Source organism: Talpa occidentalis, unplaced genomic scaffold (genome assembly GCF_014898055.3).
Source record: "Talpa occidentalis isolate TD23 unplaced genomic scaffold, MPIMG_talOcc4v2.1 talOcc4.16, whole genome shotgun sequence".
In the NCBI taxonomy this organism is placed as follows: Eukaryota; Metazoa; Chordata; class Mammalia; order Eulipotyphla; family Talpidae; genus Talpa; species Talpa occidentalis.
This window is the reverse complement of record NW_023601653.1, coordinates 78655899-78720791: the sequence shown is the minus strand read 5'-3', so window position 1 is coordinate 78720791 and position 64893 is coordinate 78655899. Positions and strand designations below refer to the sequence as shown.

General features: G+C 55.5%; 4 protein-coding genes across 4 annotated transcripts in view; all 4 read left to right on the top strand.

Annotated features, from left to right (window-relative positions):
• The first annotated feature begins 3760 nt into the window (after window positions 1-3760).
• KRT72 (keratin 72) lies at window positions 3761-12302 on the top strand. Its single transcript, XM_037514794.2, has 9 exons — window positions 3761-4219; window positions 4936-5150; window positions 6876-6936; window positions 7241-7336; window positions 8052-8216; window positions 8787-8912; window positions 10167-10387; window positions 10976-11010; window positions 11731-12302. The coding sequence occupies exons 1-9, from the start codon at window positions 3761-3763 to the stop codon at window positions 11919-11921; spliced, it is 1569 nt and encodes a 522-aa protein (XP_037370691.1). The 3' UTR covers window positions 11922-12302.
• Window positions 12303-20100: 7798 nt separating this feature from the next.
• Window positions 20101-26845, top strand: KRT74 (keratin 74). The gene is made up of 9 exons (XM_037514793.2): window positions 20101-20621; window positions 21145-21359; window positions 21744-21804; window positions 22272-22367; window positions 22813-22977; window positions 24140-24265; window positions 25607-25827; window positions 26177-26211; window positions 26661-26845. The coding sequence occupies exons 1-9, from the start codon at window positions 20151-20153 to the stop codon at window positions 26843-26845; spliced, it is 1575 nt and encodes a 524-aa protein (XP_037370690.1). The 5' UTR covers window positions 20101-20150.
• A 7640-nt stretch (window positions 26846-34485) lies between these two features.
• On the top strand, window positions 34486-42723 carry LOC119247961 (keratin, type II cytoskeletal 71). Its single transcript, XM_037514795.1, has 9 exons — window positions 34486-34982; window positions 37252-37466; window positions 38113-38173; window positions 38668-38763; window positions 39067-39231; window positions 39433-39558; window positions 40837-41057; window positions 41701-41735; window positions 42521-42723. Exons 1-9 carry the CDS (start codon window positions 34539-34541, stop codon window positions 42721-42723), a joined length of 1566 nt encoding a protein of 521 aa, XP_037370692.1. The 5' UTR covers window positions 34486-34538.
• Window positions 42724-60519: 17796 nt separating this feature from the next.
• KRT5 (keratin 5) overlaps window positions 60520-64893 on the top strand; it is a 5288-nt gene continuing 914 nt past the window's right edge. Inside the window, exons 1-7 of the mRNA XM_037515368.2 lie at window positions 60520-61100; window positions 61657-61871; window positions 62573-62633; window positions 62740-62835; window positions 63367-63531; window positions 63782-63907; window positions 64143-64363. Of these exons, the coding sequence (XP_037371265.1) occupies window positions 60546-61100; window positions 61657-61871; window positions 62573-62633; window positions 62740-62835; window positions 63367-63531; window positions 63782-63907; window positions 64143-64363 (1439 nt within the window). The 5' untranslated portion in view covers window positions 60520-60545. The remainder of the gene's footprint in view (window positions 61101-61656; window positions 61872-62572; window positions 62634-62739; window positions 62836-63366; window positions 63532-63781; window positions 63908-64142; window positions 64364-64893) is intronic.

Here is a 64893-nt window from a genome sequence, read left to right as displayed (position 1 = left end):
AGGCCTGCTCCACGAGCCCCAGTTTCCTCATTTGTTAAAGAGGTTAGTCATAAACCTCTTTTATGAGGTCAGATCCCTCATAAAGTAGTCATGAGAATTAGAGTTAGTGAAATAGTATGCAAGGATCATTGATTTCCATGCCTGCACATAGTACTCAGTAAACGGTTGCTGTTAAGCCAGTGTTACTATCACCACTCGTATTAACAGGATGGACTATTCTGCCAAGAAGCTCAGCTGGGAAGAAAAGCAGAGAAGACAGTCGGTGAACATGAACTGAGGATAAAGAGAATAGGCTATTAAGAGTATTCCTACCAAAACCTATGCTTGGATATAGATAATTAGCACTGGCTGCCTCCCTGGACCAACCCTGAGGTCACAGCGGCTCAGCCTAATACTACCGGGGTCCACTTCTCACTGTGTGAGGCACTCGAGGGCAGCTGTTCCACATGGCTCTCCCAGTGGGTGTCTCAGGGACCCAGGCTTTCCTGTCTTGCCGCCCTGCCACATGGGACACGAGGCCTCTAAGGTTACTGGATGGAGAAGGAGGGGGCACGTGGGCTGCTAACTGCCTCACCCTGCAAGTGGAACAGGTCAGCGCCACCCACACTGAGCTGGCCTGCATGGCCCCAAGCCCCACCTGATCTCCAAAGGGTGCTGGGAAAGCAGGGGCGTGAGCGAGGATCGGGCGAGCACTGGCCTTTCAGGCACAGCCCTTCTCGCAGGTACCCGACGGCACTGGCCGCTGGCCCCCCTTTTGCAGTGCTCTCTACTGTGTGAATCACCCCCCACGCAGGTTTGACAGTACAACCCGGGGGTAGTGCCCTAAGCTGGATCGGGCTAAATGGATAGTTGAGCGATGAGAGACCGATAAGCAGATACCATATGCGGTATGTTTAGGCCTCCTTCATGCTTTTACCAAGATATTGTAGGTCTGTTTGGATTCAGGAAATGTAAGTCTATCTGGTAGTGAAATGGAGAGAACTTGTTCAGTGTTCCTTAAATGTATTCGCAGAAACCCAGTTTCTTATCCATGTCTCACAGCCATATCTTAACATCTAGATACCTGAATATAAGTAAACAGGTACAGGTGTTTACTAAAGAGAGCGTTCTCTGGCCAAAAGAAAGTTTGGAAAGCACAGAGATTTTTGTTTTATTTTTTAAGAACAGTACTTTATTTCTGATCCAATCAGAACTAATCTTCCTCCTTTTTCTTCTCTGATTTCCAACACATCAGTTGTTTATAAAAGTATTACACGCTCATGGTAGAAATTCAGACATTAAAAAGTAAAAAATAAATACATGATCTCACTTCACAGTCAGCGTGTGTGGGAAACACTGAGTCCGGGTCGCCCTCGGGAGCTGCGGGGAGCACAGCGTGGAGCCTGTCTGCGAGCCTGAAGAGTCCCCGCTGACACTGTGGAAGCCACGCCACGCGCCTCCCCTGTGTGCTGCCTGCTCATCTCCCAAGAGCTGGGCTCCAGGCTAACAAGACGCATTTGATTGACGGCACATTTGCTCAACTCTGCCTGCAGTTGACCCATGCTTGGCGCGCCAGTCCCAGAGGCCGATACCTCTGGCCTAGTCCACCAAAGCAGGGGGTGCATTCACCTGGAACTAATGTCAGAAGGCTCAAGGGGACCCCGGAGCTGCCACAGAAGGCAGGAGCAGTGAGAACCCTCCTCCAGGTCTCAGGCAGCTTTGATCTGCCCACATGCCCACACATCTGATGTCTCTGGAACCCGGCTGTGTCACTGCGTCTCTTCTCTTCGTGGGCTGGGAGAGGGGTGCCCCTGGGGGGTGAGCAATTCCTGATTCATCCAGCCAATCAACCCTTATGGGAAGGTAAGGAAAGGTCATCTTACCTCTTCCCTAACCCTGGGCAGATGTGGCTCGGGCCCAGAGGACAGGTGTCTCAGCTTCTTAGAAAGTTTCCAGAAAAAAGGGAGAATCCAAAGACTTTGAAAGCCAAGCTTACGTCATTTTCTCCTGTGTCAACTTAAATATTTTTCTTTCTTTTTGATTCTCAATGGCCAGAATTAACAGACTCTTTCTTGTGCTAATGGGAGAAAAACTGGCTAAAATTATGGGGTAGGGAAAGAAATCTCATGAAATAATGGAAGTACAGGAGCTTCTTCAATGTTACCCCATTCACACCAACATTTCTCCCCTCTCCAGAAAGAGAGGATAGTAACCTCTTCTCCTAGGCAGCAAAAGAGCCCACCCTCTTCCCCACCGGGTCACCCCAGACTCCTCTATCTGTCCATCTGCGGCCGGCGCCATCTCTATTACTCACCAATGCCCCCACAGCCCTATTCCCTATGGGGTAAACAACTGGGCTGTCATTACGCCCTGTGATTGATTCAGTGGAGGCTGTGTTGGTCAATTACCCCCGGGTTCCATCTGGCCAGCCCAGGAGGCCCGGAGGGGAGTCCAGTCTCCAGGGTATAACTGAAGACACAGTGATAAGCACCAGTATGAATCACTTCCTGGTGCTAAAGCCTGGGCTGAGCAGCAGGGGAGCGGGGAAAGGCAGGGTCACCAGAGGGACCTGTCAATCTGATGCGGGAAAAGCAGCACATTCCCAGAACTCACTCAGGTATAAGGATGCTGGAATGGAGCCCCACCTGGGTGCCCAAAGAGCAGCACAGGGAGGGGCTCCTGCAAGGGAGGAAAAGAAGTGAAGGCAACTTAACCTGGAGAAAAGCAAATTGGATTAGATTGAAGAAAGATATTCCTGAATTTATATGGAATGAAGCTCTAGAAACTCATTTTAACAGCCAGTTGGAAGAATCTTCCTTGGCCCTTCTTGACCCCTCCTTGATGGTCCAGCCCATTAGGATCCAGAATCTGAGACATGAGGGCAGCAGATGTCCTGCTCAGAGTCCCCTAGTTTGGATACATGCCCCCTTTCTGCTATTCAAGGGAAACAGCCACCAAAAGGCCTTGAAAGACCTTGCTAAACCTCCTCGGCGCCGTCTTAGCTTTTCTTCTTCCTCCCTCCTTCCCAGCTAGCGTGTCCCCCACTCTTATTCCAGAAATGCTTTTTTGAGAAACCTTTTAGCTCTGACCCAGAACCACACCCCAGCGCTTGTGACCAGAGTTCTCCTGGCCTTGTGTGTCGCTGCCTCCCCCGGAGACTGAAGGTCCCTGCAGATGGAGCGTGGTCTCTACTCTTAGAGCTCCGGTACACGGGACAGACACGTCTTCACCCCGGAGCCCCAGGAAACAGCAGGGGGCCGGCAGGCTGAAGGTGATTCTCCGGGATATTCTTGACTGTGGGGTAGACCTGTAAGGGAGGAAAAGAATTGGGGACATCTGCTCCCTTGACCTCCCCTCCCCCTGTCCCCCCACTCTACCCCAGAGGCCAGACCCACTGGAAGCTTCCATTGGAATTCTTGGCAGTGGTAACCGTAGTAATTGGAGGGCAGTGAGTGGAGATAAGGAAGCCAAATTATTATAATGCTGGAGGTAAGCAAAGCAAATGCAGGGTTCTGGACCATTTTATAGGCAATTCATGGGGAGTTCAGGTGGAAGAGACAAAAATCTCAGAGAAGGCATGATAATTTCCTAAACAAAGGTCTCAAGAGGCCCCATGTGGCCTATGAGATGTTGCAGACCTACAAATTAGGCTGACTCCAGCCAGCCCAGCCCCGAGCCTCCTTATTTAAGGGGAGAGCCAGGAGGACAAATCCAGCCGCTCTGTGTGCCCCTCTCTTGCCTCCCTTTGCAGCCAGCAGCCCTGACCTCCGTCCTCGCAGCCATGAGCCGCCAGCTGCACCACTACTCGGGCGGGGAGCGCCTGGGCTTCAGCGGCTGCTCAGCCATCATCTCCAGCAGGGTCAGCGGCAGCTCGGCCTCCTTCAGAGCTGGCGTTAAGGGCACCGCGGCCTTCGGCAGCAGGAGTGTCTTCAGCCTGGGGGGCAGCCGGCGTCTGGCCCTGAGTGCAGGGGCCGGGCGGGGCGGCGCCTATGCCCTGGGCCACTGCGCGGGCACCGGCGGCCGCGTCGCGGGCTTTGTGGGCACCGTCTTCGGCAGCGCTGGGTTGGGGCCTGCGTGTCCATCCGTGTGTCCACCCGGAGGCATTCCTCAAGTCACGGTCAACAAGAGCCTCTTGGCCCCCCTCAACATGGAGCTGGACCCAGAGATCCAGAAGGTGCGCGCCCAGGAGCGGGAGCAGATCAAGGCTCTGAACAACAAGTTTGCCTCCTTCATCGACAAGGTGGGTCCTCAAGCGGCTGCCTGGCCCTGCTCGCGGGCCAGTGTTCACAGGGGTGCCTGCTGGGCCACTGACAGCTGGGTGGGAGCTTGGGCAGTTCCTCATCCTCTCCCAGCAACTCCCCTCCTCCAAAAAATATGTGGGACAGTGGCTCCCTCTGCCTCCCCCTTGTAATGAGGATGAATTTGGATGTTTATAAAACACTTAGTGGTGCTTAATCCCACCCCCCAATTTCTTTTAGACTGGATGGTATTTCTTGTTTTGGAGGCCCAGCTGGGGGTGCCCCCCAAACTGAATCCACTCTCTGATGTTCTTTTCTTTCTTTTAAAGATTTTTTCATTTATGCATATAAGAGCTAGGATACAGGCCAGAGATGCGGGGGGTGAGAGGATTCACCAGAGACAGAGTGGGGAGCAGAATAGGCAGACTAACTGAAATATACTGCTGAGAGGAGCAGGAGGTGAGTCAGGAGAGGCCTGCTGCACCATGTGGGTTGCTCCCTGGCCGGCCGGATCGAACCTGTGCTGCAGAGGCTGTGGATTGCTTCATAGTGCGGTGCTTAACCCCTTGCACCACCAGGGAGTCCCCCAAGTCTTGTTCTTTTCTGTCCCCCCATCCCCTCCAGGATGACCACTTCTGATTTCTCAGGCCCCTCCCCACTCTTGACAGACAACACAATATACAAGGGGTTCTGGGCTCTGACCACCTTTGGGTTCCAGGTGCGGTTCCTGGAGCAGCAGAACCAGGTGCTGGAGACCAAGTGGAACCTGCTGCAGCAGCTGGAACTGAGCAACTGCAGGAAGAACCTGGAGCCCATCTATGAGGGCTTCATCAGCAACCTGCGCAAGCGGCTGGAGGCGCTGTCCGGGGACAGGGTGAGGCTGGACTCGGAGCTGCGGAACATGCAGGACCTGGTGGAGGACTACAAGAAGAGGTGAGTGGAGGGCAGAGGACCCACCACCCGAGGGCCTTGACTTCAGATGAAATTTCCATGTGGAGCCAGCTTTTTTGCCTTCTTAGATCCTTTGCCAATGTCATGGCGACTTTCTTCCTCCTAGGACAGGGAGAGAAGGCCAGATGGGAAGAGGCTTAGGAAGAGAGGAGATCTACCCGTATTGTTGCTTCAAATTACCTAGGAAATGGTGTGCTCAGTTTTAGACTGGAAATAGGGGATCAAAAGGGTGTGTGTGTGTGTGTGTGTGTGTGTGTGAGTGAATTGTCTCAAAACCAGATGAACAACCCAGATGGCTTGGGAACTTCTCCTGAGTGAGGTTTTTCAAGGAAGTTTCCAGAACATGAGATATGCCACTAATTCCAGAACAAAGTTTAAAGCTATAATAAAAAGTTTTAAAAACTGTTACATGTTGAGGCATATCTGTGTTCTTGAATCCCAGGATTAGAGATTATTTGAGAATATACTTGAAAACAAACCCTCCAAGAAGAGCCAAGGAGGAGTGATACATCTAGGTGTAGTGGGAGCTGATATTTTGGAAGTTTACTGTCAGGTGCAGGATTTCCAGGGAGAGCTGCCTTCTGCCACAGTTCAAGGGGGTGGGGATGGCCAGGTAGAGTAGCTGAAATAAGGTATGTGAAGAGGCTAGCACAATGTTTAGCATGTTGTGAAGGGTAAAAGAAATATTAGCTGTACTTATTATTTTCAAAATGAAATTTCTCACCATCTTTCCCACCTATGGGTCTTTAGTCACTTATAAAAAATTTCTCTATGACATAAGAAATGCTGATCATAAGTTATCCTTGTGCTAGAATTTTCAGCACATTTACCTCCCTGTAAAACAATGAGATCCTGGGGGTAGGCAGTGTCAGCACCACTGTACACGCTGGCAGTGGTCTGTAAGTTTTTTCTCACAGATATTCTAAAAGAATATTAAAAAAATGCTATTTATAAAATGACATGACTTTTTAAATCATAGATTTAGGTAGTTGCAAAGGACATATTATGTAAATCGTCATTTGAAATGATCATGGCTACATGGTTTTGAGGTATCCAGTTGCACCGGGTGTCAAATGTATCAAATGGATTCCATCTAGATGCCTTAGCAGTTGAAGGGCCACCATGGCTTAAGAAGCTAATGAACTAGCTCTGCTTTAAAGATTATAAATTGATCTGAGGTCACTACCACAGGAGCTGCACCCGAGGAGGCTAATGTGCCTTGTGTCCCAGCAGAGACCCGGTGGCCAGACCACGGCCCTTCTGGGGAGGACATTTCATTGATAAATTCTAAGTAAAGAAAGTTTTTTTTTTCAATGTACATTTGCTTCTGCCATTTTAATGGCACTAGTTAATTTTCAGTTCTTATTTTTTTAGTGTTTTAGTGTTTGTCTTGGATATGTTAAAAACTGGTATATGTATAAAAAAATTAAAAATAAAAATCATCAACTTGACCACCATCCACGTGCATTGTGGGGCAGATACAGGTAGGCCGCACCGGAACCGAGGATTGGAAATTGGTTCCTTTCAACCTGTCCTTGTCACGTCCCCTTTAGGAAGGCTTGTGTGCCCCGGGGGTCATGGACCCTAGTTTGCAGACCACCACCCTGCAGCTCTTGGCACAGAGGTGGTCACCAACTGCTCAGTGAGCATTTGCAGAACTGAACTAGCCTGGTGACAAGGTTGTCTCCTTCCTCTTGCCCCCTGCAGGTACGAGGTGGAGATCAACAGGCGCACAGCTGCGGAGAACGAGTTTGTGGTGCTCAAGAAGGTGTGGGTTCAGGGCTGGAGCGGGCTGAGGGTTCCCTAGGGGTAGGGACCCTGTGGGCCATTCAGACCCTTGGGCAGGAGTGACTGAGATTCTGATTTCAGCTCCTGCCTCCAGGCCTTGCTTGGGGTGCATGCTGCTCCCAGAGTCTGCAGCAGCGGGTGTGGGGACTAGCACTGGTTGGTTTGCCCTCAGGGTTGTATCCTCCCTGTGAGGCCTGGGGAAGGGAGGGAAAGGGACCTGAGGTGCCTTGTGGCAGCCAGGAAGGGTACAAAGGGGGGACATTTGATCCCTCTGTGTGTCCCAGGACGTGGACGCTGCCTACATGAACAAGGTGGAGCTCCAGGTCAAGGTGGACTCTTTGACAGACCAGATCAAATTCTTCAAATGCCTCTACGAAGGGGTGAGGACCTTGAGCTCTTGCGTGTGGTCTGCTCCTCTTACGAGTAGCCTGAGCCCGCATGGTTCTGTGGGGCACGTGCTGGCAGGGAAGACTTCCCCTCAGTACCGCTGACATTTGCTGAGACCCTACAATGTGCTGAGCAATGAGGTAGGCTTTGAAGAGACCATGATGGAGAGTAAGTGATTGCTCCAGGAACTCACAGTCTGAAAGGGACACAGCATGTAGATGAGCTGTGGGGGGATGGAGGAGGAATGGCAGGCAAGGGACCTGGAGAAAGGTGAGGAACCTCTCTGTGGGTGCTGACCGGGCACGATGCTTCAGTAAGGAGGAGCAGAGCAAATAAAACTCAAAGGTCTGAGTTGCACTAAAGCATGAGTGGCCTGGTGAAGGGGAGGCTGTTGGTGACTCCTGAGGACTCTGAGGGCCACGGAAGGAGTCAAACTTGATTCTATGGTGAAGCTGGCCATTGCTGTGGAGAGTGGGGTGGAGTGGGGCAACCCCCAGTGCGTGATGGAGCAGGGGTCCACACCAAGCCCAAGGGCCCACCGTGATCATCTGACACCTGGCAGGCACCAGCACTGGCAGGTTCTGCTAAAGGCAGAGTTCAGAGGCAGAAGAAAGGCAGAAAGTGTATGCTGGGGGATGTGCCAGGGAGGCCCAAAAGAAGTACCTGCTCATAGACCCCTAACTAGCTCTACCCCCACATGTCCTCCAGGAGATTGCTCAGCTCCAGTCCCACATCAGCGACACGTCCGTCATCCTGTCCATGGACAACAACCGGGACCTGGACCTGGACGGCATCATCGACGAGGTCCGGGCCCAGTACGAGGACATCGCGCTGAAAAGCAAGGCCGAGGCCGAGGCGCTGTACCAGACCAAGGTGAACAGGGAGCCAGGCATGCGAGCGTGCGCTTATTGCTGTGCCCTGCACATGTGCGTGTGTGCATGTGTGTGTACCCGTGTGCATTTGGACTGCACAGAGACCGCCTTCATCTTGGAGAGGGCTTTGTGGAAACACCTCCCTGGGGTCCAGGGAGCTCAGACAGTGTAGGACGAGTCAAGTACACGTATGGGGCTTAACCCTTGCCCTGCCACAGGCCTGGCTGACCGCAGAGGCCACACGGTCACGTCCTTATAACGCCCTGACGCTGTCTCTGTGGGCATCCACGCCTCTCGGCTTTTCTTCTTGTTTCCAACTTTGTCAATGAGGACAAGGACATTCACTCTCCGCCACGGCTGAGGTCCTCGCTCTGGGGCAGAGGGAAAGGGTGGTCTTTCCCCTCCTCCCCCGTCCCTCGCCGCCCCCCCCACCCCTCCCTGTGCCTGCGCCTGCCCTGCTTGGCCGGTGAGAACCATGAGAACGGCGCATGGTCTCCCCCTGCCCCCCGTGCTGCGCGCCCTCCAGAGGTGAGTTCTCACCCGTCCTGTGCGCCTCCCACCCCCGCCTCAGATCCAGGAGCTGCAGCTCACCGCCGGCCGCCACGGGGATGACCTCAAGCTCACCAAGGCTGAGATCTCGGAGCTCAACCGGCTCATCCAGAGGATCCGCTCGGAGATCGGGAACGTGAAAAAGCAGGTGGGTTGGTGAGAGGAATCAGCTGCAGGTTTGCGGAGCACTAATCTGCATGAAACCAGACATGGAAAAGGGGTAAGCAGGCCCCCCCTTAGGGCAGTCTGGGCCTCCGTGCAAGGATGTGGACCTCGCCCCGGTGCAGCGCCGGTGTCAGCGCTCGAGGGGCCTGGGGCTGCTCGGGCTGAATGAGCACCCCCGGGAGGGTTTCTGCGGGAGCTGGGACTACCCCGGAGCTGGGGGCAGAAAGGAGGGAGAGGCGTCTGGTGAAGGAGCCAGCAGGGGCAGGGCCTCAGGTGGCATGTGTGAGAGAGAGGAGCCGCGTCCCCGGGTGGGTGCTGGTTGACGCCAGGGAGGGAGGGAGGCTTGTGAGCGGCCTTCAAAGCCAGGCAGTGGCGGTTCGATGCGGTAGATAAAGGGGAGCTCTTTGGAAGCTTCGCATGATGACCCGGTTGTGGAGGAGGCGGGCCCAGCAGTGGACTTGAGGAAGGAGTAGAGCTGGCCCAAGGCTCTGCTCTGTCTGCCCTGCCCTGTGGGGGTCCTGGAGGCCACTGTACTGAGCTCCCCCACCGTCGAGTGCATTATGGAGGCCACACTTGGGGTTTCCCAGCAGGCAAACCCAGGAGTTTCCCACAGTTTGTGGAGGCCGGCGCAGGGACTTAAGGGCCCAGCTTCCCGGCAAGTCAAGTCGCTCTGTCTGCGGCTCCCTCTGCTAGTCTCATGTTTGTTCCTACCAGCCAGAGGCTTGCACACTGCTGAGTCCTGCCAGTTGTGCAAAGTTCCTTTCAAGGCTGGCACCAGGTAGCGTGACTCTCCACACAGCTGGGGAGGCCAGACTCTCAGTGTGGCAGATTTACTGAGCACATGTCTTATTGATAGGAACTTGATTAGTCCTCAGTTTCTTGTCTATGACTTACAGAGCCACACAAAGCAACTTTTAGACTATGGTGCAAAATGAAAGCAGCTACCAGGGACTCTTTTCAGGGTTGGCATTAGGATCTTATAGCTGATGTTAGAGACCAGCAGGGAGAGACTATGGTGACATATCTAGGTAGCCCATCGGCTCTCTGCCTCCCTCCCTGGCTTCTCCCCCGAGGTAAGGAGGTGCCACCTTCACATGCTAAGGCGTGAGCTTGGTGGACTGTACACCGAGTCAAAAGTGGAGAAAGCAGGAGCACCTCGACGCACTTACTACGGGTCAGAACTGAGAGGAGGTTGTCTGGGCAGCCTGACTCAGGCCTGTACCCTCTCGCCCCTCAGTGCTCCAACCTGGAGACGGCCATCGCCGACGCCGAGCAGCGGGGGGACTGTGCCCTGAAGGACGCCCGGGCCAAGCTGGATGAGCTGGAGGCTGCCTTGCACCTGAGCAAGGAGGAGCTGGGCCGGATGCTGCGGGAGCACCAGGAGCTCATGAGCGTGAAGCTGGCCCTGGACATGGAGATCGCCACCTACCGCAAGCTGCTGGAGGGCGAGGAGTGCAGGTGCGGGGGGCAGTGCCTTGTCTGGAGCAGTCACCTCTCCATGCCAGAAAGAAGGCTGAAGACAGTGGCTTCTGCTTGGGTCAAGCTGAGATAAAGCCACAGAGAGGATGGGTTTGATATGATGCAGTAAGAAAGATGAAACTTTGACAGCACGAAGGACCAAGTTGTAAAAACAAGGAGGTGGTAGGAGAGGAAGTAGGAGCGTCTGCAATGGTTGAGAAATAGCATTCCTGGCCCTTGGCGATACATTCTTAAGGGGGGAGAGAGGGCAGATGACCTCCAGGGTCACCTAAGTTCAAGGCCCAGTGAGTTCAGGCCTCTTAATTGTCTAAGACCACTGGCATTACTAGAGGGACGGGGAGGCACAATGATCCCACATATCAGACAATCCCTGGTCCACCTGGCTGGAGAGCCGGCTCCTTGTACCAGGTTTTGCTTCTTATTCTCCCAAGTACAGGAAGACAGGGGCTTGGGGTGGAGTGGCAGGGGGCACGTTCTGAGAGGAGTGGCTAATTCCAGAGGTGACTCCCTGAATAAATGGGGTGATGCTTTGCTGGGGTTCAATCTGCTTTTCTTCTCCCTCTTCAGGATGTCCGGTGAATATCCAAATTCTGTCAGCATCTGTAAGTATCTGCAGGACCTGGTCTGCCCTTGGTCACTCACCAGACGTCTGAGTCCCTCTATTTCCATGACAGAGAAAAGGAATCAGGATCACAGCATAAGAGAGTGGCTTCGGGGGGTACTTAGGGACACAAAGGGAAGCTGGCTTCAGTAACCCAGGAGAAGCAATGGAGGGAAAAATAATGTCATGAAATATACAAGTACAAGATCAAATGATACCCAACATTATATAATCCAAAAGTCCATTGTAGGAATGATGCTTGTGGCTACCTTCTATTTCTGTCTAGGGCAACCCCAAATAGAGGCCCTTGATGTCACTAAGAGGGATGGAGGGATGCCTGAAGGCTGAAGGATGCAGAAATCAGAAATAAACTTCTCCAGACTGAAAGTCAGTGATGGCACAGGGAGGAGCTGTGTTAGGAGTGGCAGGGCTGCCACCAGCAGCGGCAGAAGGCCTCCCCTCCCACTGGGGAGCTTCACTGATGGAGCCCAGCAAAGCTTGAAGTCTGTACTGATAGGTTGACACAAATTAGTTAGGGAAAGGCCAGATATTTGGGGCCAGGCACATAAAAACGATTAGTGCAGTGAAGACCTCTTGGTAAACTAAAAATACCCACCGGAGAGACTCTGTCTCTCCCTGAAGCCACCACAGGGGCGAGAACTAGGAGAGGCTGGGATGCCCCAAGAGGCTGATGGGGCCCGGGTCTTCTCTCACCTTCCAGCTGTCATCAGCAACACCAGCGCCGGTCAGGGAGCCGCTGGCTTCAGCATGGGCTTTGGCGCCTCGAGCAGCTACAGCTACAAACCTGCAGTGGCAGAAGTCAAGACCAAGGGCAGCTGCGGCAGCGAGTTCAAGGACCCCCTCACCAAGACCTCGGGCAACAGCTGTGCGGCCAAAAAGGCCTCCAGATAACTCCCTGTGCTTGGCTCAGGGAGCAGAAACTGCGAACCTCCAGAACCTCCACCTCCTCCTCCTGCTGCGGGGTCTCCACCCCCAGGGTGCCTCCCAAGTCAGGAAGTGCCTCTTCCTTAACCTCCATCCAGCTCCCGTCCCCTCTCCCTGTTGTCCTCGGCCCACGATGCTCTGATGCGGAAGTGCAGTCACGGGCTGTCTTGGTGACCCCTGCTTGGCCCCTTTCCCGGGGTCACTGCCCCTGAACGCAGAGATGCCCGGGATGCTTCCCCGTGGGCAGGTGCAAGGCCCCATCCCATGCCTTTCTTGGACCTTCTTGCCCAAGGGGCCCTCTTTGTCCTTGATGGGGTGGTGTCCAGTTCTCTGCTCCCCCACAATAAACGATGATGCCATTCACTCCTCGCTGTCGAGTCTGTGCCCAGGACGCCGACAGCTGCCTGGCCCCATCCAGCTTCCCTTGGTCTAACTGGCTTGGTTCTGGGTCCCTGGCCCGACCTGGATCTTTGGCCTTTGGTTCTGGCCAGGTAGGCACTGAGGACAGCTGCTCCCAGGCAACAGCGAAGAGTCGTTCCTGGGAGCTCAGTGCTGGCTCTGGGCACCCCGCTCCACACACACAGCGCCCGCACTGAGCGCGCCCCACAGGCCCATTTTATAGACGAGCAGACAGAGTCCTGGGTGGCTGAGTGCTCTGCCCGCGTTCTCAGCCCCACGGCTACAGCCCCTATATTACAGCTGGTGTCTCCCCTCTTTTTATATATGAAAAGGGAGAATGGAAGTAATACAGTGCCTGGACTAACACTTTGCAGCCATCAGGTACCAGTCGTGAGTATTATAATTATTAATGCACACTCATGGGGCTTCTGTGTTTGCCAGTTGTGCACTGGCTCATTATCAGTTGATCCAAAGCAGAATTGTGCCCAGAGACCTGGCTGAGGTGGCTAAGTACGAGGGGGAGGGCTGGGCCTACCTCTGAAGCACATTCCCATCCAGGCAGCTGCTGCTAATTGGCAGGCAGCAGCACTAGCTCCCAGGTGCCTGTATTTTGTGCATGCACTGCCCTCTGCCCTCAAGCCCGGGTATTGCACCTTCCTTCCCTGTGACCCGGAGGAAGAAAGGCTCCTGACAAGGCAGAGGGTGTGGGCTGGTCTTGCAGAGGCTCAGTGCCCATTGCGGAGCTTCCAGCTGGAGCAGATGCTGTTTTGCTCCCTAGCATGTCCAGGCCAGCCTCGGCCTCCATGTTGCTCAGGCCCTGGTTCCTGTCTCTCTCCCTTCTCCCTCCTCTGTCAGGAGGTGAGGGGAGCTGGTGCTGCCATCGCCTGCACGGTCGCACCTTTAGTCAGAGAACTAAGGGTGTTCGGACAGCTCGTTCTCAGTGGGCACCTGAGAATCCTGGTGCCGATCCTGAGGTCCTGGGAGGGAGAGCGTCTACCGCTCCACAATGCCCTCCCTGGCCCCTCCTGCACTGTTTGCAATCCCTGCCCTGGCTATACTGCAGGGGAGTGGGGGAGAGGTGTGAGGCTCTGACTTCTCTCTCCCCTGGCCCCTACCATCTTTCTCTCTGTTAGCAGTAGATGATCCATAAATGGAGGCACTGGCAAGGCACAGCATGGGGAGGCAGAGGGAGGGAGGCAGGAAATTAGAGCGAAACATACAACCTGGAAGACTTCCTGGAGGAGGTGGAAGGGACAGGGATTATTGGAGACATGGAGTATCTTAAAGACTTTTCAGGTCACATTTGGCAGTTGCTCTGAGGTTTGAGTTGCCCTTGCCAGCTGTTCCAGATTTCTCTTCCAGGACCTCTACCACTTCTCCGCCCACAAGGTGACAGTTTCTTGTAGGCCATTTGCTCATAGTCCGGTCCCTCGACCCTCACACACACACTTGACACATAACCCCAGCACCGCTAGAGATGGTGAAGGTCTCCTGCCAATCACGTTCTGTTGCCCTGCCCCACCCATCCCCCACACATCCATGCCACACCCCCACAGAGATGTCAGTCCCAGAGGCTTATCACCTAAGTCCCTCCTTCTTGTTTCCAGCCCACCCATCTCCTGCTGGGCTCTCAGGAAGTCAGCTCCTTCCTGCTGGAACTCCAAATGCAGCACCAGATAAGGCTGCCCCCAGCAGTGCCCAAGCCTTCCGCGGTGGATCCAAGCCGGTCACTCTCGGCCCTCCCTGACTCTCAGCGCCCACGCTTTCTCCAGCTGCCCCCTCTTCCTTTACCCTTAACTGGGAGCCGGTGTGGCCCGGTTCCAGCTGCCCACGGCTCCCGCCCGCGGACACCTGTGGGCAGCACATTCTCCCCCATTCCCCGGGTCTGCAGCCTCGTTTCACAACCCGCCTCTGCGTGTCACACCTCGGTGCCCAGACCTGAAGTCCCATTTGCCTCAGGGGGACCCATGGCACTGGGGTGAGGGGAACTTGGTCTCCAGGCTTTCTTCTCTGCAAGGGAAGCTGGACAGACCTTTCAAAGGGAGCTGGCTGTGCGCTCAGTGCTGGGTGGCGGAGCACATGCGACCGGCCTCCAGTGTCAGGGCTGAGGGTCCCCCGAGCCCCAGCTGCCTGAGCCCCGAAGTCTGTGCGGGTTTCTCCTGGAAGGGTGGTGCTTAGGGGCCCTGTCCCCCCCTAACTCCCCACGTACAGCAATTAGGAGGCTGCCTGTAGCCAGCAGGTAACTCATCCCTTCCACCCGGGCTGGGCTGGATGGAAATGCCTTTCATGGAACGTGGAGGCTCACCTCAAGGCCTGGCTCAGCCTGGGCCCACCCTCCCCTCCGCTGCGCCTTTAGCCCCCCTAGGACCAGCCACACCTCCGCACCCACCCAGCCTTTTCTAGTTGTTTCTCTTTGAGCGCTTATTCCTCACATCTTCGGGATGTCCTTTTTTTACATTTTTTCCTCCCACCTCCTACCTCACCTGGGCTCGTCCAGGCCCCTTAGTGTTCTGCCCTTCCTGGGGCTTCCCCACCGCTCTGCCGCCCATGTAACTCCTTCCCCCGGGACCCTACAGGCTCAGTTACAATGTGGGCATGGACATGGGGATGCCACTGCCCCCAGAGCTGAGGCAGCGCCCCCTCTGCCCAGCACACCCTCCGGCTTCTCCCCCAGGAGGGCCTGGGGGTGGGGCCAGGCTTCTGCCTCCTGTGTGGACAGGGCTGCTCTCCTGAGAGATAGAGAGCAAGTCATTAGCGATGACTGGCCTAATTACAGCCCGCCAAGCAGCCCCGCGTGTTTGCTTTGGAAATGGGCAAAGGAAGAGGCGGATCCAGCACCCAGCTTCAGTCATGATCAAAAGATTAAGGCATTTCCCCCAGACTCTGCCGTCTTTCACAAAGGAAAAAAAAGAATCTGGTGATAAAGGGGGCTGGGGGAGCAGAGAACACCTGACAGGCTTCTAGAAGTGGCTGGGGCGGAGGGAGGGCTGTTGGTAAGGAGCCGGTAGAGCAGCATAGAATGGGGGGAGGGGGCGCTGCTGGTTTTATTGAAAGGAGCAAATGGAAGAAAACCGTCCTTCCCTTCCCCGAGCAAGACTGTGCTTGTCTCCACATACCTCTGCGCTGGGGCTGAGCGCAGCTCCCTGGGGTGGCTGGGTAGGTGGCGGGTGGGGTTGGAGCCTCCAGAGAGCTTTTCCTGTAAAAAAGGAGGAGGGAAAGAGAAATAGAGAATGTTTGATCCACACTAAAGGGCGAGGGGTCTGTTTAGTCGTAAAAGCTGTGGGAGGCAGAGGAGGAAGAGAGAGAGAGACAAGGACGGAGGAGCTGCTGAGACGCAGCCCTGGTGTGAAGGGAAACCAGAAGCCAGAGGGAAGGGGTCAGGGCCGAGTTCCGGTGGCCGGAGTCCCGGGGGCACCATGAGATGGGACCTGGGAAACCATCCTCTTCCCCCCCTGGCTCAGACACAAGAGACAGAGCTCAGCCAGCCTGGGGGGTCTAGGTGCAAACTGGGGGGACTCCAGGAGACTGATGCCCTCCCTGGGGGAGAGAGAGCATGCAGCCGGAGGCTCCCACTCGCCAGACTGGGGGAGCCTGCCCTTACAGTCAGCAAACCACCCAGGGCTGTCCAAGAGCTGGGTGGGTTATGCCAGCCTCGGGGCCCTGTGGGGCGGGGCAGGTGGGGACTGAGGTCTAGTTGTGCGCCCAGCTAGGGGCTGCCTCTGCCCAGAGGATGGGGCGCCTCTTCTCACTGGCATGGAGGCACCTCGCCAGCCCTTGGTGAAGCGGCTCTGAAGTTTCTCTCCTGGGGAGAGAGGCGCGTCATGCTCCCCCTAAGCCGGGCCGCAGCGGTGAGGAGGGAGAAACTGGTGTTGAGGAGAGGAGGTTGGGAGAGCCCTGCCTTCAAGTAGGGTGTTTGTGGAGAGACTCCAAGCTGTGTGGTAGCAAGTTCTAGAAAAACGGCAGTGACAGGGATCCAGCACCAGGCTTCGCTGAAAACCCTCTGCTGAGCTTTGATAACAGCGGCTCACCATCCCGAGCTAGGGCGAGCAATGGGGTTCTGAGCACGTTTTCTGCCTGCCTGGGGTTTCACTCAGCACAGAGCCTCGTAACAGAACAGGCATTCAACAAATGAGAGCAGAATTGAATGTAGACGGATGCATCTAGCTGCCTGTGTTCTCAATAATCTGGAGAAATCGTGTTTGCACTTGTGCTGGAAGTGGGGGGAGAGGAATAAGTGGAAATAAAGAGACACCCATGAATTTTTCCAGCAAAGGCTGACTCAGAGAAATTAATTTCAATGACCCTTACAAATGACTGGAGAATTTTATTTATTTATTTATTTTTTTTGCATGGAAGAACTAGGGTGTAGGCCAGAGGTGCTGGGTGTGAGAAAATCCACCAGAGACAGAGTGGGGAACAGAACAGGCAGATCCACTGAAATACACTGCTGAGGGGAGCAGCGGGCAAGACAGGGGAGGTCTGCTGCGCCATGTGGGTAGCTCCCTGGCTGGGGATCAAACTCAAGGCCGTAGTGGTGATAGCGCTGAGACTTAACCCCTAGGCCACCAGGTGGCCCATGACAGGAGAATTTAATTCTCTTACTCCTCAATGGAGGGTAATGTTAGGGCCATCAACTGTTCAGGTTTTCCAGAACCATCCAGGTTGTATCCCTGAAGGACCCATGTCTTAGAAAACCCCTTAGTCCTGGGCCAACCGGGACAGTTGGTTACTCACCAAAACAGACTGTTGCTTTCCCCAATCTCCTGTCCGGGGTGTTTTTTTTGTGTCTTCTTTGCCTTTTCCTTTCTTGCCAGCATATAACTTCCGGCTTCAAGCTCTCCACATCCCTCCCACCAAACCCCAAGCCCTGTCTAGAGCCCCAGACTGCAGCAGGCCCTGCCTACCTGTCGGGTCTGGTCTGTCTGCTGTTGGACTCGACACTGAGAATTTCATGTCAGGAAGGTGAAGGGTGTTGGGGGGGCGGGATGTGTGGAGAGGATGGGAGAAAGTGGATGGACTGCGTTGTTCGAGCTAACTTTGGGGAGGATGGAAAAACAGGCCTCTCTCAAACTGGTTCAGGCAGGCCAAGAGCATCCTGTTCCTGCAAATGAGCTCATTTTTGAATGGAAGTCAGAGAACCCAGTTTCTGGTCCTTTTCACGTGGTTTGTCCTAAGTCTTGTCTCCTCAAAGTTAGCTCAAGAATCTCTCAAGAGAGGGCAGGCCTCCCTAGTGGTGCAAGGGGTTAAACCTCAGCACTATAAAGCTATTGGCAGTCACTGCAGCACAAGTTTGATCTCTGTCCAGGGAGCAACGTACATGGCGCGGCAGACCTCTCCTGGCTCTCCCGCTGCTCCCCTCAGCAGTGTATTTCAGTAGATCCGCCTGTTCTGCTCCCCACTTTATCTCTGGGGAACACTCACACCCCTCTGCATCTCTGGCCTACACCCCAGCCCTTGTATGCATAAATAAATAAAATAAACCTTTTTTTAAAAAAGAATCTTTCATGTCTCTCTTTCCGTGTTAATGACTGTGATCAACAGAAAGTTTGCTCCTTTGTCCAGGAGTAATCAAAAGGCCAATGGGCAAGGAAAAATGGCCTTTAGTGTCCACTCCCCAACCCTCAAACCCAGCAGACATGAATTTGGTCGTGTCCAATTTGGATCACTCTGGCAGGTGCTGTGTGTTTCCCTGCAGCGTGGTGTGTGCTGCCGGTGGGATGCACCCCCACCCTCCTGGGATGTTCCCAGCCAAGATGGCAGGAGGTGACGATGCATGTGGGCTCAAATCCCTCAGTCCTCCTGGGGGGCTGGTCTCCCCCAAGTACTCCTCTTGTGACGCAGAGCCTGATCTTTAACACAAAGCACTGGTCCTGTGAAGTTTCTTCCCCTCAGGATCCTTGTATGATTCCACACTGTCTACAGTGAAGAGGGAAGTGTCTTAAACTGCCCCCACTATCTTTTCCCCATTAACCTCTGCTCCCCAAGTCACACCTTCCCCTGCAGTCTCCCTGGGCTACTCACTACCTCTGGATGCACCTCTCCAACCTGACTCAACTTCCAGCTCCAACCGCCACCCTGGAAGACCTAGTACATTCTATCATAATTTTTAAAAGAATCAGAAATTTGATAATAGCCTGTCTGAGTCACTCATTCAAGGACTTAATCCAATACAGACACATAGGGTCAAACCTACAACATGAACACAGCAACACAACGCTCATGGGCTTATATATTCTCTCCCCCAGCTTCTCAGTTTCTTGGAGGGGGAGGAGACTGTCTTGCATTCCTCTCAGGGTCTGGCGTAGAGCAGGACACACAACAGGTGCTCAATTTTATACTTAGTGACTGGAACAATTTTTTCAGGTGTTGGATACTTATTATTCTGTGAACTCAAAGACCGGGGTGTGGAGTGTGATGACTAATTAGAATGTAGTCAACACAGTGAAGACTGAAACTGTCAGAAGTCCTATTGTGTAGGGCCAAGATAACTCCCTGCAATTAAATTCTCTAGGAATCAGTTAGGAGGGACGCCCGTGTGTGGCCGAGACGGTGACACTGCTGTGGGGAAATCCTCCTCTGCCGCCTGTTCCTTCTGCTTGCAGTCACCATGGCCCTCCCCACCCTCATCAACACCTACTGACTCCTGATGACACAGGGCAGGCACGTGGAGGTGCTTGTTGGGTGTTTGTGGAGTGAATACAATGGCTGTGGGGCTCCAGTCCTGGTCCCAGCTCTCCTCAGCCCACCACTCTGAGTGTGGGTGGGCTTTGGTCTTCCACAACACGCTGGGCATCTAGAAACCTGCTTTTATTCCTCTATTTTATTCCAGTCTTGAAGCTCCAGACTTGTGCCTTTCCTGCTTTGTTTATACTCTTTTGTGGAGGTCCCTGTAAGTCCTGCTCCCCTCGAGGCTTGGGGCTCACACTCAGCCAGGCACTGGAGGCACAGACTTGGTTGGCTCAGAAGACTGGAATCCCAAGAACCATGTTTATTTCCCCCTTGGAATGCCTTGATGGAGGCCCAGCTACTAGGGATCCTAGAATAAATTAGGCCCCATGTGAGTCTTTTCCTTCCTGGTGCCCACCTACATGTCCTGTCTCACTGAAGCCCAGAGTGAGGTCTCTAGAAAGCAACCACCCAATGGAATCCCCAGTCCAGGGCAACCTCCCCATGTCCTTGTGTCATCAACTCATCTTCACAGCATAAGGGACTCAGAGCCCAGGCTGCCACGCCTGCCACGTGCACCAAAAAGTCTCTGCATCCTTGGCTCCAACTCTCAGCTCTATCCTGGTCTCCTCTTTTCTGATACAAGCCCCCCAAACCCTCAACCAGATACTATGGGGATATGTTGTTTGGGAAGGAAACCTGGGGTTTTCAGATGAGCCCTGTCAGAATGAAGCCAGGCATTATCCCTGCTCATTGCTGATAGATAAGCAAGGAGGAAGCAGCCTTGGAAAAACAGCAAAGAGATCTCTAAGGGGATAGCTCTCCAGGCCCCTAATTAGGAGCACTGATAAAGACCAGATTGGACCTCTCTAGTCTGCAAGGGCAGCAGATTCTGCTCACCATCAGAAGTGCTTAGTTGCTGCAAAGGGCTTGGAAATCTTTATTCTACAAATTGCCCATGGCCCCTGGCCCTTCAGCACTAGGAAGGGAGATAATGGAGAGACGCCCTTTTCCGGTGTCCGGGCTCGACAGGATAAAAGGAGACAGTGCTCTGGGCACCCCATCAGTGCTCTCTACCTGCTGGGGACTGCTTTTCTCTAGTCCTCTAACTCCATCCTCCATCTGCCCACCATGAGTCGGCAGCTGAACCTCAAGGCTGGTGGTGACAAGGGTGGCTTCAGTGGGCACTCGGCAGTGGTGCTCAGGAAGGCTGTGGGCAGCGCAGCCTCTCACCACGCAGCTGGCAAAGGAGCTGGTGCTGGTTTCGGCAGTCGGAGCCTCTACAGTTTTGGGGGGAATCGATGTGTTTCCTTCAATGTGGCTGGTGGCGGTGGTCGCACCGGAGGTTATAGCTTTGCGCCTGGCTCCGGGTATGGCAGGGGGCGAGCCACTGGCTTTGCAGGCAGCATGTTTGGCAGCGTGGCCCTGGGGCCTGTGTGCCCATCCATGTGCCCACCTGGGGGCATCCACCAGGTCACCATCAACAAGAGCCTCCTGGCCCCCCTTAACGTGGAGCTGGACCCCGAGATCCAGAGAGTACGCGCCCAGGAGCGGGAGCAGATCAAGGCTCTGAACAACAAGTTCGCCTCCTTCATCGACAAGGTGGGTCTGCTAGGAGAAAGACAAGCCATTCCCTGCTGCCTAGGGTGGACAAGGCAGTGTGCGGGGGAAGGTTGCAGCTGGACCTCAGGAAGGGCTCTCTTGTCATGATGGGGAGGACAGACACGAAGGAGTAAATGCATGTGTTGCTTTCTTGGAGGATTTTACAGAGAGACATGTGAGATGGGGTAAAGGGTGCCCTACTTTGAGAGAGAAGTGATGAGTTACTGGGGGGCTGCTGGGTGGACCTCCAGCTCTCGGCCCTGCGGAGAAACAAGGGCTCATGGTGCAGAAGAAACTCTTGGCTGGGACATCAGGAAGAGCAACTGCTGGCTGCTGGGAATCACCTTCTTCAGTGAGTTGTCAGGGGCTGGTTCTGGCCAGAAGACTGTGGAAGGAGCACTTGCACGGGGTCCACGAGTGAAGAGTCAGGACTCGACTTTACATGGCTATAGAAAAGTCTGTCTAATGTGGGGAGTCGGTGGGGGGTGTGAACCTGACATGGCAGCATCCATTGTGGTTCCAGGTGCGGTTCCTGGAGCAGCAGAACCAGGTGCTGGAGACCAAGTGGGAGCTGCTGCAGCAGCTGGACCTGAGCAACTGCAGGAAGAACCTGGAGCCCATCCTCGAGGGCTTCATCAGCAACCTGCGCAAGCAGCTGGAGGCGCTGTCCGGGGACAAGGTGAGGCTGGACTCAGAGCTGCGGACCACGCGGGACGTGGTGGAGGACTACAAGAAGAGGTGAGCAGGCCCCACGGGGGTCATGGCTCGTGTTCCCAGGGCCTCCCGGGTGCACCCTATCTCTGTGCCACATTTTGGGAGAGGAGGGAGCAAGCACAAAGGCCAGGGGCTCACACCTATGGCATTGATGAAGAATCCCTGCTTGGTTGATAGGAAGGAGCCTCCATGTTCATGGATCCCCTGGCCAGATCAGTGGCCCACATGGAGCCTCTACTAGGCCCCTGGATATGTTTCTAGAAATGGGATGCATGGACCCAAGGACATGCTACGCGCACCCCAGCTATTGCAGCACTCTCCTGGGACTTGGCCAGCTGGGGAGAAGGGGGGCTACTTGGCTGTGGCAGGGGGGTGGAGGCCACCATTGTCTTCTCTCCTCGCCTACAGGTATGAGGTGGAGATCAATCGGCGCACGGCTGCTGAGAATGACTTTGTGGTGCTCAAGAAGGTGAGAGAGAGAAACCGATGGGCTCTGGTCTCTCATGCACCCTCATTCGAAGCTGTTCTGCTCAAGACTTCCACCCAGGCCCCGGGGAGGGCTTGTGCTGCAGAGGGGATGGAGTCAGTCCCGGCCCCCGGCGGGGAGAGGCTGGACACCTGGCCAGGAAATGGATGGAGATGCGAGGAGAAAATTCTGATCTGGAATTGGGAGGCTCTGGTCCCTCTGGGCTTCTTGTGTGATGTGAGGAAGCCCCTCTGGGCCTCGCCCTCTCTGGGTGTACCAGGAAAGCTGGCCCCAGCCCCTTCCCAAAGGCTCGGCGAGTGTGGGAGAGAATCAGTGTGGAGTGATGGCACGAATCAGTGTGCGTCCCTCTGTGAAAAAGCAGGTAGTCTCTTGGGGGCAGGGGCAGGGCATCTGGTGGGTGAGGCTGTTTGGTGGACAGGGTGAGGACAGCTCTGGATGTCTCTCTGCAGGATGCAGACGCAGCCTATGCGGTCCAGGCGGAGCTCCAGGCCAAAGTGGACTCTCTAGACAAAGACGTCAAGTTCCTCAAGTGTTTGTATGACGCGGTGAGAACTCTCCTCCCCTCCCTGCCCACCGCTTCCAACTGGGGCTTCTCCTGGCTCTTCCTGGGAGATGCCAAGAGGAGGGATTTGGGACAGATTGAAGGGTGTTTTGGAACACGCAAAACTGCGCTGGGAGACTACAGAAGTGAGGACCCCGGTCCCTGGAGGCCACACACACAGGAGACAACCCCACCTGGGTCGTGCAGGCAGGAAAAGGGCCCCGTAAGCTCCTACTTTGCAGATCCCCATTCTGTGGATTGTGGGAGCAGCCTCTCCCTTGAGCCTGGCTGCCCCCCTGCAGGGCACATCCTGGTAGGGGAACCTTCCACCTCCGCTCCCACAGACGCCTGTTCCCCCCACATGGGCCTGTTTTCCAGGGGCCACAGGCCCAGAAGACCCAAGGGCAGAGAGGAAAGGTGGGGACTCTGACTCTCACCTTCCAATGCAGGAGTTGGCCCAGATCCAGAACCACGCTGCCGAGACTTCTGTCATCCTGTCCATGGACAACAACCGTGAGCTGAACCTGGACAGCATCATCGACGAGGTCCGCGCCCACTATGAGGAGATTGCCCTGCGGAGCAAGGCCGAGGCCGAGGCCTTGTACCAGACCAAGGTGAGCCCCTCCTCCCTGCCCGCCTCCCCTGGGGAGGGACACCTTGCCACACAGGTGAGAGAAACCTTTGTAGCTGTGCTGAATGAAGGAAGGGCTGTAGCCAACACTCTAAAGACACCTACCTGAGTGGACACCTGCCAGAGCCTGTTATCAAAGATTAATCCAAACACTGATGTGGACAGGAGAGACCCCACAGAGGGACAGGCACCCTTGATGAAGGAAAGAAAGGAGCCGTTCCTGCTTTAAAGCCTTTCTATGTTCAGGAACTGGGGTACCCGAGCATGGGGCAGAAAGAGAAAAAAGTATGGAGCAGAGTAGCGACAGGCGACCTGGGGTGGGCAGGGAGTGAAGAAGAAGAAGCCCTGAGCGCTCTTCAGGCTGATGTGGGAGGACTTCCAAGAGGGAGAGGTGGGATGCTAGGAGTCTCAGGGAAGAGCAGTTACGCTTGGTAGCGAAACCCTTCGGGGCTGTCACTGAGGAAACCCCTCACCTGGCCACTCCCCAAGGCTGTCGCACTTTCCTGCACCGGCACCAGCAGGGAGCCGGGGTTCCTTGTTCCTGGCCATGGCCCTGTCAGCCCCGATTTCTGAAGGACTGGGCAAGCGGGGAGGGGAGGATTTGAGCTGCAATCCTGAGTCAACAGTTCCACCATGTCAAGGGTACACTTGGCCTTCGGCGTCCTGGCTGAAGAAGACGCCCTGTAGGAAGAAAGGCTGTGGGAGAAGGTGATTATGTGGGAACTGGACTCGACCTGTCCCGTCACTGCTGAGTCCTGGTGCCCGGAGCAGAACCGCCCTTGAGAGATGCCTCTTAGAGGTGCCAAGTGAGCACAGAGGCTCAGAGGTTAAATGAGCACAGAGGCTAGTTCAGGGGGATGAAGCTTTCCTTTATCCAGCCCAGAAGGGCTGTGCTCAGGGCAATGAGAAGAGAGAGGGCCAGCCCATGGGGCCTACCGAGGGAAGCGGTGGTCGGGGGGTCAGAACTGCCACCAAGCAGCTGACAACGCCCCGGGCCAGCCCACCACCTCCTGCAAGGCGTCCTCTGGGCTCGCTCCCCACCTCACTCCTGGTCAAAGTGTTGCTGGGGACCCTCCCTTCCTCGGATGGGGGGGTGGAGGACACGGTTCTGCCTCATCGCCATCTTCCTGTCTCCGGGAAACCAGATCCAGGAGCTGCAGCTGGCGGCCAGCCAGCACGGCGACGACCTCAAACACACCAAGAACGAGATGTCAGAGCTGAACCGCCTCATCCAGAGGATCCGGTGTGAGATTGCCAACGTGAAGAAGCAGGTGGGCAGCCATCTCGTGCACAGCTCTGAAGCCCTGCTTCATCTTCCGTGACGGAGAAACAGGGACCCACCTTTGAGTAACAGAGCCTGGGCTGGGGTGCCCTCGGCCACCTCAGTCCCTTCGGCCGGGGCTGCCTCAGGGCTGCTGTGGCCCGAGCTGGCACCGGCTCAAAGCCGGGCAGCGCTGGCGCCTGTTGCGCGTGGTCCACGGCCTGGGTAAGGAGGCGGCTGGAGTTAAGCTCGATTTACAGAGGCAGGATTAGAACTCATTTTTCCTCTTTCCTTTTGCCTTTTTCTCAGACTTTTTCTGTACGCAACACAGCTGCCCAGGCCCCTTCAGGTGCGCCCCTCTGCTGCAGCGCCGCTCCTCCTCCACAGGACGTACAGCACGCGGGTGTGGGGTCCCTCTGTGGCCAAGTTCGGTTCCTGCCCCCAGGGTGGGGCAGAGTCTGTGTGACGGAGTGAGGATGGTAGCAGGTGAAGCCCTCCCGGGTTCCCTGCCCATCTCCGTTCCCGGGGTGTCCTGTCTGACCTGAGACCAGAAAACTCTAAACACCATGTCAGTGGGGAGATGCTGTTAAGGGGGTAGGGAATCTGTCCTGGGTTCACGCCAAAGAATCATGTCAACTCTGCGGGTGTTAGAATTGCCAAACTGAGATTGGAGCTCCTCTCCTCCTGCACCCCCACGACCGTCCATGCCCGGCAATGTGAAACAAAGGGAACAGCCCCCCACTCCCTGTAGGACTGACTCAGACTCTGTGGAGACCCTTCCTCCCCCATCAGCGCTTGGCATCACAGAGCTGCTGGATGTCAGAGTCCGGGTTCTGAGGTTGTGGGTTCTGGCTCTTACCCACTTCCTCTCAGGGAAGGCTCCTTACTCATTCAGACACAGGAACATTTTCCTCCCTTCCCAGTGGAATGCTGGAATACTCCAGAAACCTCATGGTCGTGCTAACGGGTAGAAAGGGTCCCTGTGGGGAGATGCCTGCAGGCAGGAACTGACCGCAATGCCCCCTGGCTGCTGTCTGACCTGGCAGCATCCTGAACTGTGTGACCCCCTGGGCCTCACACCCTTTGAACCTAGAGCCACTGGCACCTCCCCCCAGCACAAGACAACTTTGCAAACCCTGAATTTCCTTCCCTGAAATGCAACTGCTTGGCGACCTTTCACAACGCCCTTTAATCCCTCCACACCAGGAAGAGAGGAGACCGAGATTCTGGAACTGGCTCTGCAGTTCGCTGTCTCCCTGGGGTGCTCTGCAAAGCGAGAGGGTCGTGCTACTTAGCCCTTAGATCCAAAAGATCTTCCATGTTCTATGATCTCCTTGTTCTTACCTTTCAGTGCTCCAACTTGGAGACGGCCATCGCCGACGCCGAGCAGCGGGGGGACAGCGCCCTGAAGGATGCCCGGGCCAAGCTGGACGAGCTGGAGGGCGCCCAGCATCTGGCCAAGGAGGAGCTGGGCCGGATGCTGCGGGACTACCAGGAGCTCATGAGCCTGAAGCTGGCCCTGGACGTGGAGATCGCCACCTACCGCAAGCTGCTGGAGGGCGAGGAGTGCAGGTGTGTGGGTGCAGGGGCTGCGTGGTGCCTACGGAGGGTGGTGGGTGGCCCCTGCCAGGCTGGGGCTGCTGGGGAGGTGGAGTTGAGCGGCAGCCGCACTGGTGGCCAGTGGGCTCAGCGGCAGCTTCCAGTACCGGGTCAGGCGTGAGCAGCAAGGGCAGGTGGGGGTGCCGTCCAGAGGTGGGCCAGGCTGACTGTGCCGCACACTCTCTGCACAGCTGCAGTTGATCACTGAGTGTGTCCGCTTGTTTCCTCCTCTAAAATGGGGCTTGTGATCTCCATCCCATGGGTTGTTGAGGGACCGGGTAGAATCCAGACCCTCCCCTGAGGCTTCTCTAACCTCTTACAGGATGTCTGGTGAGAATCCATCCTCCGTGAGCATCTGTGAGTATCTCCGAGAGATGGGCTGAGTTGGGGAGTCTGACCAGACAGGGCAGCCGGGGACCCCAGGATGGGGGGGTGGTTCTCTGCGTTCCTCCACTCCTCCCACCTGGGAGTTTCTGTGACTGTCTTGCGAAGTTTCTGTGGCTTCCAAGGAAACCGAGTCCTCTTTTGTCCCATGGAAACAGTGACTGAGCCGCCCTTCCTTTCTGTCCCCCTGTGGCACTGTCACCCAGAGCAAGGGTGGAGAAGATGGACTTGGGGGGGCCTAGAGTCACGGCAGGGAGGGGCCGGCTCATCTGGTGTGGTCCTTGACTTGCACGAAGCTCAGCGCCTCAGAGGGTCCCGGATGCTCACCTTGGTGGTGTTTGGCTGCTGAGGGTGGCCGTGGGCCGCGGGCCGGGCTCCCTGGCTGACCCCATGCCCCTTCCCGCTCTCGCCCGCCTCCGCAGCCATCATCAGCAGCAGCAGCGGGAGCAGCTACAGCCACCGCCCTGGCCTTACAGCCGGCGCCGATCTCGGGGCCAGTGGCTCCAGCACCGGCCGAGGTGGGCAGACCAAGACCAGAGGGACTCGAGCAGGGGACCTCAAGGACTCCCAGGACAAGGGTGCCCCGGTCCGGAAAGCCATCCGATAAGCCCACTTGCCTCTGTTCCCCGGGCGAGGAGATGCCCTGGTCCATGCCCGCCCGCAGCGCCCGCCCCCCCTCCGCAGCCCCCAGCCTAGGACTGTCTGCGCACCCTGGCTTACCCCGCTGCCAAGCTCCGACTGGTGCTGCCACCACCACCCTTTTCCACAGGCCCCGTGTGCACGTGGTGCCTTCTTATTTTCCCTTCTGCCCTCAGCTGGCAGGAGGCTTGGGGTGACAAGCTGTCATTCCCTTCTTGGCTCTGGAAAGCTATGATCACCCTTAGGGAGCGACGAGGAGGGAGGGGCGGGAGGGGGAATAGTTTTGTCCTGCACTTCAGCCTCGTCAGCAGTTTTCTTTGGCTGGGGACAGGGTGTGGGGCTCCTTCCTCGCCAGCATCTAGGGGTGAGTGTGGGGATGTGCAGCAAGGAGAAAAGAAGCCAGACAGTTTCCACCTGCCCCGTCAGAAGGATGTTAGCAGAACGATTGCATTATTTAGGAGAAAATGTGATTAAGCTCTCAGACCACCAGCTGTGCCCACGTTCACAAAGCCAAGAGGAGAACTGGAGATTTTCTGCCCACCCATGTCGTGATGCCCACTTTATTATCAGTCATAGCTTCGGCCATTTGTCAAGCACGTCCTACGTACAGCCGGCCTAAATGCATGGCCTTGAACGCTCACCCAGTCCTGCAAGGCAGATGCAAAACTGCCCTTGGAACCGATGAGAAACCCCAGCCTCTGAGAGGCGGCAGGCAGGTGCCCACCCACCACATGCCAGGTCAGGAACTGAGCCCAGACCTGGCTGGCTGCATGTTGTGGCCTCTTTAACAAAGGGAAGGTCAAATTCCCAGTTCTTTTGACAAGGGTAGCAGAATTACGTTGCATTTTTGGTCAAGAACTGTGGGCATGTGATTTGTCTCTGGTCCTCTTCCTGGATTGGGTCCTACAATAGCTTTCAATGCTCCTTCCCTGTTGCCATTAGTTGTGTCCAGTGAGCAACCTTGACCTGTCTCTGGTGGTAGGTACTGCCCAGCCCAGAAGTGGTGGCTATTGATGTAAATATTCTTAAGCATGGTGACACCTGATCCTTCCTTTGCTTGAGTTAAGGATGCTGAATTTCTGCTTTATCTTCAATAAACTGCCCTCCAGTCATGTCAGGGGTGTACTCCTGTCAGTGTGTCAGTCTCTCTAAACTGCTCACCCTCAGTGAAGATATGCCCCACCCTGCACATGTACACAAGCCCTCTGGGAGGCTGGACACAGACCAGAGCAGACTGCCTGCTTGGGTTAGTCTGGGAAGAGTTGGACATGCATGCAAACCCTGTACTCACACCAATCCGGGAAGGGCTGCCAGTGCAGCAATGATGAGAAGTGATGGGATGATCTCTCTGTGTGGATGATTCTATCACCTCCAGACTTGGGGGCCCCAAGGGCAAACACTGGCCTTATTCTTTGCTGGGCTTTGCAATTAGTAGACAATTAAGGGAGCTTCACCTAACAGAGATACTCAGAGGATGATGTTTCTAGGATCTTTATACCTGTGACAAAAAAATATGTTTAAAAGAGTTTTAGGGGGTAAAACCCATACATCTTTGGCCATTTTTACAAGGGTGCCAAGATCATTCTTGGAGGAGAGTACTGTCTCTTAAAAAATGGTACTGGGACAACTGGTATCCGCACGTGAAAGAATCAAGTTGAATCTCTGTTTCTCACCATGTACAACAATTAACTCCAAATGGACCCACAACCTAAATAGAAGAGCTAAAATCATAAAATTCTTAAAAGAAATATAGGTGTAAATCGTCATCACCTTAGATTTGGCAAAAAATTCTTAGATATGACACCAAAAACATAAGCAGCAAGAGAGTAAACAGATAAATTGTACATCAACAAAATAAGAAACTTCTGTACATTGAAGAACATTGTCAAGAAAGTGAAAAGACAACCTTTAGAATGGGAGAAAGTATTTGCAAATCACACATCTGATAAGGGTCTAGTAGCCAAAACATGTAAAGAGCTCTGACCAATCAACAACAAAAAGACAAACAGCTCAATTAAGAAATGAACAAAGGATTTTTTTTTAAAGATTTATTTATTTATACAAGAACTGGGGTACAGGCCAGATGTGTGGGAGGGTGAGAGGATTCACCAGAGACAGAGTAGGGAACAGAACAGGCAGACTGACTGAAGTACACTGCTGAGGGGAGCAGCGGGCAAAACAGGAGAGGTCTGCTGCACCATGTGGGTATCTTCCTAGCTGGCTTGGATTGAACCCGCACTGCAGAGGCTGCGGACAACTTCGTAGTTCTGCATTCAACCACCTGCACCACCAGGGAGGCCCCTAGAAATGAGCAAAGGATTTTAACGGACCCTTCTTCAAAAAAGATATACACAAATGGCTAACAAGCACATGTAAAGGTACTCAACCTGATTAGTCATCAGGGAAGTGTAAATCCACACCACAACGAAGTACAATTTCATACCTGCTAGGATGTAATAAAAAATAATGGAAAATCAAAAGTGTTGGCAACAATGTGGCAAAACTGGAACCTTTGTACGTTGCTGGTGGGAATGCACGATGGTTAAGCCACCATGGAGACATGCAATTTCTCATAGCTAAACACAGGCAATTGCTGGTGTGATCAAGCAATTCCATTCCTAGGCACATATACCCAAGAAAATAGAAAGCAGGTGCTTAAACAAATGTGGGCATAGGCATGTCATGGTAGCATCGCTCACAGCAGCCAAAGGTGGAAACCACCTGCTGTGGCCTGAGTGTTAGTGTTTCCCCAAATCCATATGTTGAAATCCTAAGCCTCAAAGATGATGGCCTTATGGAGTGGGGCCTTCGGAGGTCCTTAGGTTGTGAGGGTGGAGCACCAGGGATGGGATTAGTGTTCTGATAACAGAGACCTCGCCTTTTCTGCCGTGTGAGGACAGCATTAGAAGGTGCAGGCTCTGAACCAGGAGCAGGGCCCTCTCCAGACAGCAATCATGCAGGCGCCTTGAACTTGAACCCAAGGCTCCCAGCTGTGAGAAGTAAATTTCTGTGTATCTAAGCTACCAGTCTGTGGTATCGGTTCTAGTAACCCAAAGGGCCAAAGCACAGCCCAAATGTGCGTCAACAAATAAATGGATTACAAGAAACCCATTGTGTGGAATACTATTCAGTCATAAGGAAGGATGAAATTTTGTCATTTGTAGCAAAAGAGAAGGAACTCGAAGTGGTTATGTAAGTCGAAGTTAGTCAGAAAGGTAAAGACAAATATTGCATTTCACATACCTGCACGACAGAAGAAAACAAAGCAGGTGAGCTGACAAAATAAACACAAGTCGTGGACATTGACAGCTGAACTGAGGTTACCACAGGTGAAGTGGGGAGGAGGCGGAGAGCTGGCGAGAAAGGAATAAAGGGATGGGGGTGGAAATTTTTTATTCCTTCAAGAAATAAAATAAACATTTGAAGAAACGCTGTGGCATGTACTTTACAGTGGAATATGATTAGCCTGGCTATAGGGCTGCTATGAGAATGAAATGAGTTCATCCCTGGGACATGCTTTGGGCCGGGCCTCGCAAGGCTCACACCACATCCACATTCGCTATCATCATCATCATCATCATTATTGTTTACCAGGTGCCTCCTGTGCACCTCAGGAAGTAGGTGGAGCAGGTATCAGTATCCCCCTTTTAGGGAGGTGGCAACAGAGGCTTAGGAGTTGGGAGACCTGCCCAGGGTGACATACAGGACCTGGTCTGCATGTCCCAAGTCCACACACTTGGCCAGAGGCTCTGGACCGGGAGGAGGATGTGGCCAGCAGAGCTCGGTGTCGACGCACAAGGCCCAGAACTGGCCAGCAGAAAGCAAGAGGCGTGGAGCGTGGGGCTGCCCTGGGAGGCACTTCTCTGTCCCTTTAGGACGGGTGTGAGCCCTGTAGGACGGGTGTGAGCCGACTGCCTGGCAAGACAGCTCTCCCCGGCCTTTATACCTCAGCTTCTCTGGGGTGAGCTCACCTTTGGCCTTGTCAGCTGCAAACCTGCTGAGCAACCATTCCGCCCCCACATGAGCAGCTCTGACTGGGCAAAATCCCCAGGGGACTGCACTGCACCCCCAATGTTTGGGGTCGAGCAAAACTGAAATGCAGGAGGACATGGGGTACGAGAAGGGGGGCTTGTGGAGGGTTCACAGACAACGTGCTCATTGCCAGGGTCTGTCTGCTGAGGAGGGCTGGCAGCACTGAAGCTGAGGTCATCCAAATTGCCCAGCTCATTCTCTCTAATTTTGGAGACAATTACTTGTTCAAAGAACCATCTGCCCCTTTTTCAGGGCCTCCAGCTTCTCTACCCCCACTCCCCACCCACCCCTCCTACCCATACAGCAGCTGGATTCTGCTTCCTCAGACACATGTTGCTCAGGTTCCACCTGGCTCAACAGGCCTCATGGCCCTCTATTACTCACGTCATCACGTGTGCAGCTTGGGGTCTAGTGATGGGTCCTGCCTGGAGGCTCTGTTCCTCACAAATACCCTTTTTCCTGCTGTTTTCAACATTCCTCACCACCAGTCCACCTAAGCCTTCTTCCTTTGAAAGACTGGGGTCTGAACCCTTTCCTCTAGGCAGCCCTCATGGATTCAGTGTCCTCAGATCTTGTGTCTCCTTTGCACCTTCTCTTTTTCTATCAATTTCTAGCAATTGCCTTCTTGGATTATGCTATATCTTCTTGCCCTTCTGTCTAGGAGGCCACTTCTGGAGGTTTATCAGACTCTACAACACTGAGGGGGCAGCCATTGGGTCCAGACTGGGCACATGGATCACAACAAACGTGTCAAACTGATCATCTTCATTATAGATGAGAGACAAAAATACCGAGAAAGATACAAATTATATGGTCAACCAAATAAAACACTTTGGCTATAAAAATTAATTAAGTATTTTCTGAATGTCTAGGCAAGATGTTCCTGGTAACGTGGGGGTTTGATTCTCTGATCTGACTTGCTCCCATCATTTCACAGGTGAGAAAACTGCAGTCTGCTGGGCCAAGCAAGGCTCAGAATTCAATTCCCACCTAGAAAACTGGGCAATCCCCTGAAGGGTAGGAGGGGCAGATGGAGCTGGCACGGATAGAGCACATCCTGTCTCTGCCATCAGCCCAAGGCGCCTCCCAAAGCAGGTGGCTCTGTCTCTTCCTCTCCTAAGTCTCCCCAGATCTCAGCGAAGGCCTTTGTGACCTTGGTGAACTGTGTCCCTGTCCTGGATTTCTTCTGTCCCTCCTTTCTCCCTCCAGCAAAAAGCACAAGCACCCAAGGAACCCCCCTGGGCCCTCCCTTCCTGTGGGTGCCCAGCATTTTCCTTCCTCTCTTATCATCCTCATCAACAACATTGTCTCATTCCTAATGGCCAGTATTTCATTAACTAATTCACACTAAGGTGTTCATGGTTTGCTAATGGTTTGATGAGGCTCTTTTCCCAGGAGGAATTTGCATTTGGAGGGATCCAGAAACCGATTTCTTTGAGGGTAGGATATTTCGTATTGTCCTCCTTGGCACTTCGTGGTGCTCAATAGATATTTGATAAATGGATCAACACAGTAGACTCACTATTTGAAAAATGCTCCCTATTGAGTTTTGTTCTTGCCAAGCACTTATTCAGCACTTATCATTTCTGATGGAGAATTTTGCACTGTCAGAGATGGTCTGGGTGGAGAGATTCCTTGAACCTGATCCCCCTGGCCCTCGAGTAGCAGACGGCACAGTGAGGAAGAGGCCTCTCCCCAAGAGAGGAAGGAGGTGGAGGAGAAGAGACAGGGCAGGAGGGTTTCCAAATCCTACCTTACTCTCTTTTCTGGTATTAATAACATTTATTGACCATTGAATACCAGGCGCTTACTGAGCACTTGACGTGAATTAACAGATGTCACTGTCACAATCACCCCATGAGGAGTTTACTATCCCTTGATAGTTGGGGAAGCTGACGCCTGGTCGAGGTGGGCCCGGCCCAGATGCTCCCGGAAGAGGCACCATCCCTCGCTGGGCTGCTGCTCCTCCGTCCTCTCACCTCATCGCCTGGTAAGGGATGTCCAGAGGCTGGTCCTGGGCCCAGAGCTAAGAGTCCATGGGTGGCGCAGGACCAAGAGGGACACAGAACCCATGCCACAGGAACACGGAGTCAACACCGGGGCAGGGGCTAAACCCAGGGTTTTAAGTGGGATTTGGAAAGAGCAGAAGGATAGGGAGAGAAGGTGCTTTCGACTAGGAAGGAACAGGTTGGCAATACTTTGGAGGAATTTGAGAATGAGGCCTGAGGGTGAGATGTTGTTGGACCAGGTGGGGAATAGCTAGGAGGGACGTTGTGGGACACGGCAGGGGCACAGCGGCTGTGGGATGCTGAAGGCTGGGTAGGGAGCCTGTGTATCAGAGAAAATCACAGCCAGCAGGCCGCGGGGCAGAGGCAGCCACGGGCAGAACAGGGGCCCAACAGCGGCTGCTCACAGGCAAGGCCTGGGGCCTATTGCAGGAGCCAGAGACTCAGGATGAGGGGACTGCAGACAGGACTGGTGGGGGGGGGGGCGGCAGGGGTGGCAGGGCCACAGGAGTTTGGAGCAGGATGCTCGGTGCTTCTCCTGGGAGACCTGCCCTCAAGGGGCCGAGCTGCCAGCCTGCATTCCTGGCTGCTGTGGGTCTGGAGAGATGCGACAGGAATGAGCCTCACCTTGACAGCAGCTTCTTTATTTGAACTCTGAGCAGATGGTTCCTGTCCTCACGCTGCTCCTAGTCTTACTAGCAGATGCACACTGGAGGGAAGAGAGAAATGATGAAATAAACCACCAGGAGCCTCCTCGAGCCTCTGCCTGGGGAGCCTGCCATCTCCATGTCTCTTCCCAGCTGACTGCCTGAATTTCGCAGTTACCTACCTGCCCCAGTTTCCGCCTCCTTTTTCTTGTCATTCTGCCCAGTGCTTGAGGATGTCAGTTGCCCTGCGCACACCCCAGCCTGCCTCACTGTGGGAGTCTGGGCGAGGAGAAGCGTGTTGGTCCCTTTCCCTGGGAACTTACAAAAAACACACGGCTTCGTGTCCATGGTTGGCTCTGTCTGGGCTGTTCATGTCCACTGTGGGGAAGAGGGTGACCCCACCCGTAAGGCCCCAGCAGACAGAGCTGCTGTTCTCTCCGGGTCAGAAGAAGAGGCCATTGTGGGTGTGGTGAATACTTGAATGACAGACACAGCGATCATTGGAACCCCCAGATAACCTCCCCACTAGCTGTCCTGTCCAGCGAAGTCCATCCCCTACTGTCCCCTGTACCCCAAGAGGAAGCCCACAACCAGACAAGATTAATCAGGATGGGGTGGTGAAGTGCCCGGTGTTATCCCCCTGGAGCGCTGGGCCTGGGGCAAATTACCCTCTAACAGCGGGTTAATTAGATAAGACCCAAATTACATGAGCAAGGCTTGCCAGCCCAGCAATTTGAAGGTTTCATGTTGTTTCAGAGGTGGGGAGGGCTTGATCTCTAGCTCAGCACAGAGAAAATGACTTCTTGCTCCCAGGCAAGCCAAACCCACGAATTAAGCTCTTGACTGCCCATCCACGAGCCCCAGTGCCAAGCACATATAAGGAAGGGCACCTGCCAGTCCTCATTGCGACCTGAGCACCTGTGTGGGAACTGACCTCCGTCCCTTCTGCACCTTCTGCTTCATCTCCTCCAGCAACATGAGCCGCCAATTCACCTGCAAGTCGGGAGCTGCCACCAAGGGGGGCTTCAGTGGCTGCTCGGCCGTGCTCTCAGGGGGCAGCTCGTCCTCCTACCGGGCAGGAGGCAAAGGGCTCAGCGGGGGCTTTGGCAGCCGGAGCCTCTACAGCCTGGGGGGCATCCGGACCATCTCCCTCAACATGGCCGGTGGCAGCGGGAAGAGTGGTTTCGGGTTTGGCCGGGGCCGGGCCAGCGGCTTTGCGGGCAGCATGTTTGGCAGCGTGGCCCTGGGGCCCTCGTGTCCAACCGTGTGCCCTCCAGGGGGCATCCACCAAGTCACTGTCAACGAGAGCCTCCTGGCCCCCCTCAACGTGGAGCTGGACCCCGAGATCCAGAAGGTGCGCGCCCAGGAGCGGGAGCAGATCAAGGCTCTGAACAACAAGTTCGCCTCCTTCATCGACAAGGTGGGTCTGCTAGGGCCGGGGAAACTGTGAGTGCCCTTTGGAACGTGCGCTGCTGTTACAGCAGGAGGGGTTGGGTTAGACATGAGGGCGCACTGGCTATGGACAAGGCAGGTACTATCTACCATCAGGGCGATTTATCTAAGATTCCCTGTAGAGTGTTTCCCAAGAGAAGGTATAAGCTGCAACTGGCAGAGGTTTACCAGGGTTACCTGCAGGAGCCCCAAAGGGAAGAGCCTGCCTCTTACTTAAGGGACAGCTGGGTGTCATTGCTAAGCTCAAGACTGACACTGGCTTTGTATAGAAACAGTCAGTGAGAGGGACTCTGCCCTAGAGCAGAGGGAGAAGCTTGTCATCCACTCATCATATGACCAATGGAGCAGGTGTATCAGTGCGAGGTCTTTTAGGGGTGACTTGGCCACGGCAGTGGGTGATGGGGAGCCTCGTCTGGGTTCAGTTCCATTGGCCGAGGAGCTCTCCAGAGGCGGGGCAGCAAGATGGGGAGGAGATACTCACGGGGCACTGCTGGGGCCTGGCGCTGGCCCCTAGCCCCTTCACTTAGCAGTGTGTGCTGTGGAGAGTTGGTTATCCTCATGTCTGTGATGCAGGTAACGAGCTATCTCTTGGGGTCCTTGCCTGGTGCATGAAAGAAAATGCATGTGAGATCTTGGCATAACGCCTGCCACATACTAGGTACTCTCCAGATGGTGGTTCTTGCTGTTATCATTTTCATCTCTGGAAAGTGAGGGGCAGGGTACCGAGAGGGAGGAATCAAAGGCATGGAAGAGGCCTGGAGAGATCGTGCAGCTTAGATAGACGCTGACTTGACTTTCGGTAGATAAGAAATTGTTGTTCCCACTTGATGAGTCAGCAAGAGCAGGAGATAACCGCCATGCCAAGGTCATCAGGGGGAGGGAGGGGAACCTGGGCGCCGCCTCCTGCCCCAGACCCAATCCTGGGGACTAGAGGGCTGCGTTGGCTACATGACAACAGGCACCAAGGACAGGTCAACCCAGGACAAAGTCGGTGCCTGAGAGGGTCAGTGGCCACCAGAGCGCAGCTCCTCTGTACGTCAGGGTCTGCTCTGCTTGCCTCTGTGGCCTCTTCTCTGAGCCTTTCACATCTGGAAGATCGAAGTGTCCTGAGGGAGGGTTGGGGGAAGGGAGTAGACTGACCTTTGGCTGGGCTGGTCCAATCTCATTAAGGGGTAAAATCTGGAGGCCTGGAAAGAGAAATGAACGTGAAGGTGGTCACCTCTGTGAACAAAGACAGCTGCCTGGGTGGGGCGGAAGCAGGCTGAGGCATGCACGGGTCCCAGCTGATTTCGGTCTCTAGAGGAGGACAGTCCCGTAGCTCCAGGCATCCTAACAGAGGTCCAGATCCAGTGTCTGGTCCAGATGTGGGTTGCAGTATCCCAGGTATAGGTTTACCCTGTGCTTAATGCCCACCTGGTAGATAGACATGAAAAAGTCAGGATTGGTTAAATGAAACCAAATGCTGGGTGGGACCACTGGAGGCAAGCTGCTCGGTGGCTGCCCCGTCCCAGCATCCCAACAGTGTACCCAGACAGCTTTCTGCTTTCCTGTGTCTGACTTTAGAGGACACAACTTCATTTCAGTTATTTAGTAGCTCTGCTCAGATAAAGGGAAGCCACATTCTAAAATCTGTGCCTCCCCGAACCAAACCAGAGAGGTGTTTGCAGATCCACTCCCTCGGGTCAGTTTTCTGGCCAGGCAAGGTCCCCCTGGCACAAGAAGCTCCATCCACGTCTACACTTGCTCTGGGGAAGATGGTTCTGAGGCGCAGGATGAGGGGAGAAGGAACAGGTGGGGTGAGAGCCTGACGCAGGAATTCAGACCGGAAGTTCTTGGCCCACTGAGCCTGTAGAACTTGACATGCCACACAATGAAGACACCCTTCCTTCTTCAGAATGGCCAGCCTTTCCAGTGGGGTCCCAGCCTGACCCCGTCCTGGTGTTTTCAGGCTCGTCTGAGCTGTGCTGGTTTGGCCATGCTGGGCTCTGAGTAGCTGGATGCAGGGTGACGGGGAGTCATGTCTAGGTTCAGCTCTGGCTCCTCTTTTTTAAACTTTGGGAGGAGGTAAACATCTCTGTGCCTCACCTTCCTTCCCATCAATTGTAGTGAAGGATTTGTCCACCTTCTGCAACTCTTGTGAGGGCCAAAGGAGGAAATGCAGGTTGAAGACTCTGCACAGCGGCCACTGAGGGCCTGGTGTGACGTGCCGGGACACAACTAGTTCTGTTGGGTCTCAGGTGCGGTTCCTGGAGCAGCAGAACCAGGTGCTGGAGACCAAGTGGGAGCTGCTGCAGCAGCTGGACCTCAACAACTGCAAGAACAACCTGGAGCCCATCCTCGAGGGCTACATCAGCAACCTGCGCAAGCAGCTGGAGACGCTGTCCGGGGACAGGGTGAGGCTGGACTCGGAGCTGCGGAACACGCGGGACGTGGTGGAGGACTACAAGAAGAGGTGAGGGGTGGGGGGGTCCGGCTTGGACAACTGTCCTGTCCCTCTGAGCTCATCCTGGAGGAGAGCTTCTTACTTAAAGAATGGGAGGCGGTGGGCTGTGTCCTGCTCATACCAAGAAGAGTCTCACCCCAAACTCTCAAACTTGTTCCCCGTTCCTCCAGCCTCTGGCTGGGCACTTAGGACAAGTGTCCAGCTAGCTGGGCAGTGGCCAGCTAGCTCTCTCGTTCTCTCTGTCTCTGGGGTGAAGGAAACCTTGGGTAAACCACTCATGTGTCCCCAGAGCTTCTCTGTCTTCATTGGTTAAAAGGGGCTTAAATCCATTCACGTCCCAGCACTGTACTGGGAGTGAGGAAGCCCTTTTCATTCTAAAGTTTTATTCAAATTTTGAGGGAGGAGGTTGCTTCTTGCTTCCTTTGAGATTTCCCACGGGACATTCGCTCTACATGCGCCTTCTTCGTTTTTGAAGTCAGACCTTCAATGTTCTTCTCCAAACGTGTGTACCATTGTCCCTGCTCCGGGAAGCCTTCCTGGCCACGGGCCCAGGCCAGCCCCTCAGTGCCTGTGCCCTCTGACAGGCACAGGGTCTTCTGGGCAAACGGGGTTCTCGGGGAGATGTGTTTACTGACCAAGCCCGGTGTCCCCGCAGGTATGAAGAGGAAATCAACAAGCGGGCAGCTGCGGAGAACGACTTTGTGCTGCTTAAGAAGGTGAGGGGAGGCAGGCTCTGAGCCGGGGCTGGCCTGGGCCCAGAGGGGCTGGCCTGGCCAGCGTGCTCTGCTCTGAGGAAGTGACCCCTTTCAGAAATAGTGAGGGGAAGGCAGGGAAGCCACCCTGAGACACTGCGCAGGGAAGGAGCCACAAATTGGGCAGGTTTTGTTTTCAGGCCTTCTGGAGTGTTTGATGTGGATGAGGTTTGCTCATGGTGAGGACATACAGGGCTCTCCGCAGCTGTGGGGCCTGGCTCAGATGTCAGAAGGGTGGCTAGTGGTGGCCTGGCCGGTCCCCTTCCTGCCAGGGGCAAGTGTCCTGCTGAGGGAGTGAATTCTCAGGGTGGGCAGGACTAGGCTATTTGCTCCCTCACTTCCCATGAGCCTCCAAAGAGCATTGGGCAGCTTCCCTGTGCCAGGCACCCAGGCAGGGGTGGGTGTTGCCTGCTGTGCTGCAGCCGCAGTGACCAGGGTGTGGCTGGGGCATCTTTCAGGATGTGGATGCGGCTTACGTCAGTAAAGTGGAACTGCAGGCCAAGGTGGACTTCATGAACCAGGAGGTCAATTTCTTGAAGTGTCTCTACGAAGGAGTAAGTCTGCCTCCTACTCCCCACCTCAGAGGGCAGCTTGTGGGAAAGACTGTTCTGGGGGGGCTGTTAGCCACTCTCCTCCCACTTCAGCCCTGGGCTCCTCAATCTCCACCCTCTGGGTGGGAAGGAAATGAGCCTGCCCCATGGCAGCAGGGGCTTGTAGGGGTCCAGAGGGATCACGATTTGACCAGGGGCAACAGTCTTGCTTGGGGGCCTCTAAGTTGGCATCACTGGGATTTAGTCACCTTGCGGCCAGGAGTTGACAGCAGTCAAGTTCTGAGACTGTCCCCATGTGCCCTGCAGGAGATTGCTCAGATCCAGTCCCACATCAGTGACATGTCCGTCATCCTGTCCATGGACAACAACCGTGATCTGAACCTGGACAGCATCATCGACGAGGTCCGCAACCAGTACGAGGATATTGCCCTGAAGAGCAAGGCTGAGGCCGAGGCCCTCTACCAGACCAAGGTGAGCGGGGCTGGGGCTGGGCTGGGCTGGGGAAGGTGACCCCAGCATGTGAGAGGCTGGGCCTGGTTGTTCCCGGAACAGAGAGAATGTCCAGTTCACATGCCCTGCCCCCCATAACATGGCACCCCTGAGACGTCCTGCATGCCCAGGATACATACCGGTCCTTGTGCTCATCCTTGGCTCTGTGCTTTGGGGTCCCAGTTCCAAGAGCTGCAGCTGGCAGCCGGCCGGCATGGGGACGACCTCAAGAACACCAAGAATGAAATCTCCGAGCTCACCCGGCTCATCCAGAGGCTGCGCTCAGAGATTGAGAACGTGAAGAAGCAGGTGAGGGAACTGGCAGTCTGGGTCCTGGGCTGGGTGGCACCGGTGGAGGGGGGTGAGTTAGATGCCAGCCCCCTACGTCTCTGGCCACTTTCTGCTCATGGGTCATGAGGTGATAGCCTCACCCCAGGGGTCTCTGCTGAAATCCCCTGCCCCAGAAGCCTCTCTCACCCCCCAGGCTGGCCTAGGCCCACATCCTCCGTCCCCAGTCCCAATGAGTGTGCTCTCTTAGCACCTGGGCCTCTGTGGTCACACTTCTGTAACTGGCCAACACCTGCCTGCCCCTTCTTCTGCAGACTAGAAGGGCCAGGGAGCTGGCTGCTTTGTTCCCATTGCTCTCCTGGCATCCATAGTAGCAGCTCACTAGACACTTGTTGACGACAGGATGGAGGTGGAGTGGTCTCAAAGAGTGCCATGAAATTGCCGCCTGTGTTTATTCAGGCCTTACTCAGCACTCAGGAGCGTGGGCTCCAATCTCAGCTTCCATAGGCAGAAAGGCAAGATGCCCATAAATAATAAGCAGAGCAGCCATTCCTCTGATTTATCATGCCAGAGCCTCACAAAGACCTGTGAGGTGAGTGTCACCCAATGTTATGATGGGGAAACTGAGGCTAGGAGAGAGGTGCAGTGGGTGGCTCTGCTGCTCAGTGGCAGGGCCGTGATGCAAACCCAGGTCTCCTTATTCAGCGCTCTTCCCACTCTGCTACGGGCTTATACCTCCTAGCTCTGCGACACCGGGCAAGTTACCTGTCTTCACTGCCCAGGTGTTGGAAGGAGCAGGTGAGGTGAGGCAAAGAAGGGGCTTGTGAAGGGCTGAGTGTGGTGCCGGGCGTATGGCAGCACCTGTGAGCGGTTGGTCCCAGGGAAGCTCCTTCCCTACACCCGCAGCCCATGTGCCCAGGCAGCCACTGTCGCTGTCCAGGCAGCACCATATCCCAACGCTCTCTCCTGCCAGACTTTAAACATGCAGAGCAGAAGGCCCAGCTCCTGACTGTCGGCAGCGCAGCGAGGCTTTGCCCCGCGCTGCCGTGGTGCCAGGCGAGGTCATCGCAGGAGCGCAGCGCACACTGTTTTTCATAACCACCAGCATCTGGGCCCAAGGCAGTGGGTCAGAGCTCAGGGAGGACCTACGAGCACTAGGATGGATCCCAGCCTAGAAGAGGAGCAGGGGTGGCACAGGTGGAGCTGCTGCCTCTGCTCAGGCCGGGAAGAACCAGTGGGATTTGGATGTGGTGACTCCAGACCCCTCCCATTTTCCCAACTTCTCCAAATCCTCCTTAGGCCTCCAACCTGGAGACGGCCATCGCCGATGCCGAGCAGCGAGGGGACAGCGCCCTGAAGGATGCCCGGGCCAAGCTGGACGAACTGGAGGGTGCCCTGCACCAGAGCAAGGAGGAGCTGGCCCGGATGCTGCGGGAGCACCAGGAGCTCATGAGCCTGAAGCTGGCCCTGGACATGGAGATTGCCACCTACCGCAAGCTGCTGGAGGGCGAGGAGTGCAGGTGCGGGCGGCTCTGGCAGGAGGGCGCGAAGGGTTGGGGAAGGACCAACGGAGAAAGCTAAGACCTCCTAACCCAGAAAAGAGTTCTTGGGTAGGGAAGGGGTGGTCGGGAAGGAATAATAATAGTATTAATCCCACCCAGATGTCATTGCTTGCTTCGCACCAGGGCCTTGCTGTGTGGATTAGCTCACTTAATGCTCACAACTTGGGCCCAGATGCTGGGCCCTTTGTCCCCCAAGCCCCACCATTACTATGTTACGCCTTCTTGTCCATCTTCTTCACCCATCCTGGTGCAGTGCGGGCCTGTCGGAGGAGGCCCAGGGCAGCCACTCCAGTGCCCCCAGAGTTCTTGAGAGTCAGAAAGGCTCAGTGTCTAGGCCTGACCTGGGGAAGTGTCCTTGTCACCCCCACAACACCTCATGCCAACTGCTTTTCGACTTGAGTTGTTGCTTGGTTATCCCAAAGATTCAGGAGTGGCCTCCACAGCTTCTTAGACTCTGCTTGTGCCTATGAAGCCACAGGATTTCCAGAGGTGCCAGTTGGATTCAGAACCCCATGTCAGGCTGGTCAGGGCACCGTCATGGAAGTTAATAAACCATGGGTAGAGTGACGGCTCACTCTTATTTTATTTCTCTCCCTAACAGGATGTCAGGAGAATTTCCCTCCCCTGTCAGCATCTGTAAGTACTCATCTGCTTGCACCAAACATTGCAGGATTTTCCGACTGGAAACAGCCTTAGTCATCCCCAGTGTGTGTAGATGAGCATCTCAGACTCAGAGAGGAAAAAGCTCTGCCTGAGATCACACAGGCAGTCACGGGCAACCATCAGGCCTCCTGACGCCCGCCCAGGGCTGCCTCCTCCTTGTCTCTCGGCCTCCTCTTGCCTGGGGATGGCAGCAAGGAAGGCTGTCCCCGCAGGGCTGGGAAGCAGAGGATGTTGGGCAAGAAAGCGATCATGGTTGTGTGAGACCTGGGTAGCCAGCCTTGCGGGTGGTGCTGAGCCCAGGAATTAAGGTGCTGAGGTAAACTGTGAACGGGAACTTGGGAGGCCAAGCTCACAATGTGAACCGTTGGGCTTCTCAGCAGTACAGAGAGAGTTAAATCTGAGCTTCTGAAAGGTGCATCCATGGGTAGTTAACAGCAGGAGAGGTTGGAGTCTAAGAAGCTTAGCAAAAAAGAGGGACCTTAGTGGCCCCTGGGCCCCTGGCACAGCAGGACATCTGAGAGTTAAGAACCATCCAGATTGGTTAAAGCTGGATTAGGCAGGGTAAGGGCATGGGGAGCTCTTTCTAGGGTATTTTCCCTGGGGGTTGGGGTGGCTACAGCCAGAGACCCCATCTGACCCATTGTCCAAGAAAACCCTAGTCTGTCCTGAGGACGGGCAGCCTCCTCCGATCCCACTGCCGCTCTGCCTGGGGTGCTGACTCTCTCTTTCTCTCTCACCCCCCACCCCCAACCCTGCAGCCATCATCAGCAGCACCAGTGGCAACGGCTTCCGGCCCAGCTCCGTCAGCGGCGGCTACGTGGCCAACAGCACCAGCTGCATCTCTGGCGTGTGCAGCGTCCGCGGTGGGGAGGGCCGGAGCCGGGGCGGTGCCAGCGACTACAAGGATACCCTGGGGAAGGGCTCCAGTCTGAGCGCCCCCTCCAAGAAAGCCAGTCGGTAGAGAACACTGCTCCATGCCGTCCGCCACCCCCTGCTCCACATGTGCTCTCCCAGCCCAGTCAGCCGCTTCCCCGCCCCACCAGCCTGCTGTCAACCTCACCCCCACCCTGCTGGCCTTGGCTGCCCTCCTCCCTCAGCCCGTGCCTTCCTGAGCCTGGGCAGGTGTGGACAGCTGAGCTCGGTGAAGTTCCTTCCTGAACGTGCTGGTGCCCACCTCCTCGCTGAGCCCCCGGCTCAAGCCCTGGCAACCAGTCTTCAGTCCTCTGGCTCGGCTGCTGACTAATCTGCCTGGCCCGTGGATCTCAGATGAGGCTTCCTCCTCACACTGCGGGCTTTGACCCGGTTCCTGCCTGTGCTGGCTCTGGGTTCAAGGAAAGAAGAACTGAAGACCAAGCAGCCAAGAGCAGTCGGTCCCCACCCCACCCCGGCTCAGCCTCACGCCCATTCTGAGTGGAACCAAGCACAGCTCAGGGTCTGTCCGCCCCTCCCGCACGCAGCAGAGAGGAGGGGGCACCGTCTACCTCTCCTTTATTCCCAAAGACCTCCCCATGGCATCCTCAATAAACAGCACGATCTGATGGCGTGGTCTCGGAGTAGTCCAGGTGCGCGCGTGGGCCTCTGCTCCTGCTCCCACCAGCAGGCCCCGCGTGCTGCGCGCAGACACACACGGCACTCGCTGCGCTCCACCCGCACGGCCTGTGCTTCTGGGTGCTCTCGGGGTGCACATGCCAGGGGGGCGGGGCACCCGGGGGATGCAGGGAGACGGGGTGTGAAGCAGAGCTGGGAGAAAGTTGGGGAGAAGGCAGGTGAGGCAGGGAGGGTGTATGTGCCTGGTCTGTGTCCTGGATGGTCCTGGTCCTGACAGGAACCCTGGCTGCTTCCTGAGAACTGGCTTCTCCTGGCAGGAAGGCAGGGCTCTGCTGACAGGTATCCATGCAGGAAGTAGGGGGTAGCGAGAGCGTCGTGCCCGGCGCAGTCTGCAGGAATGGAGTCGGGAGAAGGAGAGGTTGAAACCCTAGCACCTGCAGCGAGGTTTTGGGGTAGGGGAGCGGAGGTGGCATCGAGGGGTTACCATTGACAGGGTGAGCTCTGACAGAGACACAGGGATGGACTAACGCCTCATAAAAAGAAAACACTCATAGAAAGCAAACTCGTGCTTAATAACCTAGACTTTTTATGCCACGGCCAATTGCTGAGACACGGCGTGGTGGTGGGGCCTGGGGCATGAGCAGAGGTGAAGGGCAGGAAAGGGATCTAGCCCCAGGGTGGGGGGCACTGTGATGGGCCCCGAGTCCTGCCTTCACCCCGGGCCCCTGTGCTGCTGTCTTCGCCCCACAGCTCAGTGATGCTCTGCAGACAGGATGCAGGAGAAAGAAAAAGCAAAATGATCACCCCTCAGTTACGCTCCTGGCACTCTGGAAGCTTCTGGCCCTATAGGCAGAAGGAGCCCCTTGGGAAAGGTGCAGGCAGAGGAAAAACTGGTGCAAACATGAGGTGCAAACATAGACGCTGAATCCAGACAGGAGCACAAGACTAACGGGCAGCCCCAGGGCCCAGGACACTTGACATGGGCTCCCGTAATGGAAAGGGCCCCCTGCTGCCCGTGCCTGGTCTCTCAGACCACAGAGAGGAACTGAAGCTCAGGAGGCCAGTCACCAGGTGTGATGGCGATGCTGGGCTCTCTTGGCTGGAGACAGAGACTGACCAGAGAGAGCACTAGGCCTGAAATGGGGCTGAGGGGTGAGGGCAGGGCCTCCCAGGGGTAGAGGCACTGGGCTTGGCCAAGGGTAAGGGAGGAGGGGAGAGAGGATTGGGCCAGGACATGTGCCTTTTCCTCAAACTCAGGGGTGAAAGACCTGGAGGCTTGCCCAGTGCCCCATGTTTCCGAGACCTTTTCTTAGCTCCCCTTTGGGGAGCTTAACTAGTACTTTCCAGCACCGTCCCCTGCGTGCTCTGTGCTGGCACGTCCCTCACAGGCTCTGACTCAAGCTGCCACTGTGCTTAGATGCTGGTCCTTGGGGCCCCTTGCTCAGGGGGCTGCAGCATGGCGGGGGATTCCCAGGGGCTGCTGTGTGGCTCAGGCTGGCCGTGGATGTGGAGGCTGTCACCCTTAGGACATCCAGGCATGGAGAGCAAAAGGGGCCTCCACAAGGCACCCAGGGAAGGCCATTGAGGGGCTGAGTCCTCCTGACCTTGACCACGGCTCAGCTGCTTGTCTCCACCTGTGAAACCTGATCCCCTGGCCCTTCCCACACTTCAGATCTGAGTAGCAGATGCGGGTCTAAGAGGAGGGAGTGGAAACAGGTTTTTGAGCACCTCCAGGGGCCAGAACCTCCTGGGCCGGGCATGTCACGGGCATCAGCTCTGATGCTCAGCCCTGGACCCACGAAGTCAGTACACAGAGCCAAGCTTCCATGGGTCTGTCTCCCTAAAGCCCACACTCTCCACACGGCCATCCTGCTGCTGGCGTGGGAACCTCGCTCCTGCCAGCCTGCTGCTGTGCGTTTCCACCACACCCTGATGCCCTGCAGGCTCGCTGCCCAGTCCCCGCAGGAGCGTCTGCCACGCTCCCTCCTCTGAAGCTTGGGCCTCAGGATCTCAGGCACTGGCCGGGCTCACCCCACCTGCAGGGTGCCTGGAACCCGTCTGTTCCCGCTGCAGGCCTCCTGCCGAGGCTCTGGCCTCTGGCCGCGCTGGCACCTGTCAACCTCAGAGCTCGAGCCCCCGAATGGTGTCCTAGAACAAGCTCCACTCTTGCTCCCTTGCGGCGCTGGGCTCCTGGGCAGAACTCCTGGGGCAGGAGCAGGCGGGCATGTGGAGGGAGGCTGCGAGGAGCTGGTGGTGGGCGGGACGGCAGGGCCAGTGTGGGCCTGGGCTGACGCAGACCAGGGTGGGAGTTTATCCTGGGAAACTGGGCTCTGGTGATGGAAGCATCTAAACAAACCCCAAGAATCTGGAGAAGCAGGACAGAGATGTGCCCAGCCACACAAGCAGCCTTTCTGCGCACTGTCCTCTCTTCAGACACTGGCAGGGTGGCCAGTCCAGGGAGCTGAAGGTGCCTCTCCCAGCAGACATGTCTCTTCTTTTCTTGAGCATCCTCTGAGGAGACGCCAGTGTCCTCCCATCTCGCAGCCTGTCCTGAGAGAAGTTGTGCCCCGTCGACTCCCCGTCACTCGCGCGTTACCTGCCAGCCTGTCCCTTTCCTGGTTTGCTCACCCTGGGCCTTCCCAGGGCGGGGAGCCTCAGGTCCTGGAAATCAACCCCAGGGCCCTGAGCCCCTGACATCCTCTCATCTGACTGTGGTCTTATCACAACTCCTGATTGAGGAGAAAAGAGATTTTTCAAGCCTGAGTTTCTCCTTTTCTTGGCCGTCGCTATCAGTGCCCATGTCAGTGGGCAGGAGAGACGCTGTCTCCCACCCAACCCCGGAGGGCAGGCCGCGGAGCATCGGCAGAAGCACAGGGACCACGGGGGTATTTCCCTTCACCAGAAACAGACCCCTTCATCCTCCACAAACTACCTCCCGGCACTTGGGCCTGATTTTTTTCTGGTTTGAATAGATCTGGTTTGGGTCGGCCTGGAATCCAGCCAAATCAGGAGAGTGGGGCCTCTGCGATTTCATGGAAAATCCTCAAAGCAAATCACAGGTGCCTGAGTCATGGATTTTTATTTATTTATTTATTTATTTATAAAAGATTTATTTATTTATTTATACAAGCACTGGGTACAGTCAGAAGCGCGGGAGGGTGAGAGAATTCACCAGAGCCAGAGCGGGGAGCAGAGCAGGCAGAAGGACCGAAGTACACTGCTGAGGGGAGCAGCGGGCGGCAGGAGAGGTCTGCGCGCCATGTGGGACCCTCCTCCGGTGGCCGGGGAGCAGCCGGGGATCGAACCAGCGCTGCAGAGGCTGCGGGCAGCTTCTCAACCCAGTGCTCAACCGCTGTGCCACTGGGGAGGCCCCTGAGTCATGGATTTTGACCTCCCAAGGGATAATGAACAAAAGTGGGTGGTGGGCAGATTCTTGTTTGATTTCCGCCCCCTCCAAACAGGCAAGTGGAGGTTCAGGGAGGGGGCCACGCAGGCTGAGGAAAGTTTGGGACAGAGAGTTGGGGGGGCACCGCACCCCCTGACCAGAGAGGCCGGTGCTCCCTCTGCACATCCTCGGCAGGCTGGTCAGCACAGGCCCGGGACACTCCCTGAACCCCCTTCTTCCACAGTGACAAAGGGCATCTCCCACCTAGGGGGAGGCGGTGGGCTCCGAGGTGTGGTGAGCTGCTCATGAAGCCCTGGGACTCCCGGCCAAAGGTGGAAACTGAGACCCCATGATCAGCTAGGATTTCAGATCAGACGTGAGGGCTGCCAGCCTTTTATTTTGCCCAAATGCGACATCAAATAAAGCAACAATTACCAACCCTGCCTATATAATTTCATAAAAGGGAAATTTAACAGAAGGAAGGACACTTTGCAGAAAAGGTTCATTCCTGTAGGTTAAATAACACTTAGTCACACACACACAAGCTACATTGCAAAACCTTTCTGCATTAGCTCCAGACGCGTGAAAACGCCTCAAGTGTGGGCCCTGTCTTAGCATCTATCGTGCGATGTCTCTGTATCTCAGGGTCTTCTCTAAACAGCAAGGATAAAGCCACTCTCTCCTCTACAAAGCCTTAGAAAATCATCAAAAGCAATAGGAAAGGGGATGCTGTTCAGTGCAGGGAGTGATGACATGGGGGTGATGCCTCGGGGCTGGGGGTGCTGGCCCCAGAACTACCTGCCAGGGTTGCCGCTTCCAGCAAGTTCCCCAGCCACGCTGCGAGTTTCTCCTACAAAGTGGGAAGAATAATAGGAACTACCTCCTTGCACTGCTGTGGCTGAGACGGGAGATGAGGGCCATGCTCGAGGCGATCACCACCACGGCTCTTAGCCGTTGCTCTTAGCAGGAACTGAAATGACCTAGGAAACCACAGGTCTAGGGGTCACTGGGGACTCTGATCGAGTTTCATTTCCTAGCCCAAGAGTGCTTGTCTCCTCCTTTCTTCACCTTATGGCCCAGACTGATGTATTTGAGCCCAAGTTTCTGAAACTTTGCCTCCTCCTCGAAACCAACCAAGACCTTCTTGTCTGCGCAACTTCCAGACCAGCAGGCCCGCCTCGGATGGAGGATCAGACCCCTCAGAGTCCAGGGCGGAATGTGGCAGCGGGGAGTGTGCCTAACTGGCACCCACCCCTTTCTCTTCCTTCTTGGGCACTGACCTGGCACCAGAATCTCATGCAACCCAGCCTGCGTGTCCAAGCTCCAAGTGCAGCTACGGCAGCCCAGAGCAGTGGCCGCCAGCCAAGCAGTGTGTCCCGGAGGAGGGACTGGGGAAGAGTTGTGCACGGCCCTGGGTGTGGGGTTGAGGCACAGGCAGGAGATTCTAGTTCTGAATGACCTAAGCTCGTCTAGCAGGGGAGCATGGCTCCAGGGGAGTTTGTCTCTGTGGGCCTGAAGACGCCATGCTCTCTGGGGAGAAGGCAGCTGGAGAGGGCCAGAGCAGAGCCCGCTAAAGTGGGGTCCAGGGCAGGCCCTACGTATTAAGGGTATTCCTGCACTCGGGACACTTTCTGGAGCAGAACTCAGCACCTTGGCTGCCCTCTGGGTGTCAGAGAATGGGGGAAGAAGACACAGGGGGTTGCTAAGCCGGTCCGGGAGGTGGGAGATAGAGAGATAGAGGGATAAACTTGGAGTAAGAATAATGATAACAGCTATTGTCTATTGAGAATTCCTGGGTGCCACCTCCTGGGTTAGCTTCTTTAAGGATATTCCCACAGCAAATCACCAAGAGCTCTATGAGCATCCCCATGGTGTGTAGATAAGGTCATGGAGGGCCTGTGAGACTGGAAAGTGCTTAGGGCCATAGTTGCCAGCCCCTCCGCTCCCCACCCGACTTGCAGGGTGTGCTGGAGGAAGCTGTTTCTCTGTCCCTTCGGACGACAATGGCTGGCTTGTCCTTAGGCGTCAGGTCTGCGACACTAGTTCTGGGAGGGCTTGAGTGTCCATGGCCAGGGTGTCCTCAGGAGGTGGTGAGCGTGGCCAGGGTTGTGAGCCCAGTGCCCCGAGGTGGGGCCAGCACCGTGAGGTGAGCGCTTTCCAGGAATCCGTTCTGGCCCTGCCTGAGGTCAGACTACCCGCCACAGGTGCAGTGGGGGGACGCCTCAGCCGCCCCAGCGCCCCCCACGCACCGGGACTGCACCTCCCGCAGCCTTGGTTGTTTTGACGGCCTGGTCAGAAGCTGCTGCTCGCTGCCTCGCCCTCCCACCTGCAAGGACTGTAATTTGGTTTCCGAAGTGCTCATTTGCGGTTTCCAGACACTCAATGGTATAATTACGGAAATGGACTCGCCACCTCCCTGCCTCTGGATCAGGTGTACCTGTTGGCTCACATCCGCAGCTGGACATGCTAGAGGGTGAAGCAGCCACTGCCCATCGTCCCTGCCTCTCCTAAGTCCTGCAGAGGGGTCCTCACTTGGTAGGAGTCGGGGCCTGAGGTCAGTGATGGGACTGGGGGCTGCAGAAGGGCTGCAGGGAGCCAGGTAGCAGAGGGGCGGTCTGTTCCAGCCCCGAGGGCCCTGGGCGGGGGAACCAGAGGCAGGGGCTCGCTGGGGAGGAGGTGGAAGAGAGAGGGGCAAGATGAAGGCAGCCCCCTCCTGAGACATGTGGAAGCTGTGCCCCTGGAGTACAGACAGCTTGTCCTGCCAAGATGCAGAATCATTTCAGGCTGTGTCACAACCTGTTTTATAGTCCTGGCCATTGTTCTGATGTGTATTAGAAAAGAGGTGATTTAGTAGTTGACAAAGTTACCTTGTCCTATAAACATCAAATGCAAGCCAATTAAAAAAAACAGTACTGAAAATAACAGTACAGATGGTGTGCAGATATGGTGGCATTTGAATGTCTGTCTTTGGGAAATATTTAAGGAGTTGTGAACATGTTAGAAAGGAGCAAGCCTTCTGGAGAGGCCAGAAATCCCAGCCCTGGTTGGGTTTGGCTGTGAGGACAGCAGGGTCAAGCAGGCAGTCCGACAGCTCAGGTCACACATTATCCCCCCTGGGAATCAGTGTCCTCTGAGTAAGAGGACGAGGGCAACTAAGAAATGTCCCAAATTGAGAAAAAATTGCCAAAGGGGAGAGGAATTGATGGGGTGCTGTGTAGCTCCACAGAGCAGAACCACCATGAGACTTCTGGTAGGGTGCCCTGGGGAGGGCGCCCTCTTGGTTCTCTCCTGAAAGCACTGTGTGCCCCTCAGGGAGGGAAGGTCCCGCCAAGAAACCACCTGTTCTCCGAGGCCGCTGAGAGGATCTATCACAAGCTCGTTGGCCATTCTTCTCGGGGGCCCGGGGGCCCGAGCAGGGACACTGAGCGGCGGCTGAAGGCCAATCCTGCCTACTGGGAGCAGGATGAGTGAGAACAAGGAGAGAAGTTCTGGAACCCGATGGAAGATGCTCCTTCCCTAGGCCCTCAGGAGATTTTTGAACGCAAACCCTGCCTCCGAGTTTTCGAATTCTCGTCTGTGGTAAACAGCCACAGCCTGGATCAGAACACAGAGCGTGGCCAACCTGCTGCCCAACCTGAGGCCCGGCTTGCCTCCTGGTACGAGACCAGGTAATTGATTTTGCTGGAGGCCTTTGGAAGCACCTGCCTCACTGACTCACCAGGTGGGGCTCAATTTGGTAACCTGAACCCGATGTTTGATGTTGGGGTGTTAGAGATCCATGCTGGGTTGGTTCCCCCTGGGAGCAGGCCTGGCTCTCACTGACTCTGCTCCGTCCTCTTCCTTCCGGAGCTGTCCGCGCCAGGGGGACTGTCCTGCCCCAGCCACACTCGTTTCCCTGGAGGGGCACGGAGGGGGCTCGGGCCGTGGGAACCTGCATGAAGGGGTGGGGTGAAGAAGAGAGCAGAATCCCTGGGCAGCCCCGAGCTGTTTTCAGGTGAAGAACTGTCTTTATCTTGTGCTCCCGGCTGAGGTCATTATGAGTTAAGCCTCTTAGGCATGTCCCGTTCTCCTCAGGGGAAGGACCTCTGACAAAATTCTAACACAAAGGGTGTTCTCTGTTCCCTGCCAGAAGCTTCCCTATTCCAAGAAGGTTATGGGGCTTTGGGAAAACAGGTGGAGCCCACGTTGTTTGGGCCAAGCCCTCCAGGGGCTGTCTGGGATAGGGAGGGGCTGGCTCCACTGGGAAACGTCTGTGTTTGTCCACCAGGCCATCACCATCCAGGAGACACCAATCGTGGCCCATGTGCCAGGGCAGAGACTTTCTTCACCGAGTGGCACAGACTCTTCCCTATGAAATACCACCTTGCCTTTCTCGGCCTTACCAGGGAGAAGACCTGAAGACAATGGGGAAAAGATCAGGCTGGACCAAGGCAGCATGGGTGAAGCAACCTGGCCAGGATGTGGCCACTGAGCTGCCGAGAGACGACCCCCCCAAAACAAAACAAAATGCACACACACATACACACTAAAACAAAGCTTGGAAAAATGGGGTGCTTTTCACCAAGCAGCATGGACCCCCCCCCCCACAACCACCACCCCGGGCAGGAGCAGGCATGGGCTGGGCGGCTCACCCATCCAATGCTAACCAAAGGACAGGCCCACTTTGGCCTGACTTCCACCCTCAGCCTGTGCTGGAGCCCCTGAGCCTGTCAGCAGGTGCCAGGCACTGCCAGCCTTGGAGCACGGATATGCAGAGGGGTGGGGAGGGAAAGGTCAGTACAGAGGAAGGGACTCAGGGACCCAAGGCACAATGACCTTGCCAATGACCCCAGAATCCCTCAGACCCAACAAGCGCCTAGCAGAGGGTCTGCAGTCAGCGCGACGAACTGTTCCCTATTGTTCCACTGACGTCATCTAAGAAGTGAAGTGGCGTGTAAATGAAGTAAAAGGTCATCCTCCGCAGCGGGCAGGCTTTGAGGGGAGCAGGATGCAGGAAGAGGGAGGAGCAGGCAGGGCCAGGGGTGGGGGAGGCAGGGAAGAGACCCTGAAGTTGGGAGAAGGTAACCTGGGGTGAGGATGCAGCGTGGATTCCTTCGGTCGAAGCACCATCCGGTGTGACTGCGTCCTGTTGCTGCTGTAGCCAATGACCAATGTCCCAGTTTTGGAGATCAGGGTCTGGGGTATCCCTGGGCTAAGATCAAGGTGGCACCAGGGCTGCGTTCCCGCTGGAGGCTCTAGGAGAGACTCTGTCTCCTTGCCTTCTCCAGCTTCCAGCGGATGCCCCGCTCTGGCTCACAGGCCCTCGCATCCTTTCCTCAAAGTTGGCATCAGCTCAGTTCTCCTCCCAGGGCTTTGCTCTGGCCCCTCCTTCTCTCTCCCTCCTCCACATCTAAGGCCCCAGCGTCCCACTCGACCCACCTAGAAACACGAGACAATTTTCCATTTAAGATCAGCCGATTCACAACCGCAAGCCCCTGCAGCCTGCCTTCCCCTTCGCCACGTAGCATAACCCAGTCACGGTCCTAGAGAGCAGGGCGTCGAGATTTTGGGGGCCGTTATTCTGCCTATGACGGATGGTGGGAGGCATGGAGGGGACGGGAAGGCCAGAGGAATGAGTAGGTGAGTGTTGAGCCAAGGAGGCCCATGCTGTGCTTGGGGGGCCAGGGGTGAGCTCCTCTCCCAGGGTTAGCATGAGATCATTTTCCAGACTCCCAACAATGGAGCCACGTTATGTCTGAGGTCTTGCAGACCACAACATGTTATTGTTCTCTGCTGAGGGCAGGGTGCCAGCCTATAGGAGGCCCGGATTGCTGCCAGATTGAGGGGGCCCAGCCCTCGGGGATGGCCAGGTCTGCTGGCAGCTGGAGACTGCGCAAGAGGCTGGGCAGGTCATGACTTTCTGGCTGTGGGACATTGGCAGCCGCTGAGTGTCTCCCTGTCCTGGATGATGAGGTTGCCCCTCCGGGGAGGCCTGGAGGGTGAGGAGGCTGATGGGTGAGACAAAACCCTGGGGCAGACTCAGGAACCAGTTGGGGCTCCTCAGTGCCTGGGGAGGGAAGCAGGGCACAGTGGTGGGGATTGGGGGGGGACCATGAATGGAGGGGCCAGAGGAATAAGTCCCTGGGGGGCTGGAATGGGGAGGATGTGAATGGAGCTCTTGTTCACTCCTCAGTGCACCCCACTGGGGCAGGCTGATGGGCATTGGAGAGCTCTCACAACTCCAAAGAGTTGGGGAGCTCCAACTTCAGGGGCTTTGGGGTATTGATGGCCCTGGTGGTGCCGCCATAATTTCTTCATGGGGAGGGCTGGGTTCTGCAGCTGGGATCCAGCTAGGGAGAGGCGATGAGGTGGCGGGCCTGTCTCAAAGCTGGCGTGCACTTTGTCACTTTGGAGTATGTTCATGTAAGGTGCGGTGTAGGGGTGGTGGATAGAAATAATGGGGTGCTGGGCCCCTCGCAGTCCCTTGGACACACCACTATGTGCTGGTTGGGAACAGAGGCTCTTGGAGCAGCCAGCTGTGAGATTTGACATTATTAGCTATGTGACCTTAGTTAAGACACATGTCTTTTCTGAGGTTCAGCAAACAGTGAAATAATAATGCTTTATCGACGATGAATATCTGCATATTAATCGTAGCACAGTGTCAGGCACACGGTAAGCCCTCCATAGTCATTCATTTCAAAGGAGGGTTGGAAGAAATCAGGCCTAATGTCACAGAAATAAATGGGGCTGCATACCCGAATGAAGTAAGGTGAATTTCTTTTCTGAGTGGGACAATCTCCTGCAAGGAGTTAGTCTAATCCCTCTGAAAACCAACCCAAAGGGTCCAAAATGCTAACTAGCACTCAGTCTGGGTCATTCCATTCCATCCCCTCCTGTTTGTGGCCTCTGTTCATCCAGAGCAAAGTTCTGTGGGGCCCTGTCTGGTATCTTGGCCATAGGGAGTTGTGGGGTTGGGAGAGATGAGAAACAGCAGGAGAAGCTGCAGGCTGAACCCAGGCACACACTGAGGTGCTGGGGAGGCAGCCGTCAGACTCTGCCCGCCATCTGGAGGACACTGCCCTGGAGGCATCTAAGATGTTGCCTGTGTCTTGCCAGTGACGGGGAGTGGGGTGTGTGGCAATAGGCGACGTTGTGTTCGGATAACCTGACCTCCTGGATTCCTGCCCAGCCTCAGCTCCCCCACCCTGGTTCTGGTAGTCAGTGGAGAAGGGTTCCCCCAGGATCCAGGGCGCCGTCCAGCTCTCAGGATTGCTGACAGAGGCTGGCACCTAAGGGCACCTAAGGCCCTCTGTGTGCACTGCCCTCATGGGCTGCCGGGCACCAGAGCTGCTGGGTGGCCCTCTTCCTGGCCATGTCAGAGTCAAGGGCCGCCAGTGGTGCCGACCGGGGCTTCTGAGACACGCTTGCCTGAGACTGTGGCCCAGGGTCCTGTCACTCACTCACCAAGCTGCTTAACCCCTATGGGCTCCATGTCCTCACCTGTAAATTAGGGATAAGAGTGGGCCCACCTCATGAGGGGGAGGCCCACGGGAGTTAACATGCACGACATGGTGCTGGCGCGCAGGCCACACCATGCTGCAGCTTCTCAAGTGTCCTATCCTGCCACAAAGCCCCTCTGGGCTCTGACCCACCCCGTCCTGAGCTGCTGGGGGCTCTTGGAACCTCCAGTTTCAGAGTCCTCATCAGACAGCTCTCACCCCTTGGAAGAGACTGCCTGACAGGCGCCTGAGGCTCTGCCTCGTGTTTTGTACTAGGGAGCCAAGGCGGAGAGAGTCAGAAAGCCAGAGTGGCACTCAGAGCAACTAGCCCTGGGGGCCCAGGGACTGGGTGATGGAACAGGAGCCCTTGGGAATCCGAGAAAATTGTTTTAGGGGATATGGATTTGACTAGAGGGGCAGCCCAGAGCGCAGCACATCACCCACAGTCACAGCTGCCCCTCGATGCACACAGACCTCCTCCCATACTGAGTAGCCCCACCTCTGGGGCAGGCTGATGGGCCTGCTGATGGGCCCAGTGGGTTCTCAGCCGGTGACCAGGATATGCAGCCGGCAGGCAGTCTCTGAGGGCCGCCAAAACGGGCTCTGGCTGAGGCCTGCTGAGGTGCAGGTTTGTGGTCGGCACGTGGGGCGGAGCCTGATCGAGTCCCAGTCCTGACCCTTTCTGCTGAGGGATTCAGGATCAGGTGTTCACCCCTCTGACTTCAGCCTCCTCCTCTCTGCATGGATCACTGCATGGATCACTTGGGCATGACTGGGAGGGGGTGGGGAGGAATCAAAGGTAGAGGATTCTTGTAGGAGAGTCTAGCCAAGACTTGCCTAGGATAGCGTGTGGGAATGAAGCTTTTCCCGAAACCAAGTCAGGCACAGCGCACTACCCCGGCCTTCACACAGCCACCCCGGCCCTGGGCCAGTGGTGTGCGTGCCGTCCCGGGCCTGCAGGAAGGGCGGGAGACCACCCGGCCTGTCCTACATCCTGCATCTCCTCCAGGGAAGGGACTCTGCTGACCTGTTTGCTGCTTTACCCCCATGGCAGTGGCCCAGGGCACCCCATAATTGAAGAAACGATTCAGAACTTGGTACAAGTTTTCCACACCGGTTCTTTCTGCAGTTGTTTTCGACACTGTGCCTCTTGGAAAAAAGCTAACCTGTGTTTAACTTGGGACATGAAGGTCACCGTGAGCACGTGTGCAGCTGGCCCGGAGGTGTCCTTTGCCTCCAGGACTGTCCAAAGTGCAAGTGAGTTCGTGAGGTCGTGATCCAGCCTCAATGCTGCCGTCCCCGTCTTGTCCCGCCCATCACATCATCCCTGCACTAACTCACCCCACACGCTGGGATGGGCTCCCAAGGCCGGACGGAAACAGGGTGCTGTCCCTGTGCCTGGCCCCATCTCCTTAGGTCGAGGACGTGGCCTGCCAAGTAGAAGCTCCAGGTGGGCAGCTCCCCCCCACCCCGCCTCCTTCACCTCTCCACCCTGAGTGCGGCTACTGTGGCAGGAGAAGAAGGAACAGGGTGAAACAGAATTTGGGGCAACTCAGGAAGCCCAAAGCTTCCTTGCATGCCCCGACCCCATAGGTGTCCCTGCCTCTCACTGTGAAGAAAACCCGCCGTCCCCACAGTGCCGGCACCTGTGGAACCCTCATGGAAGGAACAAAGCAAATGACAAGAAAATGGTAAAAGCAGCCTCTCTGGTGGCGCAAGGGGGTAAGCACAGCACTGCAGCCACTGTGGCACGAGTTTGATCCCCGGCCAGGGAGCTACCCACATGGCGCAGCAGAACTCTCCTGTCTCGCCCGCTGCTCCCCTCAGCAGTGTATTTCAGTCAGTCTGCCTGTTCTGTTCCCCACTCTGTCTCTGGTGGATCCTGTCACCGCCCCCCACATCTCTGCCTGTACCCCAATTATTTTATGCATAAATAAATAAATCCTCAAAAAAGAGAAAATGGTAAAAGCCCTTTTGAGCTTATTCTCCATTTTATATTTATAGACACAAAAATAACAGATCACTGCCTGGCACACGGTAACTCCTATATTGGTGTTAATTAAAAAAATAAAACCAGCCTCTATGAGAAAGCAGAACAGAGGTTTTTACAATATATCCTTTTATCTTCAGTTCCTCTGACTAACTGAAGTATTTGTTCGTTTCCAGACCATAATTCAATAACCCAAGGAAGACGTTCAAAGACTTTGGTATGCCATTGGCAAAACACCCTTCAAATGAAGGAAGAACATTCCCCAGACTTGTAGGGACCTGCTGGAGGGAGCTGAGGGCTCTGCTCTATGAGTCTCTCCCCTCAGTGCTGCCAATCTCCTGCTACCTCTGAGAGATGGGGGCTGAAGCTGCTCTCCACAGACTCCCACATGTTGGCCGCACCCTTTCTGCCCAAGCCCAGTCAGCTTGAAATTACAGCCCCAGCTCACACGGCCCCTCCATGAAAACAGGCCCTTTCCTGCTGCCGGGGTAAGCCTCCCCTCCCAGCACCGGTGGGGGAAACTGCAGTGAGTGATCGGGCCACGTGTTCAGAGCCCCAGCAATTCAAGGACTGGATTAGAATCAAGACAAGAGAGGGGCTGCCAGCTTCTGGACCCTGAATTTGTGAAACTCTTGCACAAGAAAACTTAACCCCAAGGAGTCAGGGCCCACTGGTCGCCATGACCCAAATAACGGCAACTGCCTTTGAGCCCACCAGAGCCACAGCAAAGTTGCTTTGCCCACATGTCTCTTTCAGATGTGGGGTCTCAAAATCCTACAGAGGCTGGGTGGGGTTCCCATTAAACACAGGAAGCCTAGATAGGACCTGGCTGCATGAGGAAGGGTGGTTTACCCAGCCCCCCAGTCCACGGAGGGGCCAGCCTCCAATGCTGTAATCCTGAGAACCCAGCTGACATCAAAGCTGGGGCCCAGAGTCAGGATGGGGTTACGCTCCCCGCTGGCTTTGAGTAGAGGCAGGGGAATTCTTTCCTCAATCCTCCCCAAGGCTAGGGCTTTGTGGAGAGTTCCTGGGGCTGGCACACCCCTGCCTCTGCCCTCGCCCATCCTGCCAAATCTGGCTCTGCATGATCCCAGATGGGGCTGCCAACCATTGCCCAGTGCACATGGTGACTCATGCCTCAACTATTGCTCCCCACTTTTGTGCTGAACATACATAGGATAGAAGCAGGACACCGAAGCGCTTCCTCTCTTAGAGGTGGGGTTTGGTGGCTGGGAGAGGATCTGGGGGCTACGAGAAGTCTCAGGTACAAAATACTCTCAGGGCAGGGTCAGAGGGAGAGGAGAGGAGGGAAGTCCACCACGTGGAGTCACGAGCGCTGTCCTCAGAGGGCATACAGAGGGCAGGGGCCAGGAGATGTACCCGCTGGCCATGGGCCAGAGACAGAGCAGGTGGACAGGACTCTGGGACACAGCATCGGGCCAGGGAAGCCCCGAGCAGCATCTGGGGGAGAATGGAGGACTTGACCTTATGTCTGTCCATTTAAGTTTAAAATATGTTTGCTGAGCATTTCTGGGGTGCAAGGCTGGGCTGAATATGCACTCAGGTAAAGGTGAGCCAGACGTGTGCCCTGATCTTGGGGACTGTGCTGTCTGGGGAGGCTTTGAGGGCTATTTCTATGGAATAGGTGTCCTGATGAAGACACTCCGCTCGTGACGTCCTACGCCATACGTCCTCCAGGAAAGACAGATGACGGCAGACTTGCCTAATCCTTACCCCGGGGACACCTGGATGGATCCTGGCCCTGCCTGCTCTGGGAGGCAGTGTCTGCCCCACTCTCCACTCCCAGCCTCTGCAAGGAGCCGAGTACTTGTCCTGTCCCCCTCGGTGGGCCCCCTTCGCCCAGCACAGACTTCTGCTGCTGGGGAAACGGTGCCCACAGAAACTAAGTAACATGTCCTGCCAAGTCCTGGTAACTCCCTCTGAGGGGTGCCCGGAAGAAAAGCAAAATCTTGGTGAGCGCCCAGAGATCTTGCTCTTCCTGCCACAGTGAAATTCCAGGCTGGGGTGGGACTCTCCCACACGGTGGTGGCGCTGCTGCCGGGCCCCATTATTTATACTTGTCCAAAGCTGGCCTGGCAGAGGGGGTTGCCCTGCCCACCCGGAGGAGGGGTTCCCACAGAGCTTGGACAGAAAAGTGCCACTATTTCTGCCCCCTTCAATGAGGCACCCAAACAGTCCCTGTCATGGTTACCTGGCACCAGTGCACCCTTGGTCCCTGGCATCTGAATCTGAGCTTGGCATGCGCCAGCAGTTCTCAGACTGACCACAGTGCATTCCTGTTCCACCAAGTCCTTCTTCCACAACACAACTGGGAGGAGGAGGAAGAGGGAAAGGAGAATGTGCCAGTGTCTCAGGGAGGGTGGGGCTTCCCCAAGGGCAGTGGGGATGTACCCAGGACATGCATGGTGGGGGGATACCCTGATGGTGACCTTCCATACAGAGAGACCTTGTGCTAGGAGTCCCCACACTGACTTCAAGCTGGATCTGTTTTATCAAGGACTGAGGGCCCCCCAATATGCCTCAGGGCCCCCAAGCCACTCATGTCTGTTTCCCAAAAGGCAACAATTTATGACACAGCTATATTCAGTAGCTTCACCTCTGAGGGTCTCAGAAGTTCTCCAGACAGAGACAACCCTAACCTTATTGTCCAAGACCCATAAGCTCTGACCAGAGCACAGTCTGTCTGGATTTACCTGTCCGCTGCTTTCTCACGCAGCCCCTGGAGAACAAGCACATCTCAGCGGATCCCCAGAGGCTCAGAGTCTTTTTCCCACAGTCTTGACTTCCTGGAGGCCAACCGCAGGCCTGGTAAGAGATCCCTGGGTCTCTCAGGCTGGATGCTTTGCTCTTAAGAGTGTACCCCCGAGCCCCGAAGTTTTAAACCCTTCCCTACTGCACCCCTAGCTCCAGTCCCAGCCTGGCGTGCTCTTAATGGACCAAGCACTTGATAGCCCTGGCACTGCCCTGCCTGAGTGTCCTGCTTGCGTTCTGGGTGAGGGTGGGCAGAGAGGTGGTCCCACTCCAGTCTGCAACCCAAAAGGGTAGTTGTGGCGAAAACCTAACCAGACCCTACTCCTTCCCCTGGTGCCACAACCCACCCGGACAAGCTCTCCCGAGGGGTGTCGGTGAGGATCGGGGGCGTCCTCCCTGAGGATACTGTGATGAATTGGTGCCCTGACCCTTAAGCCTTTTGGTCTAGTCTCAACTTAGGCAACTTAGAGTTGCCTCTCCATTCCCTTGGCCCTGAAGGAGAAGTTGGGCTGTAGCTGAAAGCACAGCCATCCCCGCTGCTTGGAACAGGCTGGCTCCCCGTTATAACAGGCCAGCAGATTCTCAACATGTTCCTGATGAGATTAGGAGCTCCCGCAGGTATGTGTTTGTGGCGGCCTGCAGCCTGTATCAACAGATTCGATGACTCACTTCTTCCGTGGAATAACTGAGGGCTTGCTGAAACACACCTGGGGGCTGGGGGGTGAGCAGAGGAGCTCCCCCTGAAGAGAGACGTGCCTGTTCAGCTGAGTGTCAGGACGATTTGTGAGGGACCCAAGGGGCCCCCGGGGTTGCTAAGCCTCCTACCTGCCCCGGGTCCTACCCAGGCTGAAAGCAAAGGAAAGAGTCAACCACCACAGACAACGCTGAATCAGGAGGGACTGTGGCTGGCTGAGAGGGTCCCACGTTCTCTGTTTTGGGAGCTTGAGGCTTAGACGGGCTTTCTGGTCTGAAGCTTGCAGGAGCCCTTGCCCAGTGGGCTTTGAAAAGCTGTGCCTCCGCCAAGAAAGGAAATTGTGCAGTAAAGAAGAAAGCCGTATTTTCCCCTCCAGCACATCATTGAGATATCAGGCTACGTGTCGCCTTTCCAAACACGGAAACCCCTGCAGCGGGCTCCAGTCTGCAGCAGTGTGAGAAGAGCAGGTGTGGCCAGTGGGGGCTCACTTTGCCCCCACCCTGGACAGGACTTGCCGGACCCTGGCCCCGGCAGGATCCTTGAGGACATTGGCCGAGCGCCCCCCGCCGCTCGGGCCCTGGGTCTCTATGCTGCAAAGACACTTGCTGCCAAGACATCAGTGCTTCGAGGCAAGGTTATTCCTAAGTGAGCGGAGCCTGCCAGGAAGAAAGAGTTTGCGCCCTGCTCCACAGTGCAGGTGTGACGGTGAGCTCACAGCTGCCCCCCAGGCATGCCCAGCCCACTTAATCATTCACGGTCGACAGTGCCCCCGCCCAGCCCGGTGCTAGAGGATAAAAGGGGGATTGCAGTTCCCGGTGCAGAGCCACCCTCTGCATCCTGCTGAGCTCTGTTCTCTCCAGCACCTTCCAAGCCCCCGTGTCCAGTAGTCTCGCTCCGCCAGCAACAGGCCGTCATGTCTCGCCAGTCAAGTGTGTCTCTTCGGAGCGGGGGCAGCCGTAGCTTCAGCGCCGCCTCGGCCATCACCCCATCTGTGTCCCGCACCAGCTTCACCTCCATGTCCCGGTCCGGGGGTGGCGGTGGTGGCTTTGGCAGGGTCAGCGTTGGGGGTGCTTGCGGAGCTGGTGGCGGCTATGGCAGCCGGAGTCTCTACAACTTGGGAGGCTCCAAGAGGATTTCCATTAGCACCAGTGGCGGCAGCTTCAGGAACCGACTTGGTGCCGGTGCTGGAGGCGGCTATGGCTTCGGAGGTGGCGCAGGGAGCGGATTTGGCTTTGGCGGTGGAGCTGGTGGTGGCTTTGGGTTCGGTGGCGGAGCTGGTTTCGGAGGCGGCCTTGGTGGCGCCGGCTTCCCCGTGTGCCCCCCTGGAGGCATCCAAGAGGTCACCGTCAACCAGAGTCTCCTCACGCCTCTGAACCTGCAAATCGACCCCACCATCCAGCGGGTGCGCACGGAGGAGCGCGAGCAGATCAAGAGCCTCAACAACAAGTTCGCCTCCTTCATCGACAAGGTGAGGCATGTTACGTTGTGAAAAACCACCAAGAGTCTGGAGTGAATGCCAGAGAGAGTGGGAAGAGGGGAGATTTTCTGACTTTACGTAAAATGCGCTCATAGTCTGCAGCCGAGTATTTGTTTCTGCATCCTGCAGTGGTGGCCACTCTCTTAATTAGATCATCTTGGAAGGGGGGGTTTGCTTCTGTCCCTCCAGAGATTACCCCATAAGGGCTCCTTGATTACTGTTGGCAAGGAGAGGAGCTCTGGGCTTCATGTAACGGGGCTGACTGCACAGGGAGATCAGGTCAGAGGCAGCAGCCCCAGTGTCTGAAGTCGCTGCTACACTGAGCCCCCAGCTAGCAGGCCTGGCACTACCTGTGCCCTGGAAAAGTGTCCTGTCTTTCCTAGAAGAGTGGGCTTGGAGGCCTCACTCTGGGCCTCTCCTCCCAGTGCCTGGGACCAAGCGCTGTCTGTGGAAAGGTTTAGTGGGGCAGCATGAGATGGGAGGAAAAACAGTGAAGTGATCACAGAAAAAAAATCCAAGTTTCTCCACCTTCAAACTCTTCTGTCAGGTGCGGTTCCTGGAGCAGCAGAACAAGGTCCTGGACACCAAGTGGACCCTGCTGCAGGAGCAGGGCACCAAGACCGTGAGGCAGAGCCTGGAGCCCCTGTTCGAGCAATACATCAACAACCTCAGGAGGCAGCTGGATGGTGTCCTAGGGGAGAGGGGCCGCCTGGACTCTGAGCTCAGGAACATGCAGGACCTGGTGGAGGACTTCAAGAACAAGTGAGTTGGTGGGGTGGAGACAGGGTGGAGGAGGTCCTCTTGGCCTTTGCCATGAGCTTGAGGCATGTACCTTCCCCGAAATCCAGGTCCATGTCTAGAAAGTTCTAACCCCTGACCCCACCCATCTGCAAGGCACTTAGCCAACGCCCAGAGGAATCTTCCAGTGCCCTTGGTACCACCTGGTGAAATAATATAATCCTCCGTCTTTGGGACTCACCCCACCCCCTGCTGTATACGCAAAGTGCACAGCTCTGCTGTGTGATGGACTGCCCCTGCCCCCCAAAGCAGGAAGAGCCCACACAACCCAGCTCAGTGGCTCAAATAATTTCTATAGTTCTTATAAACCAGCAGCTGAGCTACTCATTTTTTGTTTGCTGGTTTGTTTTAGGCTGTGAAAGCTGAAAAATGCACGAGACAAATTGACTAGAGGTGGAATTGCTTTTCTGCAGGAATATTCTCAAAACAACTGACTTATAGCAACAGTAGAATGATTGTCTCGGGCAGTTACAGAGGAAAGTGTAACGCCTTGGCCTTACCAAAGGGGTTCACGCTACCAGCGCCCTCTCCCTCTCTGCCTATATGACAGGAAATATTCCCTCCCAAGGGGACAGTAGCTTCTCGGTTGACTTTATGCAATAAAGACCCCAGGCCTCGTGCAACCCTCATCTTTGACAAGCACTTCCCATTTCTTGTTCCTCCAGGTATGAAGATGAAATCAACAAGCGTACCACTGCTGAGAACGAGTTTGTGATGCTGAAGAAGGTGCGTGGGTGGAGAAGCACCTGTGGCTGTGGCCACTCTCTTAAAAAGCCTTTCATTTAAGTCAGGGTGGAATCGGGGGCAGTGCCAACCATCCCTGTTTCTCTAGGACGTGGATGCTGCCTACATGAGCAAGGTGGAGCTGGAGGCCAAAGTTGACGCGCTGATGGATGAGATCAACTTCATGAAGATGTTCTTTGAGATGGTAAGAAATGGCCCATACTCAAGACCCAGAGAGATGGTCCCTGGGGTCCCCAGGACCAGGGATGAGGATCTGAGTGGCCGGGAGTCCCCAGATTATTCCAGTGGCCCCACAGTCTTTCCCTTTAGTATTATTTGCACTTTATTACTTATGAGGCATTCTCTCTTTTTTTTTAATCAAAAAAGGCCTGGTCAACCATTATTTTGCAGATGAGGGTTAGAGTGAGTATGTCCAGGCCCCCCTCTGGAGACACCTGCTCGCTCTGCTTCCTCCTAGCAGGGCAGGCCACACAGTGTCTTTTAAAATAAGTTGTGACCCAAGAAGATCTGAGTTGGTAGGGGTTTCTTGGATGTTCAGGATTTTTTAAATCATTAGTTCAATAGATTTAGTGACAGTTTGGATTCTTTATTCATCTAATTTTTTGGCATAAGTGGTTATCAGTTATTTCTCCAGTTGACATACCACAGTGAGCGGGAGAGTGGGCCTGACATTAAGTAGCCCAGAATAGGTGACTGACTTCAAATTTCCCTGCAGGAGCTGTCCCAGATACAGAGCCACGTCAGCGACACGTCCGTGGTGCTGTCCATGGACAACAACCGCTGCCTGGACCTGGACAGCATCATCGCCGAGGTCAAGGCCCAGTACGAGGACATCGCCAACCGCAGCCGGACGGAAGCCGAGTCCTGGTACCAGACCAAGGTGGGTGCTACGGCGACTGTGTCCTGAGGGAGGGGAGGGACATGTGTCTAGGGCTCCAGGTGGTGACAGAATGCTATGGGTTGGGTCCTGAAATCTGCTGGGGCCTCCCGAATGAGTTCCAGAAACAGTCACGTGTGCTTCTGCCACGTAGATTCAAGAACCTTAGGGTTATGAGTCGCACTATAAACCAGCGTCTCTAGGAAAGCAAAAGTACTAAAACGGAATCTTTTCTCTTTTCTGGCGGCATCAGTATGAGGAGCTGCAGCAGACCGCCGGCCGGCACGGGGACGACCTCCGCACCACCAAGCAAGAGATCTCGGAGATGAACAGGATGATCCAGAGGCTGAGAGCGGAGATCGACAATGTCAAGAAGCAGGTAGGGAGAGGCTGAAAGAAGGCAAGGAAGGGGCCAGAGCTCAGAAAGGAGAGCTCTGGCATTTTTACTTTTTCTAAACACACACACACACCCCCAACGGAACAAATACTGACGTTTCGCTGATCTACCATCCACAATGACAACACAAATATAATGTTTCTCTCTGAATCTCAGAGACCCTGCAGGCCCAGTTCAATGTCAAAACATCCTCATTCTCCCTTCCTTCGCCCTCTAGTGCGCCAACCTACAGAACGCCATCGCCGACGCCGAGCAGCGCGGGGAGATGGCCATCAAGGATGCCAGGAGCAAGCTGGCTGAGTTGGAGGACGCCCTGCAGAAGGCCAAGCAGGACATGGCCCGGATGCTGAAGGAGTACCAGGAGCTCATGAACACCAAGCTGGCCCTGGACGTGGAGATCGCCACCTACAGGAAGCTGCTGGAGGGCGAGGAGTGCAGGTGGGCAACACGAGAGACCCCAGGAGGGTCTCCTCACACTTGATCAAGCGGAACTGCTCCACTACACACACACACACACACACACACACACACATACACACTCGCGCACACACGCGCAAGCACGTGCACACAACCACTATCTTGTACATGATAATTATCCATCATCCATCCCGTTTCAGTCTGACATGGCATACAGCTGGCCCCTACAACGTGACCGCAACTCACTTTCCTGACCCTGTTCCCACCAGCAGTAATCTCAGATGCTGCCTCTCCCTCAAATAACTAGGCAACTCAACAAATGTCTTCCCCATCCTTCAAGTACCTCTTCTCTCAGGAAGCCCTTCGAGATTACTCCAGCTGAGCTAACTCATCTGCCTTTGGCTTCTCAAACTACTTTGATTTCTTTGATCTTGTAGCACTGCCTTCTGCCTACTTCCTGCAAGAGGAATTTCTGTGCTTGCCAAGTTCTCTCGTAGATTTAATTCTTACACTGCAAAAACCGCTTCATACATATTCATAGTTCCCGTAGC

What these genes read in the sequence shown, in the direction of transcription:
- KRT72 (XM_037514794.2), top strand. Translation starts at nt 3,761, where the DNA reads ATGAGCCGCCAGCTGCACCACTACTCGGGCGGGGAGCGCCTGGGCTTC. An exon ending in TTGCCTCCTTCATCGACAAG is followed by an intron (nt 4,220 to 4,935) that starts GTGGGTCCTCAA and finishes TTTGGGTTCCAG; the next exon opens with GTGCGGTTCCTGGAGCAGCA. An exon ending in TCCAAATTCTGTCAGCATCT is followed by an intron (nt 11,011 to 11,730) that starts GTAAGTATCTGC and finishes CTCACCTTCCAG; the next exon opens with CTGTCATCAGCAACACCAGC.
- KRT74 (XM_037514793.2), top strand. Translation starts at nt 20,151, where the DNA reads ATGAGTCGGCAGCTGAACCTCAAGGCTGGTGGTGACAAGGGTGGCTTC. An exon ending in TCGCCTCCTTCATCGACAAG is followed by an intron (nt 20,622 to 21,144) that starts GTGGGTCTGCTA and finishes TTGTGGTTCCAG; the next exon opens with GTGCGGTTCCTGGAGCAGCA. An exon ending in GTGGAGGACTACAAGAAGAG is followed by an intron (nt 21,360 to 21,743) that starts GTGAGCAGGCCC and finishes CCTCGCCTACAG; the next exon opens with GTATGAGGTGGAGATCAATC.
- LOC119247961 (XM_037514795.1), top strand. Translation starts at nt 34,539, where the DNA reads ATGAGCCGCCAATTCACCTGCAAGTCGGGAGCTGCCACCAAGGGGGGC. An exon ending in ACTTTGTGCTGCTTAAGAAG is followed by an intron (nt 38,174 to 38,667) that starts GTGAGGGGAGGC and finishes GGCATCTTTCAG; the next exon opens with GATGTGGATGCGGCTTACGT. An exon ending in CTGGAGGGCGAGGAGTGCAG is followed by an intron (nt 41,058 to 41,700) that starts GTGCGGGCGGCT and finishes TCTCCCTAACAG; the next exon opens with GATGTCAGGAGAATTTCCCT.